The following is a 71,551-nucleotide window of genomic DNA, read 5'->3' on the forward strand; positions in this document are numbered from 1 at the left end:
CCACATCAGAGTCGACAGGCTCTTTAATGACTTCACCAGGCCACCTCCCAGGGCAGGTCAAGTTGGGTATCCTGGTGACATGGCAGTTGTAGCCTCGGAGAAAGAGGGGCCTGTGTGAGCTACTCCTGGTGCACCACTGGCCTCATTCCTCATCCCCAAATGCTGACAGAGCACCTTCCACGTGTCAGGCACTATGCTGGTAAGCTTTTTGACTATAATGAACAGAGACTCATTTTGCTCCCTTTAGTAATGCGCACAGTGGTGGTGAATGTAAAATATCTCATTAAAAAGAAAAAAAAGGTACACTCTTGGTCAGGTGACCATGCCTTATAAAAATTCAGGGAAACGGAACCCCTGGGCATGAATGCGGTTTTTAAATTGGAATATCATTCTCCACCTCTAAGAGTTTTAGAAACAGTTCTCTCACTTGCAACAGGAGCTCAATGTTCTGTAACAGGGCCCCCCCCGCCGCAACCAATCACTAAGCCTCTTGACATAGGCACATTTTTTGTCCTGGCACAGAACCAGGACAAAAAATGAGGGAACCCCTCACAAGATAAAGGAGAAGATAAATTGCGGGCTTGGTTATCACTACTATCCATTATCACTGCTACAGGTCCTGGACCAAGGTGCTGGGTTAGGCCCAGCAGCGGCTGCCCTCGGGTGACTGCACTTCCCTAGACCACTGAGCTGCGGTTTGGGGTCGGGCAGTGGGGAGCTGGTAGGTGCAGAGCCTGGCCTCCAGACATGCTCCGCCTGGTGCTCACCAGTTCATCCTGGCTTGACCCAGCTGTCCCCTCGCCACAACTCAGCAGACTTTCATGATCAGCAGCAGCACTGCAGTGGCCTCAGACAGCTGTCATCTCTCCAGTTCACTGGGCCTGGTATCTAGGAGGAAAGCTTCCTACCCTCCCTGGTCCTTGCTATGATAGTGGGTTGCACAGGCTGCGGTAAGCCCAGAGGTGAGATCTCCTCACTTCACTCAAGTCACACCTCCCAGGTGAGGCCTTTCTGTTTACTCAGTTTAAAATGCTACTGCCCCTGCTGTCACCCTGACATCCTATCTTGTTTCCCTGTTTTGTGATTTTTTCCTTAGCACTTCTCTAGTACAAAGTACAGATTTTAGTACTTTGTTTATGGTATGTCCTTGTCCTCTAAAATGTAAGTACTCAGCAGAGACTTGCTCTTTTGCCTGTTTTGTTTACCAGTTCCTAGAATTGTGCCTGCACATAACTGATGCTTGATATGAATGAAAGGAGGGGCGGTGAATCCAGTCTGGGTGGAGGTTTAGCCAACAAGGGCTTCCTGAAGGAAGTGACACAGCTGAGCCTGCTGAGTCTGAAGTGGAGGATGCATTCCAGGCACACGGGCCAGGAGAAGGAGAGCCTTAAGTGGTAGTGTGGCTGGGGCCCAGGGTGCTTGGGGGCGGTGAGGGTGGACAGGCAGGCCTGGGCAGTGAGCAGGGCCTGGCATGTCTCCTCCGGAGAACGGAAGTCCAGGCTGGAGGCTGAGGGTCGGGTGGGGTGAGGGTGGCCCAGAGCAGGGGAAGGAAGACCTAAGAAGCTGGGCCAGCGATAAGATTACTCACAATGTGAAAGTGACTAAGTTCAGACTGAGAAGAGCTACTCTTTACTGAGCACGTATCGTGTGCCAAGTGCTGTGCTAAGAGCTTCCAACACAATAGTTCACTGACCTTCATATCCAGCCACTACACCAGGAGGCACAGAACCAGGACAAAAAATGAGGGAACCCCTCACAACCCAACCAGTCTGGCTTATTAGGAAAGAAATTTTGGTGACCGTTGGGCTGAGCCACGGTAAGCAATCAATCCTACTTCTACAGCCCTGAGACTCCCGTCCCCCACTCCACAGCAACCTCACCTCTTCCCTTCTTTCTTAGTACTCCATTGCTGCCCCTCCTACAGGACACAGACTAAACAGGGCATCAGGGACACCGCCACCCCCGGCTGCAGGATTAATGTAATGTAGTAGGTCAAGAAGAATACGACACGAAAGAGAAAGGGAGAGGCAGGCAGACAGACCAACTGAATGGGAGTGGGGCATGGTGTAGATGCTGCTCCTAATAGCTGATGGGAAGCTGCCTAGCAATGAGAGGGGACAGTCAGTGTGTTAAGGAAAGAGAGGGCTACCAATGTCAAGGCACCAACCAACAGTAAAACTTCACTAAAAACAGTCAGTGAGCTCAGAAAAGAGGAAACTTTGGCCAAATTGGGGAAAATGTGTTCATTTCTATCTAAAGGACAAGGGCTGCAGTTGGATGAAACTGGCCAGGGAGAGTTGGGAAGGGTAGGGGATCTTCGAGAAAGTAAATGGGAGGTGTCAGATGGTCCGTGGGTAGGAATTAAGGAGACAGGGGCGGGGGGAAGGGGACAAGGCAGAAATAAGGACGTCTGCCAGAAATAGCTGGCAGAGTGGACCCTTCAGCCCCCAAGAACGTCTCCCACTGGCAGAGGCCATCAAGGTGCCTGACAGCCTGGTTTCCATCTCAGGCCCAGTCACAGTGGTATCAATTTCAACTGAAGGAATGGAACCAACTGACTCCCCCTTTTCTACCATGGCCTTTGGGAGAGTCCCTGTGTAACTGTACCTAAAAAATGAGGACAGAGACACATGTGCCCACAGGTGGTGATACAGGTGCACGCCCAGCACATCACTGCAAGAGTTGCTACTGAACATGATCCCCAAAGACCAAAGCTACCTCATGGTAACAGCAACCCCAATGGCTGGCATTTGGCTGCCACACCCCCAGAGCTCTCCAAGGGCAGCTATTCCTCATCCACCCCACTCTCACCTTTGCTCAAAACCTTCTCCTAAATTCACCTGGTGTCCTCTCACCACCTGCGCTCAGGGCACTCCTGCCATCCTAAAGGGCTTTAGCCCCTGCCTCCATCTCTAAGTCCACCCACCATCATCCCCCCTTCCAAAGCCCCGGCCCAAAGGCTCCCTAGCCAACTCAGTTCTAACAGTTCCTTTCTCTCCTAAACTTGGGCCCCCCCGACACTCTTAGAATTGTTAAACCCTAGTTGAAATCCTACATCCCATCTCATATTCCCTAGGTCAAACCTTAGAAGTGTGCCAAGTGGAAAGTCTCAATGAGTGAAAACCAGAAGACCTGCCCCTGTGACCCACTTTCTCTACATGCAGCCTTGATACTGATTAAAAAAACAACAGCAAAAACCAAAAACAAAAAAGCAGCAGCAGGGCATGTTTAAAGATTTATTGAGTTAGGTGAGAGGACAAAGGAACACAGGGCAGAAAACCTCAACAGGAACTCTTGGTCCTGAAAAGTCACACCAGGAGTAGGCAGGAGGACATACAGGCTGGCCGAGACAAAAGAAAACCAGTCTCCCCAGATCGTGGCGCTCTGTGGCATAACTGGGCAGGGCAGATCCAGCAGAAAGGTCTCCCACTCTGGACCTCAAGTCCCCAGGGTTGCAGGGCTTCCCCTCCGCAGAGCAAAAAGTCGATCCATGTGATGCTGAGGCAACAGGGGCAAGAAGATCTGGCGACAGATGCGTCACGTGGCAATATCACTCGTCACTCTGCTATGCCAGTGTCCATGATCAACTCCCAAATGATCTAAGGAAGAAGTCAAATGAGGCCAGCAGCCTGGAATTGCCATCTCAGAAACACAGGCTGACTTAGCCTCTGGGCATTAACTCACCATGAGGAGGCCCCTCCAGGGGAGCTGGGAGCCCCAGGTCATCATCCTGAGAGGGTCAGTGCCTCCATCCTCTGGGGCTTCCTTCACAACCTGCAGATCCAAGGCAGCAACCCTGGAGTGAAGAGAAGCCACACAGCAGGGGGTTACTAAAAATACTTGGTCTCAAATATTATGTCACCTTTCTTCAAGCTGATGTCAACGAGAATACCCCTGATTAGTCAGGTATGAGCTGTCAGGTTTTTTCACATCAAACTCATCTCAAAAAGGAATCTCAATGCTTCCAGAGAATAGTCAAAATAAAAACTGTCTTAAAAGTCTAAAACAAGCTGGGTGTGATGGCATGCACCTGTAATCCCAGCCACTCGGGAGGCCAAGGCGGGAGGATCACTTGAGCCTGAGTTGGAGACCAGCCTGGGCAATTCCATCTCAAAAAAAATGACCTAAAATAGCCCCTTGCAGGGCAACAGAGCAGATGTACAACTGGCAGAAAGACAGTGTGAGAGCTCGCTTTCAGGGCTCCTCGCACTGAAGTCCCACTGTGCCTTGTTGGAAGCACACGACACCCCAGCAGTCATCCCTCCATGCTGTCCATACCTGCCTGCACATCTGTCTCCCCAGCAGGACTGGGAGCTTTTGCTCACTTTAGTCTCAAAGGTCTCCTCACATTGCTACCTCTCCCTGGAATAGCTTCCTACTGCCCATCACATCCCATTCTTTTAAAGGCCTGCCCAGGCTCACCACCTCCAAAAGGCCGCTTCTCTTTGCAAATCTTATGGCAATGACTATATACCATCCAACATCACACTTATTTGTGAATAGTAATTCATCTTGGGCCAGGCACAGTGGCTCACACCTGTAATCCTAGCACTCTGGGAGGCCGAGGCAGGAGGATCGCGTGGAGGCCAGGAGTTCGAGACCAGCCCGAGCAAGAATGAGACCCTTTCTCTATAAAAAATAGAAAAATTAGCCAGGTGTAGTGGCATGCACCTGTAGTCCCAGCTACCTGGAAGGCTGAGGCAGGAGGATCGCTGAAGCCCAGGAGTCTGAGGCTACAGTGAGCTATGATAACACCATTGCACTCTAGCCTAGAAGACAGAGTGAGACCCTTTCTCTTAAAAAAAAAAAAAAAATTAATCTTGGCTCTTTCCACCATCTAAAGTGTACCTAAACCTTGACACTGACGTAGCCTGGAGAAAGGCCAGGCTAAAGCATCTCCCGCCACTGACTCTCACACATAGCCTGCCATGCCCATGAGATCAGACGGTGTTCACAGGAGGGAAGGAGTGTGTGAAAGCGCCAGCATTTGAAAGGGACAGGTGTGAACCCTCCAAACACGGGAAACGGCTTTCAGCAATTCCTCTCCCTGCATTATTGATGACCAGAGCACAGGCAGCCCGTGATCACTTTTGAATGCAGGTGCACACAAGGGCAGAGCGAGATCTAGGAAGAAAAGCAGATGCCAGCGACCAGTGGAATAGGTTGAGTCCAGGAAAACAACCCAGGCAAGTACAGGATCCCAATAGTGGCCCATGTTTCCTGAAAAAGCCCCATAAAACCTCCCTGCCACAAGGAATCAGAGAGAAGTCACATTGTGCAAGAACACTGGACAAATATTAGGTTTGGCAATGATAGGAATCACGTGGTCTAAAGTATCACAAAAGTCACCTCTATCATGACTTTCTTTTTCTTTTAAATCCACATTTACAAGTGAAGACAACTTTTTCTTTTTTTTTTTTTTTCTGAGACAGAGTCTCACTCTGTTGCCCTGAGTGCCGTGGTGTCAGCCTAGCTCACAGCAACCTCAGACTCCTGGGCTCAAGCGATGCTCCTGCCTCAGCCTCCCGAGTAGCTGGGACTACAGGCATGCACCACCACAGCTGGCCAATTTTTTCTATTTTTAGTCGCCTGGCTAATTTTTTTCTATTTTTAGTAGAGACTGGGTCTCACTCTTGCTCAGGCTGGTCTCAAACTCCTGAGCTCAAGTGATCCTTCCACCTCGGCCTCCCAGAGTGCTAGGATTACAGGCATGAACCACTGTGCCTGGCCCAACTTTATTTTTCAAATGAAGAAAGTTAAGTTCTGGATTGGTCACTGACTGAAAGTGTCAGAGAGGGATTCAAAGCCAGGGCCCAGAGTCTCTGTTGCCTAGATCTACCCATTTTCCATTATAACATGCTCCCGGCTAACATCCAGGGAGAGATGGCAGATACCCAGGTACCTCTCATTACCCAAGTGGGACTTGGGAGGTTTCTCCCCTACAGCAGCCACTGAAGGGATGAGAAGGGCCAGAGGTGATCTAGGTCGGCGGGGGTGGGCAGTGGATCTGGGGACCCATGGTACCACCTTCATCTCACCTCTCAGCTCCCCTATGTCATCACCCAAAGCCCCTGGGAACATGTACAGGGCTGTACTAGATGCAAGGAACCAACACTCCAGAAATGGACCAGAGATCTTACCTCAAGGACACTGAGGTCTAGAATGTTCCTAACATAACAACTCCCATGATGCCTCTGCACACAATGGACTCATCTGCAAGAGACAAGAAGCCATGAATGAGCAGCTGGCTTGTCCCTGCTCGCAGTGGGGCGTGGTAGTTACCAGACAGTAAGCATTCCACAAATGTTGGCTGTTACTATTTCTTGAGCAAACATATTACTTCCTCATGAAAAAGGAAGTAATTAACTCTAAAGAGTAGGCAGTGGACTGTCTATGGCAGGGTGGCCAACGTTTACCTAATCAACAACAGGCTGAAAAGGATGCCAAAGCCAAGTTTACAGGAGTGTGCCATGGCTGACTGGCAGCGACTCTGCTGGTCATCAGGGGGAACTTAAGCAATACACATAGCCTGGTCCCAACAGCAGGGAGCAGGAAGTAAAAGCCCCGGTGATAACAGCAACACACATGGCAGCCCCCTAAACCCTGGAGGCCCCGAGATGTGTGCAGAATTGAAAAGCAGGAGTGGGGGAAAGTCCTGGAACCGTAAGGTGAGGCTGTCGACCCTCCCAACACAGGGCAACCCTTCCCACATTTCTTCTGCCTGCACTACCAGTGACCAGGACATGGGCAGACCGTGATCACTTACGAATGCAGGTGCAAAAAAGGGCAGAAAGTGAGCCAGGAACAGAGGCCAAAATTAGCAGCCAACAGACTGTCCAAGCGCCAAGCCCCAAAGACCCTGAGAGCTGTCACCTTTTAATACAGCATAAAGATCCCATCTGCCCCCGTCAACAGAGTGCACAGCAAGACCAAATTCTGGTAAAAACGCCTAAACTGTTCATTCACCCCACAAATACTGAGTATCTACATGTAGCCAGGCAATGTGGGTTCAAAAACAAGAACAGTCAAGGTCTCTGCCCTCACAGACATTTTGCAGTTCCCCTACTTTACAGGAAGTCAAGCTCAGGAGAATGAAGTAACTTAGCCAGGATGTGACCCCCAAACCCAGCCCCGCATCTGCTACACCGGGCTTCCTCCTGCACCAGGGCCTTCCAGACAGGCCTCGGAAGCCGGCTGAGGGGCCGGCTGGAGGCAACCCGGAAGGCACCCCCCTTCCTTCAAGGTGCTCACGAGTAGCAGCACATACCCAGGGACATCCTCGCACGCAGGACAGCGGGCGCCCACCAGGGCGTGCAGATCAGGGTGCTGCCAGGAGATGAGGGGGCGCTGGCTGCAGCAAAGCCAGCAAAGCCGTCCGAGGGAAGAGTTTTCATCTGTCTCCAGGAGAGCCGCAGAGCCCAAAAGGCCTAGGCAGAGAAAAAGCACGGGGAAGGGGCTGCAGCACAAGGCCGGGGGTCAGGAGTCCAGACTCTGCCCTCTGGGGCCCTGGGAGCGTCCTCGATTCAAACCTCAGCCAAACGGTCCGTAAAACGGAGCTTTTAGCACTCCTAAACGTTATGGAGGATAAATGAGTTAACAATCATGAGGACTTGGCACAATGACTGACGCTTTGTAGGCAACCACTGACAGACAAGCGGTTTCGGGGGTTTCAGATGCCAGGAGTCGAGGTCAGGGATGGGGGCGTGAAAGTCATGGGGGCTCTGGCGCCCCTCAGCCCGCGTTCACGGCCCCGAGCACAGCGTCGCGGGGTCCGTTTCTCGTCATTGATGGGCACTAAGGCTTCCGCAAGGAGGCTGGGCGGAGAGGGGGTGGGCGGACAGGGGTCCTGGAACCCCAAGGGGCCGGCTCAGCCCGGCGGCGGCCAAGGGCGCAGCTCACCCGCCAGTCTCTTTCCCGAGGACACACGAATCCCGAGGGGCCCACCCTGGCGGACAGTACGGAGCACTGCACCAGGGGCCAGGCCTGCTCTCCTTGTTCCCCCTGCGGCCTCAGTTTCTCCTTTTCTAGGGGAATGGGGTACGCAAAACCAGCCTTGGGAAGCCGCCGGGGGTTCCCGGTCAGATCGTGCCTCGAGCGCGGCCCCTCAGTGACCCATCCGGGGCCGCGGGCTCGACGGCGGAGGGAACAGAGGGCTGTGCCGGGAAGCCGCAGGCCCCGGATAGCACCCTCAGGAAGATCTCTCCACGGATCCCAAGTCGGTGGAAACGTGCCAGGGCGCGGGCGGCAGCCTAGAGCGGCACCTGCTCCTGGCAGAACCCGCGCCCACGCTCCTGCATCGCCCCCTGGCGGAGCGGGGCAGAAATTCATCCAACCGAGCATCTCTTCATCAGCGGTTAGTCCCACCACCCGCACCTCCACTTACCCAGGACATACTTACGGAACATCAGCTTCCTCATGCCTCCAATTATTCACTCATCCTTCCATCGGTCCATTCAAATATTCATTCATCCATCCATCCATTCATCTCATAATCTATGCATCTAGACTCCCATCCATCCAGAAAATCTATCCAGTAACTATTTCCTAATAGGGACTGGACTAAGTATTGGAAATATAACAAAGAAGACAGACCTGATCACTGACTTTATGTTGGTTACATTCCAGTGGGAATAATAACCAGTGAGCCAGAAAATGCAATAATTAAAATTCATAGTAAGCGGTTCACCGCCTCTCCCACCGCCCAATGAGCTGCAGCGGCTTAGGCGGGCAGAACAGGGCCAGCTCTGCAGGGACGGCAGGGAGCCTGGGGCTGCAGCCAAGGGCCCCGGGGCAGGACCCCAGCGGGCAGGGGTCTGTCTAGCGAGATTTGCGTCCTGCCGAGCGCGTCAGCAGAGACGTGACGCCCTGGTGTCCACCACGCCCCTGGTGGGCTTCTCGATGCAGCTGGAGGTTGGCACACCTGCGATCCCAGATGCACGGACTGGTTACTACCTGAACCCTGCCGGTTTTGAGGCCTCAGACCCACGCATAATTTGGCTCATCTCCCCAGCTGCCCAGAAATTCAGCTCGGATATTGCCAACGGTGCCCTACAACCCTGCAAAATGAAGGGCAGAGGCGCCAGCAGCTCTGGGTGCGAGAGCAGGACCGCAGGACACTCTACGTACCGCTGCCCTCCGCGAGGATGGCATCTGCGTTACGAAGCCTCACTGCTTCACCTGAGCCACCCAGCCTGAATGTACTTGTCTCCCTCCATGTCCCCTCGCCAGCCTGTTTTCATAGTGCACTTTATTGTGACCAAAAAATAAAAATCGTAATAAGTGCTACAAAGGAAATGGTGGTGTGAGCACAGTAGCTGTGTGACCTAGTTAGCCAGGATGAGCTAAATAGAGCAAGGGCCACTCAGGGAAAAGTCATTTAACCTAAAACCTGATGGAGGAGAAGGAGCCAGTCATGCAAACATTAGCAGATTATATTCAGGAGTATATGTAAAAGGTAAAACAATGTGAACAATGTGAATAAAGTTCATAGAAGCAGGTTAACAATGTTTTTCATAACATGATGCCTGTGTCACTACAGTGCCTGCCAGCGATGCTGCAGGAGAGTACAATCATAATGTTAAATAATGACTAACATTTTGGGGCACACACAATATTTCAGACACTTTGATCTATTTAATCATCATATCAATTGTTATGGACTGAATGCCTGTGTCCCCCCCAAAATTCATATGTTTAAACCCTACCTCCTATTGAGATGGTATTGAGAGGTGTGGTCTTTGGGAAGTAATTAGGATTAGATGAGGTCATGAGGGTGAGGCCCTTGTGAATGAGATTAGTGTCCTTATAAGAGTCCCTAGAGAGCTCGCTTCCCCCTTCTGCCATTTGAGGACACAGTCAGAAGACAGCCATCAGTCTATAAGCCAGGAGGAAAGCTCTCGTCAGATATAAAATCTACTGGTGGCTTGATCTTGGACTCCCAGCCTCCAGAACTGGGATAAATAAATTTCTGTTGTTTATAAGCCATCCAGTTTATGGCACTTCATTACAGTGGCCCAAATGGACTAAGACACCAATCCTATAATGTAAACATTATTATTATCCCTTTTGTCAATGAGGAAATAAAAGTTCAGAAAGTTGAATTTAACTTGTCCAAGGTCACGCGGTCAATGTGTCAGGATCTGTGCATGGTCTGAGAGTTAACCTCACTTGGGAGCTGACAAGTTACCCTGTTCCTGTCTCATGGATGCTGGTGGAGGACATGAAATTCCTAAGTCAGAGTCTGGGGACTTTATTATTCACGGCAAAATCAGTAGAGAGAGCTTCATGTTCATATGGGTTCCCCATGCCTCACAAGTCCCATGGGAGTGGCATGGTGCCAATGATGAATGCCTACACACACAGTGTGCTACAGGAGAGGAACACTGAGTTTGGGGGAGTCCCCATTTTTACAGTGAACAGAGTAGCCTACTTTTAGCCTGGGAGAAGACTTCACCTCGTCTCACAAGGTTGCTCACTGCAAAACACAGCCCTTAGAAAATGCCCAGCTAGAGAGCAGTCAGAGCCTTGCTTTCTTGGCATGCCCGGCAAGAATGTGCATAGATGCTCAGGGCTAGTGGTAGATTGCCTCCACCAACAGTAGGCATCAGAGTCAAAATTCAAACCCAGAAAGCAGTCTAAGAGCACTTGAATAGATGCTTGAAAAGGTGTTTCATAATATTTAATTTCTATTACTGATCAGAAAAGTATATTTTAGAATACTTGAACTAAAAGGATATTTTCACCATACACAGCATACAGACCGTCGTCATCGACCAATAACATTATATTTAAAGGTGAGCTTTACGGCAACAGACTGTCTAATATTACACAAATATGAATATCAAATGGCAAAGATATCTGCTGTTTGGACATATCCACTTGTCTCCCAGACTAACACCCTGCTATAGACAATGTTCATGTCCCTCCCAAAATTCCTTGGTTGAAACCTAATCCCCAAGGAGATGGTATTAGGAGGTGATCAGGTCATGAAGATGGAGCCCTCATGAATGGGATTAGTGCCCTTATAAAAGAGGCCCTAGGAAACTCCCCTCTGCTACGTGAGGACACAGTGAGGAGATGGTCATCTACGAACCAGGAAGCGTGTCCTCACCAGACACTGAATCTGTTGGTGTCTTGATCTTGGACTTCCCAGCTTCCAGACTCTGAGAAGCAAATGTTTGTTGTTTAAGCCACCCAGTCTATGGTATTTTTGTTATGGCAGCCTGAACGGATTAAGACAGACCCTGATTTCCTTGTGGCATCCATTCTTCCCGTTGAATTCAATCTTGTCGAGAATGTCAACTATGGCGTCCTGCCCTTCCCTGACAGTGGGTGGGCATGGGATCCAAGCTGGGGAAATTGTACTTTCTTCCTTGTATTTGTATCTTGAGTGTGGGGAAGCCTGGATTCTAAAGAACCTAGCTGTGGGGGCATGAGTGGGGTCCACCCTCAGGCAAGACTTAACATCCAGAAGGCTTTCCTCCTGCTCCAGTCCCCTCTTCCTCTTCTTGGCCCATGAGATGTGAGACTTATCACATCTCATCATAATGATTGGTTTTCTGGCATCTGTCTTCCTCTCTGCCTGGGATCGTGAAGGCTGACAGTCTCGCTTCTTGGTATGCCAAGTGTTTGGTGTTTAGTAACTCTAGAACCAATGAGAGGAAAAGCCTAGAGAGCCATGCTGCCCGGGGGTGGGAAAGATTCCACTCTTTTTCCTCCTCTTGGAAACTTTCTTGCTCCAGTGACACAATTCATTAGAACCTGCCTTGAGTCCTGCCATGGGAAGCTACTTGGCATGGGATGGGCCCACCAGGGAAAGATTTTTTCCTGTGGCCTTTGATTGAGATGGCAGGGACCAGAGCAGCAAAGATGTAGGCAGAGCGGAATCTAATCAAGGCACCTATGAACACAGCCCTCACACAGCAGCTGCAGGCCTGAGGCCCTCCTACCTCCCAGCACCCTTCCTGGGTCCGTGCTACCCGCTGCCCATCAGCCATGGCACCCTCCCGTGAACCTGAGCTTTACTAACCATCGCTGAGCAACTACATATTGATCAGAGTTGGCCAGCCTGCTGCACACCAATCACTTGTCTCCTCTTTAGAGCTAACTACTTTCCTTTTTCATGAGAAAACTTGATGTCTGTTCAGGTAATAGTAAGAGTGAACATTTGTGGATTCCTTACTATCTGCAGATACAGTGCCAATTGCTTTCCTTCTGCCCACCAGGTCCTGCTGTGAGCTGGGATAGGTCAGCTGCTCAGTCACGGCTTCCATGTCTGTTGGTGAAGTGTCCTTGTGTGCAGAGACTCCATAGGAGTTGCCATGGTCATATCTGGAGGACGCTGGACCCCTGTTTCCCTAAATAAAAGCCACAGTCCATTCTCTAGACTGTTGAGTCAGTTCCTTGGTGTGGCCCACTGGTCTGGGTGGGTCAGCCAGTCCACAGGAAGGCAGGGCTTGGAAGGTATCTCAAAAACTAGTCTTAGATTTAGGGTGGTGTTATCTATGGGAGCAATGAAGAAAGCTAAGATCTTTATGACCATTAGCTAAATGACTCCTGAGTAGTAAGCAGGCATAGGAAAGAAAGCGAGGGAACAGTGGCTGGTTACACACACACACACACACACATGTGTTTCCACTACCACAGTTCCCACCTTGTGGCCCTTCATTAATTTTATAAAGGGTGATTTGAATAGTGCCCTTGAAGGGCAGGAATGATGTTCCTTCTGACCCCATCACAGGGAAGAGGTGGACATGAGAGGTGGACAGGTGGAAATTAGTTGCATCTTTATGAATGGTGATAGCTAGAAGGAGGAATCATCTCAGATGTGACCACCTGCAGCTCCCTGATACCCGCACCCCCTTCCTTTCATCACTGTTGTAGCCCCCCACAACACACACACACACACACACACACACACACACACACACACACCCACACACAGCCTTGCTGGACAGGGCTTGCCTGGTGAGCTCACCCAGGAAGGAGTGGGGACTCAGCCAAGCATCCCAAGCACCGAGACCCTGAAAGGTGACCTGCACATGCTCAATACCTCCCAATCCACCCTCAAGACAAGTTAGATGAGGGACCTTAGAGATGGGTGACTCCTCCCAGAGCTTTGAAAAGGGAGGAAGCCCATATCCTTTGGCCCAGAAACTAATTTTCAGGGTCAAAGTTTGTGTAGTTAAGGGCAGCATTTCTCAGAAAGCCTCCCTACTACTTGCAAACCTTTCTCTTTTTTTAATGCCCTGTACAAGTTTCAGTGTCGCAGGTTTAAAGTCTTTTGCTTCACCTCAAGTAGCTTGGGGGGATAAATTCCCCCAAAATGTTGCCCTTCACAGACATTCTCAAAGGTTTTTATTAGAAGTATCATCATTTAAGGGTTAGACGGTGCAACATAGGGTTGTTACCTTGCTGCGCCAGAGAAGAATGTGCTAGGAAAATATCTTCTTTCCTTTAAGTCAAGTGCTTTTTGTGCCATCAGCTCAGCCAAGCATCCTCAGCATCTCTGCTTCTCAACTGTAGACTATGATGTAAATGGTGCTCCCATGAGTTGTGCAGTACACAACCTGCGCAACCACATGTGGCAGTCCTGTCTACCCTCAGGGTAAACCTGGCACATGTCCCTCACCATAAGCAAGAATCCAGAGTGAGTGTGAAGGCAGAGGTCCGCACACAGAAGGAAGCAGAGATGCAGGACAGGGATGGTGTTCCAGTCCTGGTGTTTGTTGTCTTGGAGACTCAGCTTGACCTTTACCCTTCCCTTTGTTTGATTACATAAGTTTTCCAATAATGTATTTCCTTTTTAGTGTAAGTGAGGCTTCTGTCACCAACGCATCCTATCTGAGAGTTTTGCTGTTGCCTGAAGCACTGTGAGCATTTTGTTTATCCAGGTTGACTTTCCCATCTGTGACACTGGCCTACGTAACGAGGGAGTCCAGCAAACAAGGCAGCATGCTGAGCTCTTGAAATATATGTGTTGTGACAGGCTTTGCTCATGGCATTCAGACAACAGTCTGTTCGCAATGGCTGACCCTTTATTTGTCTGCTGACATAAAAACCAAAACTGCAGACACGCTCTCTGCAAGCTCTGGAAGGGATGCCTGTTTGAAGTGGATCTTTTTTGCCTGGAGAGGGGGTGTTGAGGGCCCATCCAGCCAGGGGTAGGCTGGCAACTATGTCTGCCTGGACTCCCTCAGGAGTGGGCATGGGGGGCTTGAGGAGTCTGTGCGGGTAGGAAGAGACCACCGGCCACTTGGAGCCGCTGGTCGTCAAGACAGACCAGTAGCAGCAAAAGGGGGTGAGCACACTGCTGAGTCAATGGGCCTTCTGTTCACTCATCCATCCACTCATTCAGTTCATGGTAACTGAGTGCCTCCATGCGATGCTGCGCTAGGGGCTCGGAAATAGAGGTGGGTGTGCACAACAGATGTGTAAACTAAATAAAATCTCGAGCCCCCCAGCTGACTGAATAGACCCCCTCTTGGCCAAGGGGACCCCAGAAATACCCTAAAGCTGAGTTGCCAGCCATGAGTAGGGAGGTCAGACACTTCTCATCGTGCCCCCTCCCCTCTTGGAGAGATCCTTTGTAACTCATTAGCAGGTCTAAGGCTACACGAGACAAAGCTTAAACCACATCTGCAGGTCATCAATTTGCTTAACGGATCACTTGCGTCTGGGTGTATGTCTGGTGGCTTGTCTCTGATTAACAGACTTCCTTGGTTGGTCCGAGTGCAGTGGGGTTTACAACTAATTGATAACAAGCAGTTACAGGTTCCCTTGTTCCTTCTCCACTCACACTGCTTCACTTGATCAGCCTTTAAATAAAAAAGAAAAAAATAGACTTCCTTATCTTAATTTAAAACATTATAATCCTTTAGACAAAGCTTCATTTCTTTAATCAATCACAAATCAAAGAATCTTTATTTATTTATTTTTTTAGACCCCCCCCCCCCCAAAGAATCTTTAAACCTACCTATAACCTGTAATACCGTGCTTCGGGATGTCTTGCCTTTTCAGGCCAAACCAAGGAACACCTTCCATGTATTGATTTATGACTTTATGTGTAATTCCTGTCTCCCTGAAATGTATAAAATCAGACTGTAACCCCCAACCACAGTGAGACCACTTGCTCAAGGCTTCTTGGGCATGGCTCTCTGGGCCACGGTCACACATACTCGGCTCAGAATAAACCTCTTTAAATTATTTTACAGAATTTGAGTTCTTCTGCACTGGCAGATGTCTATCCCAGCCAGATTCTGCATGAAGTTGAAAAAGGAATGAAAAAAACAACTATGCAAACAATTTTCAAAACAACTATTCAGTTAATGATTCTTCCCCATAAAGGTGCTTGAAAAGCTATACCACTTTTCCAAAAACTTTTTTTTTTTTTTGGTATAATGGCTGGGAGGTAAAGGGATGAATGAGAGAAATCCATGGCGTCTGTCTTCCTCTGAGCTTGTATTCTAATATAATAATCCACCAATATATCAAATAAGGTTGGTCGCATGAATGCAAGCGTGCTTTTATATTAGTAAGTCTAGAAGTATATCAGATAAGGAGGTCCAAATGTGGTAAATATCGTAGAATGTGGAGCAAGACAGATACTATGGGTTGAACTGTGGCCCCAACACCTAGTACCTGGAAATGTGACCTTATTCAGAACTATGGTCTTTGCAGACACAATTGAGATGTAAACTAAGATGAGGTCATACTGCAGTCGGGCAGGCCCTTACTCCAGTATGGCTGATGTCCTTGTGAGTGAGCAGAAGGCACATTCAGGGAGAATGCGACCTGACTACACAGGTAAGAGGATGGAGCGATGCAGCTGCAAGCCGAGGCATGCCAAGGGTTTGACGGGCACCACCAGACACTAGAAAGGGGCAAGGAAGGATTCTACCCAGAGTCTCAGAGGAACAATGACTCCACTGACACCTTGATTTTAGATTTCTAGCTTCCAGAACAGTAATAGGATAAACTTCTGTCATTTTAAGCCACCCAGTTTGTGGTATGTTGTTATGGCAGCCCTAGAAAACCAGTACAACAACGTCCTTAACATTTTTCTCTACCACACCTTACCTATATTAGTAAGTTATTTAATTTTTCTGAACTTCCGTTTTTCAACTTTAAAATAGATGAAATATTCAAAATGATGCAGCCAGTATGGAAAATAGTATGGTGGTTTGTCAAAAAATTATATAGAATTACCATATGATCCAGCAATTCCACTTCTGGGAATATACCCCCAAACAACTGAAAGTGGGATCTCAAAGAGATATTTGTGCACCCGTGTCCATAGCAACATTATTCACCACAGCCAAAAGGTGGAAGCAACTCCTGTCCATTGATAGATGAATGGATGAACAAAATATGGTATATACACACAATGGAATATTATTTAGCCTTAAAAAGGAAGGGAATTCTGACACATACTATAATATGGATGAACCTTGAGAAATTATGCTAAGTAAATGAGTCAGTCACAAAGAGACAAATACTGTATGATTTCACATATATGAGGTACCTAGAGTAGTCAAACTCATTATAATTTATTAAACTAGCTTACTATAAACCAACAACTATGCAGAGCACTTACGGTACTGTTTCAACTTATTATTTTACCTATTTTTTTTTTTTTTTTAGACAGAGTCTCACTTTGTTGCCCAGGCTAGAGTGCCGTGGCGTCAGCCTAGCTCACAGCAACCTCAAATTCCTGGGCTCAAGCGATCCTCCTGCCTCAGCCTCCCGAGTAGCTGGGACTACAGGCATGCACCACCATGCCCGGCTAATTTTTTCTATATATTTTTAGCTGTCCAATTAATTTCTTTCTATTTTTGGTAGAGACGGGGTCTCGCTCTTGCTCAGGCTGGTCTCGAACTCCTGAGCTCAAACAATCCGCCCACCTCGGCCTCCCAGAGTGCTAGGATTACAGGCGTGAGCCACCGCGCCTGGCCTATTTTACCTATTTTTTGAATTTTTCTTCTTTTTTCTTTTTTTCCCAGATTCCCACACTGCTTATGAATTTTTAATTGTGATAAAATACACACAACATAAAACTTACTATCTTAACCATTTTTAACTGTATAGTTCAGTAGTGTTAAGTACATTCACATTGTTGTGCAACCAATTTCCAGAACTCTTTCCATCTTGCAAAACTGAAACTCCGTATCCATTAAGCAACAACTCCCCATTTCTTCCTGCTCCCAGCCCTGGCAACCACCATTCTATTAATAGTTTATTTATATAGCTCATCATATCTCCAGTAAACATTTGATAGAATTTAATATCCATTCAAAATTTTTAAAAATTCTCGGAATAAAATACGTATCTTAAACCATCAGCCAATATCATGCATAATGGCGAAATCACAGAAATTTTCTTCTATTTTTATCCTGGAAGGCCCAGAAAATTAGTCAGGGATGTCTGATGCACTTGGCCAGGAAAACCCAAGGTCTTATGAGTGAAGACCTGATGTGGCCGTTAGAATGGTGAAAGACAATGAACCAAACTCGAATATCATTATCTTGAACGCCCAAGTTTTCAGGCAAAAAAGTTACAATTCTCAAGCCAGGGAGGTTAAAGTAATTAGCCAGAAACATCTGTTATTTAGCAAGGCAAGTCCAAAGTTGTCCAGGGAAACACTAACTGGCTAAGACCATCCTGATTCATGAGCTGAGAAGATCGTTTTCTCGGATCGTTCATCGCAGATAGAAGGAAAGTACAATGTTCCTGGCTGAAGTTATCGGTCTTTAGCCAGGACTCCCGCTCCCCAGGGCCCAGAAGACTAAGTCAATTACACCTTCACTGAGCCCCACACTGACCCCCTCTCCAGAGCCAGCAGCCTTCAGCCCAGGACGACAACGAACCAGAAGAAAAACCAGCGACAAGGAGGCTGTGGGGGTCGGAGGATCCAGCTAGGGGACCCAGGAGGAAGACGGTGCTGAGACCTAGGTGGTAGCTGATGGGAAGACCCCCATCTCATCTCAGTCTGCCGGAGCATCCAGTGAGGGCCAGAGGCCACCAAACAGGACAAGACCCAGCCCAGGGGCAGTTCGAGAAGAGCCCATCCTGTCTGAGAGGCCCAGAGGGCTGGACTGGCCGAGGTTTCCATTAAGCCTCAGTCCCAGCCTGCAGGAGCCCTGGGCCTATTGCTCCTGAAAGACGCAGTAACAGAGGATCAGTAAGAAGCAGAGGAGGATGGACAGACACAGCAAACTCTCCAGCATGGTGATCATCGTTGATGTGGGGACGGGGCCTGGAGTGTCTGCAGGTCTCGAGTGGTCAGTTGCTTATTCCCACCTAGACCCTGGGCACCATCTCCTTGGAACAATATGTCCAGCCAGCCATGATTCCATCCCTTCAAACAAAGGGGCTCCAGGCTATGGGGATCTCTCAGCCACTATGAGGTCACAAACTCCCAGATGGTGGAATTTTGTCCTCCCAGCTACAGCTCAATCCTTTATTAATGCAACCAGTATGTTGAAAGCAGGACTTCTGACATGTAATCATCAATTTTTTTTGCCCCCTGTGTGTTTAGACTTGCTAAGTGGATGTATCTTTTCCCTACCCCTAAAAAAATATCAGGCAGGCCTCCGAACTTTTCTGATCATTCTTAGGCATTAAAAAGTCTTGCAATCACTAAAAATGGAAAACACAGTTTTCATTACATAATTTTAAATTTCCAGTCTAATATATGAATTATGTCTTCAATGATCGTTCATAGTAAGACTTCTCCCCACCAGCTGGGGCCACGCACAGGGTGGGCTGCTGCCTGCTGGGGAGGGGATGTGGGCCTTCTCTCTTCACTTATGCAGATGTGTTTCTCTTCGCCAGGAGTTTTCTGTCCTCTCACCCACTGCCAGCACTTCCCGGATCAAAACAGAAGGGGTAAAAAGTGAGGAGGAGGGACACTGCTCTTCTGTCTGGTACTGTTCCAAGAAGCCCACGCCCCCTCCAGGGTATTTAATGCTGAGTATTCTCGCATGGCCTCTTTCATGGGTTCTTTGGAGACTCCCCTCCTGTCACCGTTTAGCTGTGCCCCACTGATGTGCACAGATCCTCTTCTTAGGATCCTCTCACCTTGGCAGGCTCCCTCTTGGGCAGGACCTTCTGGGTACCAGTCAAATATTAGAACCACAGATTCTACACCTGCAGAAAGAGACTATGAACTTTTGACTCCGGAGTGGGTCAGGCCCCGTCACCTGTGCTCTCAACTTCAGGTGACAAATATCAAGCTTCCTCATGACCTGCCGAAGCTCCTCTTGCTGAGTTGCAGTGATATGCCTGGGTTCTCTCCCTATCTCTTCCTCTTGGGGGCAGCGGGTGAGACTCATAGATCCCTTATTTTTCCTAAGAAATATAATTAATAATTCCCCCTCTCTTTAAATTCTAATTCTACACTGTTAATACCCTTCAATTGGAAGAGAGGATTCAAGAGTCACAGGCAACTATTTTTTGGTTATTTCCTTCCTTAATTCTACATCTGGTCTGATACCTTCTTTGGAAGGCAGCTGCCATTTTATCAGATGGAACCTTCAAAAATCACCAAGATTTAATCATTTTTTACCTACCACAACAGCAATTACATTTTATTTTGTTTTTATCGTTTGTTTCTTAAGATGTGATTTTATACGGTCCATCCCTCTGCCTTGGCACCTTGTTGGTGTGTTGGCTGCAACACCCATTGTAACATCCTGTTCCACTAACAGTCAACAAGCATCAGCCACCCTCCCAGGCGCCTGGCCTCCTGCAGGCCCTGGGAATGGAGGAATGAATCGGCCAAGGTTCCCTTGTTATAGGAACAAGGAGTGCAAAAGAAAATCTAGGTTTGACGGCTAGGCATGGTGGCTGATGCCTGTAATCCTAGCACTCTGGGAGGCCAAGGTGGAAGGATCACTTGAACTCAGGAGTTCAAGACCAGCCTGAGCAAAAGCGAAACCGTGTCTATACAAAAAATAGAAAAATTAGCCGGGTGTGGTGGCATGTGCCTGTAGACCCAGCTGCTCAGGAGGTTGAGGCAGGAGGATCATTTGAGCCCAAGAGTTTGAGGTTGCAGTGAGCTATAATGCCATGGCACTCTAGCTGGGGCGATAGAGCAAGACTCTGTCTCAAAAAAAAAAACAACAAAAAAAACCAACCAGAGAGTGGGCACAGCTAGTGGCAGGGCCACCTCAGGTCCAAGAGGCACACTGGCCCAGGATACAGGCAGTGGCAGTGCTTGTGAGGATTTGGGGTCATGCGCCCTCTCCCAAGCCTGTCAGGAACATGGAACATCTGTCTGCAGTCTCTGCCACTGAGCACATCTGATCAGGTTCCTCAGAGGCAAATCTAATCAGGTCTCTGCGAGTCAAGGACTCTTGCCACCCCCAATCCCGTGTACTTAGGGGACCAAGTTTAGGGAAGCATTTGTCTCCTGCGCACATCTGTGGGCTGGACTGCCTCACTCTCATATTCCAGTATGGGGCCATGTCTCAGAGATCTCAGTCTGACAATGTTCAGAAAAAAAAAATACAGGTAGAATGCATTCATTCATTCGTTCAACGTGGCCAGCCCCTGAACTATGAATTTAGTGGTGAATCAAATAGCCAGATCCCCACTGGACCTTTACACAAAGTCCAAACTAAGCACAATTCACCAGCTCATCCTAGAAACAGCTCCTATGGCGGAAGGTTGACAATTTCTGCAGATTAATATCAAATTAGTGACCAAGGAGCACCTTCAGAACAAACGGAAAAACAAAGCAAGTGAGGAAAAGTTTACTTTCAAAATTCTATTAATAGCATTTGGAAAGTATCCCAAGCCCTCCAGCGTCCGAAGTTGAGCTCCGCCCCGCCGGGGGGCGCTGCAGGGCCGCTGGCGCAGGTTCCGCCCGGCGAAGGCGCCGCTCTAGGCCGCAATCCGCAGCCTCAGCTGTATTTCCGCCCGCGCTGAATGAGTGGAGCTTCCTGGTGGTGTGGCCGTTGGGGTTGCAGTGCCTTGCCGTTCGGAGCCATCTCCCGGGATCTCCAGCCATCGCGCATTTTGCCGCTCTGTCTGCCCAGTCTCCGCCGCCGCTCGACGCCAGGGCGCCGGGGTGAGTCCACTGCGGGGCGCGTGGTCTGCGCTTCTTCCCGCATCAGGGAAAACTGAGGCCCCTTGGGGGGCCGGGAAAGCCGGCCGCAGGTCAGGCCCGGCCCCTGGTGCAGTGCCCGGTCCCCTCCACCGGGGTGGGCCTGTCGGGATTCGCGCGTCCTCGGGAAAGACACTGGCGGTGAGCTGCGCCCTCGGCCGCCGCGCGGCTTAGCCGGCCACGTGCTGGCGTCAGCGCACCTGTCCCCGCTGCGGGAAGGCTTAGTGCCCGTCAGTGACTACAAACTGGGGCCCGGCGACGCTGTGCCCGGGGCCGTGAACGCAGGCAGAGGGGCGCCAGAGCCCCCATGACTTTCACGCCCCCATCCCTGACCTCGACTCCTGGCATCTGAAACCCCCGAAACCGCTTGTCTGTCAGTGGTTGCCTACAAAGCGTCAATCATTGTGCCAAGTCCTCATGATTGTTAACTCATTTATCCTCCATAACGTTTAGGAGTGCTAAAAACTCCGTTTTACGGACCGTTTGGCTGAGGTTTGAATCGAGGACGCTCCCAGGGCCCCAGAGGGCAGAGTCTGGACTCCTGACCCCCGGCCTTGTGCTGCAGCCCCTTCCCCGTGCTTTTTCTCTGCCTAGGCCTTTTGGGCTCTGCGGCTCTCCTGGAGACAGATGAAAACTCTCCCTCGGACGGCTTTGCTGGCTCTGCAGCAGCCAGCGCCCCCTCATCTCCTGCAGCACCCTGATCTGCACGCCCTGGTGGGCGCCCGCTGTCCTGCGTGCGAGGATGTCCCTGGGTATGTGCTGCTGCTCGTGAGCACCTTGAAGGAAGGGGGGTGCCTTCCGGGTTGCCTCCAGCCAGCCCCTCAGCCGGCTTCCAAGGCCTGTCTAGAAGGCCCTGGTGCAGGAGGAAGCCCGGTGTAGCAGATGCGGGGCTGGGTTTTGGGGTCACATCCTGGCTAAGTTACTTCATTCTCCTGAGCTTGACTTCCTGTAAAGTAGAGTAACTGCAAAATGTCTGTGAGGGCAGAGACCTTGACTGTTCTTGTTTTCGAACCCACATTGCCTGGCTACATGTAGATACTCAGTATTTGTGGGGTGAATGAACAGTTTAGGCGTTTTTACCAGAATTTGGTCTTGCTGTGCACTCTGTTGACGGGGGCAGATGGGATCGTTATATTGTATTAAGCGGTGACAGCTCTCAGGGTCCTGGGCTTGGCTGGGCCCCTCTCCCCTTACTGGGTGGTTAGTGGGAACTAACGTGACAACTTGGGCTTCTCTTCATGGGCCACTTTCTGCCCTTTTTTGGCCCTGTATTCGAAAGTGATCATGGGCTGCCCGTGCCCTGGTCATTGATAGTGCAGGGAGAGGAATTGCTGAAAGCGTTTCCCCGTGTTTGGAGGGTCCACTCCTGTCCCTTTCAAACTCTGGAGCTTTCCCACACTCCTCCTTACCACCTTTTAACGCCTCCTGGCACCTGGTGTCTGGCTTGAGTGCTCCTTGTGCGAAGCTGCGTGTGCCTGTGAGGCTTTAACCGGGGTGCATCAGGGTGGGTTCCTGCATCAGGGAACCAGTGGGTTGGTGCTGGAACCTGGTGGGGGTTACCCTTTTATTCCCCGCCCCCTCTCGGTACTAGTCACATCCTGTGGCAGTTGGTTTGCTTGTCTCTTCGCCTTTCTTCTGGGACCTTGAGGGCAGTGTCTGAGTCTTGCCTCTTGGTTTACCCAGTGCCTGGCAGGTGGTCGATGTTCAGCAGTTACAGAACAAATGAAAAACAGGAGATGGGAAAAAACCGAGTCACTGTTGCAAGGGGATGGGGCTCAGCACATCGTGGCGTGTCAGGAAGAAGCTTTTGAGCAAGGGGGTGGTGAGAGCTATTTCCCACTGGCGCCGTAATTCATCCAGTGATACCCCCTTGACACGGGATTTGTCCTTGGTTCACTAGGATGAATTTCCCCATGGATTGTCGTCGTGTCAGGGACCAAAGCAGAGGTATAGCTAGGCATGGCTGATGTAATTGAGCATGCTATATGATTGGCCCTGGCCCCCAGATGACAGATGAGCCACTCCTACCCATAATGGTCCTTTGTGCCCATACCAGACTCTGCCACGCTGGTGTGGCCCACTCCCAAACCTGTCCCAGGTTCAGAGTCCCATTCAGTGTACTACTTCAGGACCAGTGCAAATTAATCAATGTATAAATAAGATGAAACTGAAGCCATCTGTGACGTAGACTACGCACAGCCCCTCTTTCGATGTGCTCTTCTTTTCCTGTTACTGAGACAATAGACTGATGTGAAGGTAATGACAGCCAACTTGTGTGAAGCATTTACTGCCTGGTAGCTTCTGTGCCAGGTACTCTTCATGTCCTTTCCAGGATGGGTTTGGTCAGGTGATGTCTAGATTGCTCATCTGGGGCTTCTTATTTTGCAGAGGAGGCATCTTGGTGCAGAGGGGCCCGTGAGAGGTGTCTCAATCCTGCCAGGAAGCAGCTGGACCATGGTGCTCCTGAGGTGAGTTCTGTCCTCTGGAGATCTGGGCTTTGTGTCCCACAAGGGCGCGTGCAGGTTCCCTGGGCATGATGTAGTCTGGGAAGTAGATAGAGGCGAAATGAGGCGGCTTCACCCTGGGCTCCAGTGTTACCCTCTTTGGGGTCATCAAGAATGCATTTGGTTCCTCTTTATGTATCTTCTGGAGTGTAGAGTCTTAGGGACCCTTTACATTGGTGTGTCAGCAGCAGAATGTCTGAATCGGAAGCAGGAAGGATTTTGGCATCAGATTCACCCGTACCCAGATCTCAATCACTTCACTGTTGCGTCCTAGCTTTGGGACCTTCTCTGATCCTCAGTTTCCTCATCTGAAAAAGAGAAATGCAGTGAGGTGAGCATTCTTAGCTCACACAATCCCTGTCTTCCACACCCTAAGAACTCTGCAGCTTTCTTACCTGGAGGGTCTTCTTGTCCTCTCCTAGCTGGGCAGGTTAAGTTCGTGCCGGACAAGGTGGCAGCTGCTGGGTCCTGTGCTTTGCTGTGCCACTGTCCCAGGTCAGGCCATTTTCCAGGCTTCTGACACTGGTCTGTGGTTCCAGCAAGCTCAGTGTCCTTTTCTACCCCTGTGCTCAAGGTGATTATAGACTGCTCGTGTCTTGGTTATTGGTGATATGGTTGCAAGGTTTTCCTCATGTGCAGAGGATCCATTCTCGTCCACTCCAGACGGGACAGCCTTAGGGGATGGTAGCAGTGACCCAGGATGGGCTAGAAAAACTGTCAGTGCATCCACCTCCCGAGACGCTGATTGCCCAGGTGTTTTCCTGTGGGTGAATGCAGGGTTCCCTGGACATGCCCTGAGCAGTCCAAGTGCGTTCATTACTTGCTGGCTTCTTGTCCCCTATAGGAGTGTCTCATCGTGCTGCTCCATGTACATCGTGAGAGGTGTCCTAGCGTGGATTGTGAGGTCCCAGGTAAGTGGTGTCCTGCCTGGTTCTCTAGAGCTCAAGTTCTCTGCAGGCTGCGGGGCCAGAGGTGTTTAGGCGCTGTGGAGTGGGGAGTGAGAACACAGGTGAAGGCTGCTTCCCTTTGCTCCCGGCTTTGTCCCCTTGGCTGTCAGGGACAGGACTGGGTCCTCTTCTGCCTTGGTGGGTTCGCTGCAGAGAAGGTGCTTCCAGAGCTTAGTTTGGGCTCTGAGAGAGGCCACTGTTGTATTGAGAGGAAATCAGCAGTGCGCTGGAAGGGGCAGAGGGCTGCGTTTTAGACTCAAACCTAGATCCGTATCCAGTGGCCAGCTGCGTGGTCTTTGAGACTCAGTGGAAATACTGTTGTCAGATAATCAACATTGTTACCACTGAAACCCAGTCTTTTAGAGCCCAAGGATTCCCAGTATTTTTGCCAATCTTTGTCTTCCCTTTAGCTCTTGGAGATGGGGGGTAAGTGATCTCTGAGAATCAGGCAGCACCCATAATCTTAGGCCGTAAGTCTGATCATTCCGCAGGGTGCAAGCACGGCCTCCTTCTCAGCCTATCCTCTCCCCTCTTCTGCCCCTGCATTCGAAAGTGATCGTGGGCTGCCCGTGCCCTGGTCATTGATAGTGCAGGGAGAGAAATTGCTGAAAGCGTTTCCCCGTGTTTGGAGGGTCCACTCCCATCCCTTCCAAACTCTGGAGCTTTCGTACACGTCTTCTTGGCAGCTTTGCCCCCTCCTGGCGCCTGGCACTGTAGCCTTGGGGCCCCACGGTCTAGCGCCCCGCTATGGGTCCCCTTCTGCCCAGCACAGTGTGGGCTACGAGGAGGCTTAAGGAAAGGGTAGTGAGGCAGGGCCCTGCCTCGGGGAGTTTGTGTTTATGGGCTAGTTTTGAAGCCACAATAGTGGTCACCCTCCTCCTAGGGCTCCCCCTGGAAGCTTTTTCTGCTTCCCCATTGCACCCCTGCCCACGTCCTCAGCCCTGCCTCAGCAGTGATTGCACCATCTGGGAGTTAGTTTGCTTATCATGCCCCCATGCCGTGAGCCTCTTGAGGGCAGTGCCCTGTCTTGGTTTCACGTTGTGCCTGGTGCCTGACATGTAGCACCTGGACAAAAAGAAGACGAGGAGGAAATGCATGGTTGTACAGTGACAGGGCTCGTCCCACTGAGCAGTGTCAGGGCGAAGAGTGCCCTTGAGCAAGCAGCTGTGATAGACACCTTCAGTCCTGGCCGGGGAGGGCCCGTGCGCCACCAGGGCAGGTTTTCCCTCTTGCCTTCGATTAAGGTGATCAGGTTAGAACACTGCTCAAAGTGGGCAAAGCACCATGTAGTCAGATACGTGAACGCAGCCCTTACACGCTGGATGGCAGGTGTGGGGCCCTCCCACCACGCGTTACCTGTCCCAGGTATGTGCTAGTTGCTGCCAGGCGTGGGCCACTCCCAAAAACTTCCTGGCCTTGGCTTCCTTTTTTTTAAAATAAATTTTAGCATCAATATTTGAGGTTTACAACATGATGTTATGGGACAATGGGTTACATATGTACAGTAAAATGGTTACTATAGTGAAACATTAACATATCTATCATCTCACAGTTACTTCTTTTAGTGCATGTGACAAGAGCAGCTCAAGTCTACTTAACAAAAATCCCTAATACAGTTTTATTAACTGTACATTAGATCTCCATTAGACTCGTTTATCCTGCATCTCTGCTACTTTGTATCCTTTGACCCCATCTCCCCATTTCCTCTCCTGCCGGGCTGGTAACCACTGTTTTTTATTTTCTAACATTCCACATAGTGTGAGTGAGATCACACAGTTATTTTGTCTTTCCGGGCCTGGCTCATTTCACTTAGCACGGTGCCCTCCAGGTCCAGCCATGTTGTGGCAAATGGCAGGATCTGCTTTCATTATTAATCTTTTCTACTGGATAAGTTTTTATCCCTCACTGCCCAGGGTCTCCTTTTCTAAGGCTGAGTGATACTCCATTGTACATACACACTGCATTTTCTTTATCGATTGTGTGTGGATGGACACTTAGGTTGTGTCCCTGTCTTGGCTGTTGTGAACAGTGCCGCAGTGGCTGGAAGTGCAGGTGTCTTTCCCAGGTGCTGATTTCGTCTCCTTTGGGTCCCTGTCCGGAAGAGGCATTGCTGGGTCTCAGCATCCCTTTAGCTTACACTGATACGTAACAAGCTGATCACACTTGACACATAGGATAACACGGATGTCATTCCTGCCAGAGATGGTCTGCAGCCCCCTGTAATCTGCCAGCCTCTGTGCCAGGTGCTCTCTGTGTGTCTGTTGCAGATGGGTGTGCTGTGTGCAGAGGCTCCGTGGGACATGTCGTTTTCATAGCGGGGCGCTAGACCGTGGGGTCCCAAGGTAAGATTTTTGGACAGTTCTCTGGAATCTTGTTTCTTTGCATCCTGTAAAGTGCTGTGCATATTTCCTGGGGCTTAGATGATGATGTGAGGGGAACTAAGGTGAAAGCAGCATCCTGTGATCCGCGTTGTGTCCTGCGGCGGGGCAGTCCCATACATGCCTTTAGTGGCTGCGGCAGAGGTGGGGCCTTCAGAAAATGTGGGTAACGAGAGCTCCTGGGGCATCTCCCTCCACCGAGTGCTGGATGTCAGCAGTGTGCCGTGATGGGACGTGTGTGGATTCAGGCACTGGGACTCTGATCCCACCTTTGAACCTGTCTAGCTCTGTCACCTGCTCTCAGCTTCCACGTCTTGATTCGATAAGCAAATCTGGATGAATAGTAGGTTTTTCTTTTGTTTTGACCACATGCTCCTGACCTTTTTCAACCCAAAAACATTTCCTTATTAACATTTTAAGGCTGGAAGAGTTTTTTGACTCCCTGTGGGGTCTTTGCAGGACACAGTGGCAGCTGCTGGAGCTCTGTGCTCAGTTGGGCTGCACCGCCTGACTCGAGCCATTCTCCGGGCTCCTGACACCGGCCTCCTGCCCTGCCTGGCTCTCCCTCTGTCCTTGTCTGCTCCTGCATCCCGAAAGTGATCACGGGCCACCCATGCCCTGGTCATTGATACCACAGGGAGAGGAACGCTGAAAGAAGTTTCCCCGTGTTTGAAGGGTCCAGATGTCCCTTCCAAACCCTGGAGCTTTCCCACACTCCAGCCTTTCTCCTGCCAGCCCTTCAGAGCGTGGGCCTGTGCAGGCCCCATGTGATATGGCGATTGGACCACATTTGGATCCCCTTGCCAAAGCCAGTCTGTGCATTTCTATGTGGACTGCACACTGGCACGAGTTCAGGTGGCACTGAGGGGCACATGTGAGAATCGTAAATCGTAGGTGCCGTTTTCCGAAATTGGAGATGTGTGTGCTTCTCCAGGAGCCATCAGTAATTTTGAATAAATGGAGAAAGAAGAATAAAGGCGGGGGCAGAGAAGCTGTGTTTCTGTGGGTGACCCTTTCTGGTCAGTTGCCCTGATTGTGAACTGCTTAAAAGAAAATCATTTCTTTTAAAAAATGAACTTTTAAGACAGTTTTCCTTTTGTACCAATTCCAATTTGGTGTGCATAAAGTAGGATCCCGGTCGGTTAGGACCCCCTCGGTGATGTCAGCTTGGGGAGGAGAAGGTGGTGCTGAAAACTAAATACCTGGATGCTTCCTCCCCCTTTTAGGTCTCAGCCTTAGATGCAGAGACCATGCAAAGAAGTCCCAAGGCCATGCAATCAGTGACCCCTGGGATGACCTAGGCCTCTGGGTTTGCCGATAATTTTCACCATGGTGAGTTAGCGCCAAGGGCTGGGAGCCTACAGCCAGAGGCTGAGCTGGTCTGTGCTTATGTGGATTCCTGAACCACTGACCTCACTCGTTCTTTCTTTTAGAATCTCTTCGTGGTGTCCGTGGACACCAAAGGGGCAGAGAATGGAGTGTGAGGTTGCCATGTGAAGCGTCACCAGAGCCGCTCCCTGCTGCCTGCTCAGAGCATCGTGGAACAACTGTTCACTCTGCACAAAAATTGGTGTCCAGACGTGGGAGACCTCACCTAGCTCTGAGTTTTGACAGCAGTGTCTCTCACAGGGCCGTGGACAGGGAAGGCCAGCCCCATGTCCCCTTGCCTGTGCCTACAATGACTTTTTAATAACCAAGACTTTTTGTTTTGAATTTGTAGCTGTTGTTAGCCATTTAATAAACCTTACAGACTTGCTTTGCCTGCTTTGTTTTTTTTTGGAGACAGTCTTGCTCTGTTGCCCAGGCATCAGCCTGGTGCCATGGCATCGGCCTAGCTCGTAGCAACCTCCAACTCCTGGGCTCAAGCGATCCTCCTGCCTCTGCCTCCTGAGTAGCTGGGACTACAGGCATGTGCCACCATGCCTGGCTAATTTTTCTATTTTTAGTAGAGATGACGGTCTTGCTCTTGCTCAGGCTGGTCTTGGACTCCTGACCTCAAGTGATCCTCCTGCCTTGGCCTTCCAGAGTGCTAGGATTACAGACCGTGAGCCACTGCGCCCGGCCCTGCCTGCTTTTTAAATCAGCGACAACCTATGAGCCTGCAAGGCTGGGAGTGGAGAAAGTAGGCCAGAGGCCCAGTCTTGTTTTCGCTCTTTGAGCCTTTCCTGTTTTTAACAAACGCTAGAGGCTTGGCACATAGGATAATGCTTGAGGTGTACACTTGGGATTAGGAGATGAACAAGTGCTGGGAGTTGGCTCACATTTAGGATCCATGAGAATATTAACATTGTAGAATAGAGTGGATTGTGGAGTGAGACAGATCTGGTGGCATTAAGGAAGGCTGGAGTGCCCTGTAGGTCTAGGACCCAGCTCACTAGTAAATATTCACTTGTGTGACCAACTGTCTCAGTTTGCCTGAGATTGAGGGGTTTCCTAGGAAGTGGGACTTTCATTGCTAAAATCAGGGAGATCCCAGGCAAACTGGGATGAGTTTGTCAGCCTATCTGGGATATAAAACGGATGGTGTCAACTTGATGGATTATTGAGTAAAGGTGGGAGTAGGGTGACCATGGAGCAGTTGCCATTGGTGAAACTGAGGGCTGTCCTCAGGGCCAGCCTTTTGGGGTACAGTCATTTGCAACAATGAGGTGATCTGCTAAGGATGTGCATGCACGAGCTCTTTCATCCTTTTATCCTCATTGTACAGAGGGAGAGGTCTACACATAGAGCAATAGTCCCCAACCTTTTTGGCACCAGGGTCCAGTTTCATGGAAGACAATTTTTCCACGGACCGGGGGTGGGGGGTGTTGCAGAGCTTAGGCAGTGATGCTGATGTGGGGCCATTTCCTAACAGACCAGGGACCAGTATGGGCTGCGGCCTGGGGGTTGGGGACCGCAGACAGGAAATGTGTCCCAAGGGCTGTGATGCAAGGGCAGAGTTCATTGCCCCATTTCTGCATTTGCAATTGAAACTGCCTTGGCTGGGGCTGGAGCAGAGTGGTTTGTGTTTTCCCCAGGCACGTCCTCAATTTTGGTTTTAATAAACCTCAATTAGTTGAGATGTGTGCCTCGGTCACTTACTTTGGGTTGTCGTCCCTAATCCCCACCGCCCCTGCCCCTATTTTGGGTTGTCGTCCCTAATCCCCACCGCCCCTGCCCCAGCCCCTGGTAACCATCGTTCTAGTCTCTGCTTCTATGAGTTTGACTTTTTTGGATTCCACATGTAAGTGAGATCATGTGGCATTTGTCTTTCCATAGGTTTTGTTTGTCATTTTGCTTTGCCTCTGGGAAGCACAGTGTCTACCCCTAGTAACCTCCTATATACTAGCTTTTCTTCCAACCTCACCTCACTTTTCTACGCTTATTTTCTATCAGCCTTGATTTCTTTATCTATTTTCAGCTTATTGTAGTTTAATTATTTCTGTAAGTTACTTTAAAGCTCAAGTAAATTGATTATAGATATAAACAAAACATCTTTAGCCTGGTGTGTGCTGTTGTCCAGAATCCATCTTGGAAACTTGGAGGAATCAGCCTGAATACTTCTGCCTCCAGTTGCAGTGTCTTTGGAAGCAGAATCCCCTCCCTAAGATTTTTGAGAATTCTTGATGGGTTTAGACTGTCACTTATTCAACCAACTTGAATTTTGGGACATCTATCATGGCTGCTTCTGTACCCAGTGGTGCCTCAATTCTAAACAAAAAATGCAGCTCCTTGGTTCCTCAAAATATTAAACATGGAATTACCATTTGGTCCAGCAATCCCACTTATGGATGTATATCCAAAAGAATTGAAAGTAAGGACTCAAACATATTTGTACACCAATGTTCATAGCAGCATTATTCAGTATAGCCAAAATGTAGAAACAACTCAAATATCTGTTGATGGATGAATGAATAAACAATGTGATATATCCCTGCAATGGAATATTATTCAGCCTTAAAAAGGAATGAAATTCTGATACATGCTATTACATGAATGCACTCTGAGGACATTATACTAAATGAAATACGCTAGACAGAAAAGGACAAATACTGGATGGTTCCACTTATATGAGGTACCGTAAGAGAAACATTTGCCGTATATGAAATGCCGATTTTCCTGAATCTCGCAAGAATAAAGCCATTTGTCTCACCACCCCAACCCTTCCTTTTTTTTTTCTTTCTGTGAGCCTTTAAATGCTGAAACTTCCAAATTCCCCTTTGGAAAAACAGCCATAGATTTGTCTGTGGTTTATGTTTTTCCTGGGTGCATCCTTGACTTTGGCTTACTAAACCTCGATTGATTGAGATTTTTGCCTCAGTTATTTATTTTGGGTCAACAGGTACCTAGAGTAGTTGAAATCCTAGAGACAGAAAGTCGAACAGTGGCTACTAGCAGGCTGAGAGGAGGGGAGTGGAGAATTGTAGAGTTTAATGGGTACAGAGTTTTAGTTCAGGATTAGGAGATGATGGTTCCACCCATGAATGATAGTGATTGTTATGGAACAATGAATGTATTCAATGCCATCGAACTGTACACTTAAAAATGGTTGAGGCCGGCGCGGTGGCTCACGCCTGTAATCCTAGCACTCTGGGAGGCCGAGGTGGGCGGATTGTTTGAGCTCAGGAGTTCGAAACCAGCCTGAGCAAGAGCGAGACCCCCGTCTCTACCAAAAATAGAAAGAAATTAATCGGACAACTAAAACTATATAGAAAAAACTAGCCGGGCGTGGTGGCGCATGCCTGTAGTCCCAGCTACTCGGGAGGCTGAGGCAGAAGGATCGCTTGAGCCCAGGAGTTTGAGGTTGCTGTGAGCTAGGCTGACGCCATGGCACTCACTCTAGCCCGGCAAAAGAGTGAGACTCTGTCTCAAAAAAAAAAAAAAAAAATGGTTGAAATGGTACATTTTATGTTATGTGTATCTTACCACTATGAAAAATTAAATTAAAAAAAACCCTCACAGCTCCTTCACCAATTTCCACCAAAGGAATCCACTAAAACAAAGATTCCTAAATACCCCAGAACTCATCGAAGAGTTAAAGGCTATCAAGAGGCAATTGTGGAGCTGGGAACAGTGGTGCAAGCCTGTAATCCCAGCTACTTGGGAGGCTGAGGCGGGAGGATCACTTGGGGCCAGGAGTTGGAGACCAGCCTGGGCAATATTGCGAGACCCTGTCTCTACAAAAAATAATAATAATAAAGAGACATTCATATCTCAATTGTAAGTGTAATCTAAAAAAAAATCGAACTCAGAAGCAGAGAGTAGAATGGTGGTTGCCAGCGGCTTGTGGGGAGAGTGAGGGGATATGAAAAATACGAAAAGCAATCTCCAGTGATTTCCCAGTTACAGGCCAGAGTGAGGTTTTAAGTTTTGATAGATATAGCACTATTTTAATATGTTTTAGGAAAAAAATAAGCAGTTGGTCTTTCTACTCTCGGAAACCCATTTATTCCATTTTGGTGATATGGAGGACAAGAGAGGGTACCTGTCCCACCTTGTGCAAAGGCCTGGGACACGATGGCCGCTGCTCCCCTTCACCTATCCCGTCAGCATTTAGGGTAAGACCTGCATAGTCTTACCCTGGAACCGAGCATGCTAAGTGGGAGTGGGGGCAGGGTAGGGGGCAATGACAAAATGCATCCAGGGCCTGCTTCAAAGCTAAGCCTGTGGTATGGCTTCAAACTGGGTGCATAGTGAGGGCTCAAGAAATGTCAGCCACAATTATTATGGGTATGATTAAGAAAAGAGTGTCGCAATCACAGCCTGCGACAGAACTCTCTTTCATGATACAATGCACAACCTCCTTCTGGGAGCACATTAGCATTCCTGATAAATGCTTAAGCAATTTTCTGATAAACTTTAACAAGATTAAAACCTCTTCGGGGAAATCACTACCCAAACACTTGGTCGATTATCAGACATTCTTTGTCTCGTATTCAGTTTCATAATGATTATCCAACCATTCCCTTTTCCTGTGAAATGTCCTTAACAAAAGGGAATTGTTGACTTGGCTTTGTGGCAAGCTTGGAATAAAACTTTGACACATGCTTATAACTAACTTATGTGAAAAAAAATTTAAAACAGTCATTATGGAGAAAGGACATAAGAATAGTAGTAACACTTACTAAGTACTTGCTGCTTGCCAGACGTCATGTTAAATGCTGACCAACTCTTTATAATACGGGGTTATAACAGCTCTGTTTTACTTATAATTTGCTCGGAGAAGTGAAGAGACTTGTCCAAGATCACACGGCCAGTAAATGGCAGAGCCAGGTTTTGAATCCAGGCCTGCCTGAGTCCTGAGCTGGAGCCAGCCACAGCTACGCTCTTCTGTCTTTGCCGAAGGAACCGTAGTCAGAGCTGGAGAGTGCGACAGTCCCTGGGAGAGGGACAGGTGCAGGACCGCGACACTGCAGAGGAGGAGAGGGTCCTCCAGGTAGAGGGCTTGGGAAGGGGCCATGGGGGAACAGATGGCCTTTCGCAGAAGAGAGGGAGGGGAGGGACAGGTGGAGACAGTGAGCAGGGCAGGCCAGGAGGAGCAACGGTGTGGGCAGAGGCAGAACCAAGACCTGTGTGGAGGAGATTGTGGAGTTTCATCTGCAGCCGACGGAGTGTCCCTACTCCTTTCAACAGAGAGAATCCTGTCACCTGGTGGTGTGGCCCCTACGTGCTGCTAGTTAGATCTTTTATTACTCTGGATTCAGAGCGCCCACCCCAGTTCCATCACACACTAGCTGTGTGACCTTGGGCAAGTCACTTCACCTCTCTGAAGTGAAGATTTGCTCATCTGGGGTAATAAGAGCATCTTTCTCACACGATTGTTGTGAGGATTCAATGAGATAAACCTTGAAAAGTAATTAGCACGTGCCTGGCACCTACCAAAGTCTCCATCGAAAGATGAGGTATTACTGTTTTAAAACACTGTTCTAAATTCAGTGTAATAACATTCTATTTTTCTGGAGGATTATGAATAAGAATTAACTTTTCTTTTTTGCATAAATTCAGACTTTAGAAAAGTTTCAAAAATAGTATAAAGAATTCCTGAATACACTTCACCAAGATTACAAATACATACATACATATATGGAGATATATATATATATATATATATATACACTTGTATTTTCCCCTGAGATGTTTGTGAGTCAAATACAAACCTGTTGGCCCTTTGCCCCTAAATACTGCCTTGCTTTCCCTAAAAGCAGGGACATTCTCCTATAGAGTCACAAAATCATGAAATTAACACTGATACAATACTATTATCTAATCAGCAGAGCAAATTCAGATTTTGTCAATTGTCCCACAACGTCCTATTATATAACAAAAGAAAATCTCTGGTTACCTATTGCATTCATATGTCCTGTTTCTTAAGTCTCCTTGAGTCTGTGACAGTTCCCCAGTCTTTCTTTGTATCTCACCATCTTGACATTTTTGCAGAGTACAGGCTGGTCCCGTTGTAGAATATCCCTCTCTTTGGGTTTGACTGGTATTTCCTCAGGACTAGATTCGTGTTTGGTGTCTGAGCAGGAGCGCCACAGAGACCTATTCAGTGCATCATATTCTTGTGAACATTTTTGTTGACAACCTTAAACTAGGGTCCCCCGGGGGGAGGTAGGGAATCACTGGACCACTTGTGCGAGAATAGTCTGAGGGCCCCTCTGAGCTGGTACCTCTGAGAGTGGGCCTAGGAACCTGCAGGGTTAACAGGCATCCTGGGTGACCCAGTTGTCTGCAAACATTCAAGACAGACTCCAAGATGCGGCCAGAAGATGGCGCTGCAGCCTGTTCTTTCAACGCAGCTCCCCTTCCGGAGACTTTGGCAGCTGGGCTGCAGGTGGAGCTGCTTGGGCTGCCTGCCTTCTCCTCTCCGCTCCCTGGAATGGGGCTTCTCACCACCGCCACCCCCCGTCCCTTCAGAGTGACTTCTCTGGCTGCCCCAAGACCTCCCAGGGGTTAGAACTCACTTTGGGGTTCCTAAGTCAGAGATGATCCACCCTCAAGGTGAGAGACCTCTCCCCAGTTTTCTGAAAAGCAAAGCAAGAACTGTAAACATAATAATGGCAATAAGACCCCCAGCTAGCATTTCTCATTTAACACAGCAACTCCTGGGAAGAGGATTGTTCTAGAGGACATAACCTTCCCAAGGTCACACACAAAGTCACCGTCACCACCTCCTGTTTCCATCTTGGCTGGAACTCGCTTGACTTAGAGGAAGGCGTGGGGAGCAACCATGTCTGCCCTGCAGGCCTGTGCTCCGAGCCCTCTGGGGCATCCAGAGAAAGGAGGGGACCTTCTTCCCTGCTGGTGGGGGCCAGGGTGGCTGGATAGGGAGCTGCAAGGCACAGACACTGGGCCAGTCCCCCCGTAAAGGGCAGGCTTACATGGTCAGGGAGGCAGAGACGACATGGTCACAGCACATGGAGGGCAGATTCTAAGAGGCCAGAGGGCCTGCAGGGCTTTGAAAGACTGGGGACAGGGGGACACTGTGGGACAGTCAGTCTTTGTAATGTCCACTGTAGAGCAAATCATACTTGTTGAATTTGTTTCCACTTATTTAATCCTTTTCTAGTAGACCGCATTGAGGGGGTTTCCAAGGGAAAGGATTCGGAGTGTCTGGGAGGGTGGTGTGAGAAGTGGGCAGGTGGGCGTTTTCACCGATGGGCATGGCCAAGAAAAGTGTCCTGGAACACAGGGAAGCTTGCCTGGAGCTCTGGAAGGCATCCTAACCCCTGTGTATTGCTGTGGTGACAGACGCTGCCAGTCGCTTATGCATGACCTTGTCTGCCCTTCTTCCTATCAACAGAACCCTGGATTCGTTGAAGTGGCCACATGCCCAGCTAAAGAGCTTCGTTTCCCTGCATTTGCAGCTAGTCCTGGCCCATAAGGTGTGAGCCAATAATGCTGGGCGGGTGTGTTAGTTTGGGTCCCATCAGAAAAGAGAAACCACATGGTAATTTGAATAGGGAGAGTTTAACATAAAGGATTACTAACTATAACGGGGTGGGGGTAAGGAGGGATTGGTTAGTAAGAAGTAAAGAGAACCGTGCAGAATACAGGAGTAACAGAGATAGGGAGCTTAGTTAACTCATACTCGTAGGGTTAACATAGAGGCCCGCCCACCCTGCCCCCTGCCACCAGTTCTCTTAGGGCTGAGATCCAGACTCTGTTGTAGAGGGCACAGCTGTGGTTCACTGGATGGCAGGGAAGTCACTGCGGTCTGTGCTGGTAGAACCTGCTAGAAATCTGTCCTCTGGAACTTGCCAGAAAACTGCCCTTCAAGGTGTCAAGGAAAGCTATTCACAGGGAGGTGTCTCCCTAGAGGTACTCTGCTACAAAATCGCCAAAGGTGGGATACCAGGGGAAGCTGCTGGCCTCTTGGTGCTACTGGCTGCTGTGTGCTGCAGGAACTGGGTCCTGGAGTAGCTGCCTGTGCTGTAGGAGGCTGCTGGGTGACTACACCTCAACCAGGAAGGAAAAACCCTTTAAAAGTGATTAGATTTGTCTAACTTGTCCCTTTTGCTCCTTGATCTTCCCTTTCTTTCCACCTGGAACATAGTCATGATGGCTAGACCACAGCATCCCTCTAGTGAACATGAGGAAGAAGGCCACATTCTCGGGATGGTGGAGAGAAAAGCTAGAAGAAGACTGGATACCTGGTGTCCTTGCCTTTCTTCAGACTCTTCATCTTGAGAGGGAAAAACAAATCCTTATCTTGACTGAGACATTTTTATTTGCGTTTTTTGATTCTCCTCAATTGAATTTTATTCCTAACTGCATTAATTATGTTTAATGCAAGGGCTCAACTGAGTATGATTGTCATGAAATCACTTCAGCCAATGAACAGAAATCATGAGAAATCACTTTTGTAATTTATACACACTAACTTTCTTTTTTTTTTTTTTTTTGAGACAGAGTCTCACTCTCTTGCCCAGGTTAGAGTGCTGTGGCGTCAGCCTAGCTCACAGCAACCTGAATCTCCTGGGCTCAAGAGATCCTCCTGCCTCAGCCTCCCAGGTAGCTGGGACTACAGACACGCGCCACCATGCCTGGCTAATTTTTTTCTATTTTTAGTTGTTTGGCCAATTTCTTTCTATTTTTAGTAGAGATGGGGTCTTGCTCTTGCTCAGGCTGGTCTCGAAGTCCTGAGCTCAAACGATCCGCTAGGATTACAGGTGTGAGCCACCGTGCCCGGCCCACATTGACTTTCTAAGATGACAGGTAAGTAGTGATTATAAGAACAGTAAGTAGTTCTGAGCATTTATTTGCCCAATATTTAAAAAAAACTTTTAATTGAAGTCTAACACACATACAAAAATGCACAAATCATATGTTGTACAGCTCAACAATTTTTCACAAGGTGGACACAAACATGTAACCACTGAGATTGAGAGAAAACATCACTTGCACCCTGGAAGACCCCCTCATTCAGTGACCACTCCCAAAAAGGAAACCACTATCCTGATTTTTAATGACAGATTCGCTTGGCCTGTTTTTAAACACAGCACAAATGGCACTATATAGCACGTGGTCTTTTGTGTCTGGCTTCTTTCTCTTAACATTATGTTTGTGAATTCATCCGTGTTATTGCCCTGGGAAGACATAGGCCAAGCTCAGATCCTGAGGAGCAGCTGAAGGGCAGTGGCATCTGTGAGATGAACAGGGATTGCTTGTCACTAGTGCGTGCTGGGAGGAGACTAGCTGGAAGATGCTCTGGGCGCAGGAGTCCATGACCAGGTTGGGTAGCTGCTAGCCTATCCCATTCATCAGGAAGCCCGGCTGCAACTCCAATACACAAAGCCAAGGTCCTGGAGGCCAGGACAGCTTGGATTGTTTAGACAATAGCTATCATTTGGACTCACACATCTCTTGAATCATTGTAACAATCCTACCCACCTCCAATGCTTGTCCATCCCCCACATGTAAGCCTTTAAATTATAATAGGTAGGCATCTTCTGTTTTCAAAGGTCTCCATGAATCAATAGTCTACAACTTATACAGCTGAGAAAGCTTATTTATAGAGAAGGGGGTTTCACTATGTTGCCCAGACTGGTCTCGAACTCCTGGCCTCAAGCTATCCTCCTGCTTTGGCCTCCCAAAGTGCTGGAATTAGAGGTGTGAGCCACCACACCAGGCCTGAGAATGTTTAAAAGAAGGCTTTCCTAAACCCATCTCGCTGTGATAGATTTATTTTGCAATTTTCTCATCCAAACACAGCATCGAGCCCTCCAGAGTCTACCTCCTAAATGAAGGAATGTGAGGCTGGACCTGCTGCCACCATCTGGGCACTGCAATGCAAGAGCCTGTCTGAGATTGAAGCCTTCCCAGGTGAAACAGAAACAAAGAAAAAAAGGAAACTGAGCCCTGAAGACTTCATCTGAGCCCTTGAATCCAAATCGAGCCTGAAGTTTCAGCTACTCTTGGACTTTTCAGTTACATGAGCTGCAAATTCTCTCTCTTTTTTTTTTTTTTTGCTGTGGCTAATTTAGCTGGGTTTCTGTGACTTGCACTTCGGGAGCTAGTCTTGTCTGGTATGTGGGGTGAAGAGACCAAGAGAGCAGTAGAAATAGCAAAGACCTAGATTTCAAGGAACCCTAGATCTGGCCCTGGCTATCTGACTGGCCTTTTTGCAGTTCATCACTGCTAGGTCTCATTTGCAAAATGGAGAGGTCACCCAGCACACCTATTCCATGGCTAAAATTCTATGAATTTTGTCATAATGTCTGATGTTTTATAGGTGTTTCCTTCATCAGAAGCATCTAGAAGGAGGGGCCTGTAAATGTCTTTGGGTATGATAATATCTGTGCCTGCCCACCATCCTTTCCTGGGAATGGCAACTCATTTTTATTTTGGGACCTGCTCTTCCTCTATCCCACGTGCTCCCAGTGGGACTGCCAGTCAAAATCCTCCTTCCTGGGCCTTATGCCGAAGGGCATGATCACGTGACATAAGCAAGGCCAATCAGGCTGTCTACCCCAGTGAACTGGAGTCTTGACTGAAGACTTCAGAAGATAGAAAATGGGCCCAGCGTGGTGGCTCCGCCTGTAATCCCAGCACTTTGGGAGGCCGAGGTGGGACGATCGCTTGAGGTGAGGAGTTTGAGACCAGCCTGGGCAACATAAGCAAGACCCCGTCTCTACAAAAAATAAAAATAGCAGCCGGGTGTGGCCCACCTGTAGTCCCAGGTACTTGGGAGGCTGCCGTGGGAGGATCGCTTGAGCCCAGGAGTTTGAGGTTGCAGTGAACTGTGGTGACACCACTGCACTCCAGCCTGGGTCACAGAGTGAGACCTTGTCTCAAAAAAAAAAAATGAAAAAAAAAAAGAGGAAGATAGAAAATGCAGCTGAGATGTGCCCTGCTCTCAAGGTCCTTGGGCCACTGTGGCCTTTATTTTCCCCAAGCTTGGTTGTACACCTCTTCCTTTTACAGACTCCCTGTTTTGGCTGATTTCCCTGTTTTTGTGGTTTATACGCATCAAACTCTATAAATGCCTTCTGAAGTGCCTAGAATGGGCACTCTCACTTTACATGAGTGCTATGTCTCACAAAAGTAAAAACTTGAGTAATTTTAGGCTAATCCTGACAAAGGATGGTCAGAATTTCTATTTACCAGCTGAAATGGCACCACTATGTAGTAACTGCACAAACACGATTCATCACTACTCACCAGCTTTAGCAACCTGTGATTCTTGATGAACTTTTGATTTGAGGGAATTTGCATTATTTCATATTTTTTGTGTATAATTTGATGCAATTGTTTTATATAATAATATTTCAAATGTGCACAATTTATTGTGCATCACATAAAACGCACTATATTGTATAAGGCATGTAGTAAATGCTCAACAAATGCTGCTGAATGAAACAACAAAATCAATGAATCAGGGCAGGGGCAGCAAGCTACAGCCCTCAGGCCAAATCTGACCAGCTACCTGCTTTTGCAAATAAAGTTTTATTGGAACACAGCCAGGCCCATCTGTCTACATATTGTCTATGCCCACTTTTGCACTACAACAGCAGAGTTCGGTAGGTGTGACAGAGACCATATGGCCAGCAAAGTCTAAAATATTTACTCTCTGGCCCTTTGCAGAAAATATTTGCTAACCCCTGATCTAAGGGACTGAGCCAGCTTGGCAAATCGATGTTCTTTTCCAGGTAGATAAGACATACTAAGTTACTTCGTACATAAAAAGTTATGTCCAACTCAATATGGACCAGCCCTTTGAGTCATAGCACTATAGTATATAGTGATTTTTTGTGCATTTTTCTGTACGTCTGTACTATTTCATGATAAAAAACACATGCAAGAGACATCTATGATACTAAATGACATAAGAGCAAGGCTAATGCAGAGATGTCTTGTGAGAGATTGCATTATTTGTTCAAAACACTTACAGCCACTCCATCCCAGGCCTTCTTATCGCACCTTCCCTACAAGCCATCCTTGTGGGAGGATTCTATGTCCCATGAAGGTGACATGAGATGTGGGTGAGAAGTGGGCCATCGTGGTGGTAAGCCACGAAGAGCTTGGGGTTGTTTGTTCTGCAGCATAACCTGGTGAAACTTGACTAATACATTAAAACATCTGGAACATTTTTGCATAATAAATACCAGTTAAAGGAAACAGAAGACTCCTCTGGGCCAATATCAACTTCCATAGATAAGGAAGAGAAGACAAATAACAAACACCCAGACTCTAGTTTCTCCTTTGTACAATAAGTGAACTTTGAAATCAGCTAGAAAAATTGAGGAAGGGTGTGCTCCGACCAGTACCTGTTTCAAAAGTAGACTTTCTGAATGGTCAAGTATGAGATCAATTTAGGCTCTCCAGCCTTTTTTCTGAGAACAAATAATTTTTAAAAATAGATGTTTTATAAAAGACAGACTATGAGGAAAAAGTAAGAATTACAAAGCAAGAGCTAACAAGGTCTTATTCAAAGAAAAAGGGAGGCATAAAAGTACCTCCCGGACACTGGAAATGCTGGTTCCTACAGATGTGTTACAGGATCAGGAGAAGGAATGAGAAGAACGAAACGGACAGGAGAAAGAGAAAGGTAAAACATCAAAGGAAAAGCAAAGAAAATTTGAGAATACTGCGTTTATGTACAACTCAACAGACTCCCTGACATTGCTCAGAAAAAGAAAAATAACATTGTTAAACCAATAAAGCCTCCTGGTTGCTGCTCACCTGGCAGCCACGTGGAGCTGCCAGTGTGAGACACAGTCGGGAGCATCTCTCTGCCCTCGGGAGTTACGAACTGAAGCCACTGTGCTCTCTCCCAACCATGTCTTAACGCACACGCCTCGTCTGGCCTGCTCACCAGGCACATGGGTCTCCTGCAGAAATCCAGTTTCAGAACAACCTTCGAGGTGCCCCAGCTATCCACAAAGTTAATGGCTTTTATTTTGAGCCAGACAATTCAACACATGGTCTCCCAGTTTGCTGAGGGTGCAGCATCAGCTTTCGTAGGATGTGGCAACAGACAGAAGCCATTGGCGTAGATGGGTCTCAGGAGGAAAAGATGGCAGAGTGAGAGCCCCCCGTGGTCCTTCCAACACTTCCCAGGTGAACAACAGCAGCAGCAGCAGCAGCAGCAACAAAATGACAGAGCAAACTGCAGAAGAGCATGCCATCTATAATGAACTTGGCACGTTTGAGCAAATTGGCAAGTGTATCTTTCCAGACACACAGAGATATTTGCAAAAAATTTAAGGAAGAATCTCAACAACCCCTACTTATCCCCCAGATCTCAAGTGGACACAGGTTCCTTCAGAGTTAAGTGACAGGGTCCAGAAGGGGCTGGCCAACATCCTTAGTTGGCAACAGGAGGAATCAGATCGGGGCAGAGGTGGACTCAGGAGAATTAGGGAAGGTCACTCCCTGGGCCTGTCTTAAGCCCCAGGATGGTGGGAACCTGGTCTGTCAGGAGGACCCAGTGACCTTGCCACTTTCTTTCCTCTGAGCTTGGCTGCTAACCCAAACCAACACCGAGGGCAAGGTGGGGAGAGAAAAGGTGGGAATGCGGGAACACTCCAACACTCCAACATCACCTCTGCACAAGGCCGGTTGAGAAGAGATACGTAAACCGAACCACACTCTATAAAGGGTGGCCCAAGGTTTAGCATGAGTCATAGGTCACAAAGGGTCACAGAGGATCTGAATGAAATAACTAATCAGGTTGATGTAAGAAATAATACTGCCTTGTGTGTCCTGCAAAAAGAAAACACACCTTCTATTGAGACACACATGAGAGCATTTATAAAAATTGACCATGGCCATAAATAAAATATCAGTAGCCTTCCCCATAATAGAAATAGCAGAGACCTCTTTGACCACCAAGCAACGAAACCAGAAATTAAAACAAAAGTAGAAATGAGGCAAAAACCCGACCACATGAAAAATTTAAAACCCCTTCTTCGACTTCATTTAAAAAGGGGAAGTCAACATTGCAAGTTCAAACCAGATTGAGAAAAAGAAATGCAAACAGTATGTGTCGAAAGTGATGAGATACAGCTAAAATCGTATTGAAAGGAAAATTTAGGCTTAAACACTTATATTTCTCTTTTCCTCTAAAATTAAATATTTTATTAACATAGTAGTTGTCTTTGTAACATTAGCACACACACTGGCACACTCAGAATGATCTGCCTGGGGAAAAAATACTAAATATGACTAAGGGGAAAATGAAAAAATTAATTCCTGAAGGTTTTCATGATTGTAGGCAATTATGTCCACATCAAAGCTATTGCCCAGTCTCTCCAAGGAAGCAGAGTTTGAAAGGGGAGAAAAATCTCGGGAAAAATTCAACAGTTAAACACTTAGATTTCAGAAAAGAAAAAGATAAATGCATCAAACATTCAAGTGAAGATATAAAGTGAGCAATGAAATAAATCTAAGAAAAGAACAGAATGAAGACATGCAGAAATTAATGAATCAGAAAACAAAACTAAAGTAGAATTGATAAATTGAAGAGCTGATTCACTGTGGAAAAAAACACACAGAGTGGAATAGATTAGACCACAGACTAGCCTGATTAAGGGGGAAAAACACAGGCAGAGAAGGCACAATTAGGAATGAGAACAGAAAAATAAGCATGATAAGAGGACATTTTAATATGTATTTCTTAATTACATAAATAATGCATGAATACATTAGAAACAAAAGTCAAATAAGAAGAAAAAGCCGAGCAAAAAGTAAAAGTCCTCTGTATCAGTTTGTTAGGATCACCCTAGCAAAATGCCATGGGCTGGGCAGCTTCAGCAAGCGAAAGTTATTTTCTCCCAGTTCTGGAGACTGGAAGTCTGTGATGAAGGTTTTGGCAGGTTGGATTTCTTCGAGGCCTCTCTCCTTGGCTTGCAGATGTCTGTGGTCTTGTTGCCTCTTCACGAGGGTGCACGGGCATGTCCTTGTCTTTCTGGGTGTCCAAACTTCCTCTTCTTATACAGACATCAGTCAGATTGGATTAGGACCTGCTCCAATGGCCTCAGTTTAACCTAATCAGGTCTTTAAAGGCGCTATTTCCAAATACGGTCATGTTCTGAGGCACTGGGATTTAGGGCTTTGACGTATGAATTTGGGGGGACATGATTCCACCTATAACACCCTTTTCCACCTGTTTCTCCTCAAGACCCAACCTCTCCCCAGATGTAACATGATTAACCAGGCCTGTCCGTGACATTGACGGGAACCAGGACAAGAATAGAACTGAGGCCGTATAGGTTTAACACAATTTCTACATATGTCTACCTATTTTTGGTAAACCCAGCTAACGAACAGTTGAATAAAAATGTTCTGTCCTCCTATCTGGACAAACAAACCTTCATAATGACCTGGAAAACCAGATTTGGATTTAGAATTCCTGGACTCTCTGGAGCTCCTTGCCAGAATGTGACGGTGAGGCTTCCCTCCACTTCCCACACCTGGCTCCATCTACACCAGGAGAGCCTCATGCGCACGTGTGTGGAGCCTCCAACCTGCACGTCCAAGTTCCTCGACGCCCTCCTCAAACAGCCGCCCTTCGGTTGCTGGCTGCGCCAGCAGTGGTCATGACCGTGGTATCCTCCATCCTCCAGGGGACATAGCCGGAGTGAGGCCCTCACATGCCTTGGAAGGAATTGCAGGGTCCCAGGCACGTGAAGCGTGGTCTGGAAGGAGGGCTCAGGCTCTAGACGGGCATGTCCCTCTGGCACATCCCCTGGAGGGTGTGGTGCATCTGGAGGGGGGTGGAGCAGGTCCCGCCAAAGGGCAAAGCCCAAGGCAGGGATCCTTCGGGCTCAGGGCTGACGATGATGTAGCTGTCAACTAGTTATTCATGGGTATCTTTCCAGACTCCTTTACATCCATGTCATGTATCAAAATGAGATTCTAATCTCAAAATAAGATTTTATTGAAAAAATAGACTCTCTATTTTTCTGAAGCTTGCTTTTTTCATTATGTCTTACAGACCTTTCCGTGGCAGCATATATAGATGTACTTTATTCTCTTTAACGGTTCTGTGATAGTATACAGTTAAAGGTAAAGAGCAGCAAAAGAATTGTAAAAACATATTTAACAGAATTCAATGTTAATCCCCTTGAAAAGTAAGCTGATCTAAAACCAAAATAAGCTCAAAAAACACAAATTGCCAAAACCGATTGAAGAATAAATAGAAAACCTAAACAGACTAATAACTATGGAATTAGCTGAGGAAGTTATCCAAGAGGACTTCATAGTTTCTTTCAGCTCTGTAAGGAATTCCAAAGCTCATCAAACTCTTCTCGAGCATAAAGAAATAAGAAAAACTACCTCATTATTTTTAGGAAGGCACTAATATCCAAACCTGTCAAAGCAGCAAAAAGAAATTCACAGGCTAATTTCATCCATGAATATTGAAGCAAAACTTTTCTATAAAAATCAATAAATGGAATCTTGTAATATAGTCAATGAATAGCAAATTATAGTCAAATGGTGGGAGATCAATACACAAAAATCAGTTGTATTTCTATAAACTCGTGATGAACAACTGGAAACTAAAATTAACAGCACAATACCATTTATAATAGCTCCAAAAAATGTAATACTGAGGTATAAATCTAACAAAACATGTATAGCATCTATGTGCTACCAAGTATGAAGTGCTGAGAGATCAAAGACCTAAGAAGATTGAGATAGACCATGTTCACAGATTAGATGATTCAACATAGCAAAGATGACAGTTGTCCCCAAATTTAGTTACAGGTTTAACATAATTCCTATCAAAGTTCCTGTAGGATTTGTTGCAAATATAGACAAGTTGACTCCAAAATATATATATAAAGGCAGAGGAGCTAGAATAAACAATTTTGAAAATGAAAAATAAATTTGGAGAAATCACACTATTTGATTTTAAGACTTATTGTATGATAGCTACAATAATCAAGACAGTTGTATCAGTGTAGTGATAGACATATAAATCTGATTCTTGACAAATGTATAAAAACACTCCAATGGAAAAAAAAACACCCCAATGAAGGAAGGATGGTCTTTTCAACAAATAATGTTGGTGCAATTGAACATACATAGGCCAAAAAATGAACCTCAACCCAAACTCCACACTGTATGCAAAAATAAACTCAAAACTAATGATAGATCTAAATATAAAATGCAAAAGTAGAAAATTCTTAGAAGAAAATCTAGGAGAAAATCTTCATGAGCTAGGGCATGGTGAAAATTTATTTGCTAGCTATTACACCAAAAGTACAAGCCATCAGAGAAAAATAATAAATTGGGCTTCATCGATCAGAAATATCAGCATGAACCCATCGTTTTTATTACATGTACAGACGGATTTAGAGATAAATATGGCTGTGTGTGTGTGTCTGTGTGTCTGTGTGTGTGTGTGTGTGTGTGTGTGTGTGTGTGTGTGTGTAAGTATTCCCACGTGAATTTCCTAGTTCCGTCCTCTCTGAAGGCCTAGAGGCAAAGATGCCCCAGTAGCAATGAGCGTATCTAGACATCTAGTGCCCAGATCCTGGTTCCTAAATACCATTTTCCCATAAAATTTTCTTCCTTGGAGAAATGGCAGATTCCAAGGCTTAGGCAGGGAAAACAAAAGATGAACCAGGTATGTATCGTGCTAGAGAGCAAGGACGTGCTCTGAGAGCGATGGGGCCACCGCCAAGGACACAGGAGCCATTCCGAAGTCATTCTTCATGGCGAAAGCTGGCCCTATTTGAGCAACAAGACTGGATTATAACTCTGTTCTATTTTATCCCATAACCATTACCATCTCTTCACCTGTTATCTAATTAACTTATGTTTTTGTTTGTTGCCTCTCTCTCCCCCAATATCCCAAGTGCCATAACAGCACCTGACATATAGTGCAGTCTCAATAAATGTTCGCGGAATGAGTGGATTTTCTCTCCTTTCCCCTCCCCCATCGCACACAGATTAGGGAAATTGAATGTTGATTCTGTTGATGGAAACAGAGAGGATCTACCCAGACCGTTGGACACCACACATCAGCGGCCACTACCATCTGACTCTGCCTCAGCACATCTGAGACTCACACAGGTAGACGGGGATAGTCCTGAGGGAGCTGAGCAGTCTGGAACATTCCCCCAAGAAAAGCGCATGGCAACCTGGGAGCCCATGTCCCAGGGAACACGTCTAAAGGTTTTCCTTTCAAAATGATACTTGGCACAGCCGCAGTTACTTTGGAAACTTAGCGAGAAGCTGACTTTTGTGCGGCTAACTTAAAACCCACTGGCATCTTTATCTCAGCGGAAACCCTCCCACTCTTGCGAGGTTGACATTAGGTGCCCATTTATGGGTAAGGAAAAGGAAGGGTGAGAAAGGTAAGTGGATTAGTGTTCTAGCGCTGCTGTGAAAGAGTACCACAAACTGGGTTATGAAAGCAGTAGAAATGTATTGTCTCACAGTTCTGGAAGCTGTAAGTCGGAAATCAAGGTGTCCACAGGTCACCCTCCCTCTGCGCCTCCCTCTGGGCCTCTGGGGAGGATCCTTGCTTGCCTCTCCCAGGCCCCTGCTAGCCTCCAGCAGGCCTCGGCTTGCAGCTGCCTTGGTCCAGTCTCTGCCTCCGTCCTCACGTGACTCTTCACATCTTCTCTCCTCTGTGTGTATCTGCGTCTGTGTCCAGATTTCCCCTTTTTATAAAGACGCCAGTCATTTGGGATTAGGATCCACCCTAATGACTTCATTACCTCTGTCAAGACCCTATTTCCAAATCAGGTCACATTCTGAGGTCCTGGGCGTTAGGACTACAGCATGTCTTTTTCGGGGGGCACACCATTGAATCCGTAATAATAAGTAACTATGAAAACCATAGAATGTTACACTAAAAGGGACTTTTTCAGTTGAAACCACCCCACTCTCTACTCACTCTCTGCCTGACCTCAGCCTTGCCCAGGCTCTCCTGAAATGGGACGTTGCCAAGGAAGGTCACCAAAATACTAACTATGGTAAAGGTCACTGGGTCACCTCAACCTGCCACGCCTCCCTTCTCTGTGGCCCTTGGTCACCCTCCAAAAGGTAGGCCCTGCAGGTCCTCTCTTGTTTCCTGCTGTCCCTGGGTTTCCCCCTCTTGACTTAACATTTCAAGGCTCGTCTGCCTCCCAAGTACTTTCTGAAGCCCCAGTAGACAGCATGGAACGATCAGAAAGAGAACAGGGGAGAAATCCTTCGCGGGGCGGGGGCTCTGTGATCTGAACAGGAGAGAGATGCAGGTGAGATGCAGGGGCCGCTGAGCACGTGCACCGCAAGCAGAGGCAAAGATGTGGAGCTAATTATCAGCTGGCTATAAACTGGAGGGGCCACGTGATAAGGGTCCGGGGCAGCCCATAAGTGGGGAAAAGATCGGAGCATTAGGTTAAGTGACAAGAGACTCCAAATCAAATCACCCAGATACATATTAAGTGCCGGACTCAGCACTGCAATGAGCCGTGGGTGATACAAAGACACGTAATATCTGTTTCTTGCCCTCAGGGCAATTCGAATCTACTTAAGGAGGTAAGCTGTAAAACTCAGGAGAAGTTAGGTAAGAAAATATTTAAATAGCAATTCACAATACTGCACGATCAGTTGCCAAATGAGTTGCAGAGCTAATCACAAGCTTAGTGGAATTCTGAACAAGGAGACATCATGTGATTGTGTACGATGTAGACTGGTGCATATTTTCTTGCGGAGGGAAAGGAAGAGTTAACTGAACAGGGCACACTAGCAGGGGCCTGGGAGGGGAGGCGGGGGAGAAGCTGATGTTCAAAGACTGTGTTAGGAATAATAATAGCTTCCATTTATTGAACATTTACTGCAGACTCAGCAATTTACATAGCTTAATATACTTACATATAGTTTAAGTCTTTCAACAGTCCCATGGGTTGGTATACCCATGAGTAGTGTTAAAACCAACACTAGCTCCTGTAATAGCTAAATCTCCAAATCTCAGTGGCTGTGACAGATGTTTATTTCTGCTCTTGTAAAGTCCAAATGGCCACTGGGGGTGGGAGGAGCTCTGCTCCACACAATCATTCAGGGACCCAGGCTGCTGCTTGAGGCTCTGCCATCTTCAGCACATTTATCCTAGGCCACTATGGGTGTCAACATCCAGCTGGCAGAGAGAGAGGGAGAATATCATACCAGGGATGTTTACAGGCCACACCTGGAAGTGGCACAATCACTTCCACTCACGGTCTGCTTGAACTCAGTCATCTGGCCACACCTAACTGCAAGGGAGGCTGGGAAATGTAGTTCAGCTGTATGCCCAGGAGGAAAGAGAAATGGTTTGGGGGACAGCTGGCTAGTGAGACTTTTGTGCGTGAGCCTCTGTTTCAGACAGGGAAACTTGGGCTCAGAGAGATCCACCACGGTCACACAGTGAGTAAAGGGAAGTCGCATACGTATAGTTGATGGGACAAAAAACCAAGTGTGTAAATACATTATCTAAAATGGTAAACATACCAATAGAGAAACGAAAATTATGTTACATAAGTCTTTTGAGAGAGGGAAGGTAAGTGAGGCAATAAGCTAAATCCTCATGAAGTCAGCAAATTTTCAAAAGATTGGTAAAAAAAAAAAAAAACCCAAAAAACAATGTAGGAACATTATTGGAGATTTTGAGCTATCTGTCCAAAGAACTAAAACCACAAACATTTAAGGAATTAAAAGTGGTTCCCCCTGAGACTATTGCTTCTTATTATAAGCCCTTTCATACATTTGATTTTTTAAAGCATGTGCCTAAATTACTTTGATATACATCTATGGCAGGTTGAGTAATGACCTTACCAAAGATACCCATGTTCTAATGCCTGAAACTGATGAATATGTTACCGTACATGGCAAAGAGACTTTGAAGATGTAATTAAGTTAAAGCTTATAAAATAAAAAAATTATCTTGGATGATAATTACACTGGTGGGCCCAGTGTAATCACAAGGGTCCTTATGAGCGAAAAGCAGGAGGATCAGAGTCAAAGACGTCAGGCCAGAAGCGGAGGTCAGAGAGCAGAGAGGATGCTATGTTGCTGGCTTTGAAGTTGGGGAAAGTGGCCACCAGCCAAGAAATGGAAATCAGCCTCTAGAAGCTGCAAAAGCAAGGGAACAGATTCTCCCCCAGAGCTTCCAGAAGGAATACAGCCCTCTTGACCTCCATAATGACAAGATAATATGTTCATTTTTTTTTAAGTTACTAAGTTTGTGGTTATTTGTGACAGCAACAATAGGAAACTAATACATCTTAAACATTTCTTTTTTTTTTTTTTTTTTTTTGAGACAGAGTCTCACTCTTTTCCCCAGGCTACAGTGAGTGCCGTGGCGTCACCCTAGCTCACAGCAACTTCAAACTCCTGGGCTCAAGCGATCCTTCTGCCTCAGCCTCCCAAGTAGCTGGGATTTCAGGCATGTGCCACCATGCTTGGCTAATTTTTTTTCTATATATTTTTAGTTGTCTGATTAATTTCTTTCTATCTTTAGTAGAGATGGGATCTCGCTCCTGCTCAGGCTGGTTTCGAACTCCTGAGCTCAAACGATCCTCCCGCCTCTGCCTCCCAGAGTGCTAGGATTACAGACGTGAGCCACCGCGCCCGGCCTTTAAACATTTCTTTTTTAAAAGTAGTATCCTCTTGTGTAAAAAATATCCAAATAGTACACAATGGTACAAGAAGGAAAATAAAAATTTCCTAACTTTACCAACTCTTCATTTCTATTCTCTAGAGGTAACCTTTTTTTAGTATTTTAGGTAACCTAGAAATTTCCTATACACATATGAGCACACATGTATGTGTCTATATCCTTTTAAATAAAAGGAGATTATACCGTACCTGCTGTTCTGCTAATGCTATACCTACTGTAACTACTATTTCCACCTAATAATACCTCGACGTTCTTCTATGTCTACACACATGGATGGGCCTCATTTTTTTTTAATGGCCATGTGGTATGCCTTTTCGTGGCTGTACCACCATTTATCTACCAGTACCCTATCAAGGGCCACACAGGTTGTTTCAGTTTTTATTTTATTGTGTTCTCTTATTATTTTGCTATCACAAGCAATGCCATGTTAGGCAGCCTATACAAGGTGTATATCTTAATATATTTGGACAAATAAATCTGAAAAATGGAGCTTCATTTATTGTGAGCCTAAGTAATCAAAGGCGCTGTATGGCGTCTCATAAATACAGATACACTCTTCTGATACTTTTTTTTTTAAGTATAACATGTATACAGAAAAGTATGCAGAGAGATGTTCCCAAAGTGAGTTCACCCGTGTAACCAGCACGTGGATCAGGAAGCAGAATGTTATCAAAACCTGAGGAGCCCCCTCGTGTCCTTTCCTAGTTACTATCCCCCTGCTCGAAGCCCCACCACTCTCCTGACTTTTTGCCTCCATGAATCAGCTTTGCCTGTGTTTGAATTTTGCATCAGTGGAATCATGCCGGCCTCCTTTCATTGAGCGTTCTGTTTCTGGGATTCATCCCTGTTGTTGTGTGGTGTTGTGGTTCGCTTATGCTTGTTGCTGTTTAATATTCCGTTGTGTCAACATTCCACAATTTGTCCATCTACTGTTGATGGGTGTTTGGGTTATTTCCAGTTCAGGGCTACTATGAACTGTGCTTTATGAACATACTGGTATGTATCTTTTGTTGAAGATATGTAGACGCTTCAGTTGAGGATATACTAAGGAGTGGAATTTCTAGGTCATGGGGCTTATGCATGTTCAACTTTAGCAGATACTGCCAAGCAGTCTTCCAATGGTTGTACCAGTTTGCACGCTACCATGGACTGAATGTTTATGTTCCCCCAAAATTCATATGAGGAAACCCTAACCCCCAATGTGATGGTATTTGGAGATGGGGCCTTTGGGAAGTGATTAGGGTGGAGCCCTCATATGGTGTTAAGTGCCCAAGCGATCCTCCCGCCTCCTTGTCCCAGAGCTCTAGGAGTACAGGAGCCACTGCACTAACTCTTACCATGATTCTGTGCAGGGGTAGTTCTTAGAGAACTACTTTTATTTATTTATTTATTTTGAGACAGAGTCTTGCTCTGTTGCCCTAGCTAGAGTGCAGTGGCACCATCGTAGCTCACAGTAACCTAAAACTCCCAGGCTCAATTGATCCTCTTGTCTCAGCCTCCCGAGTAGGTGGGACTACAGGCATGTGCCACCACGCCCGGCTAATTTTTCTATTTTCAGTAGAGATGGGGTCTTGCTCTTGCTCAGGCTGGTCTTGAATTCCTGAGCTCAAGCAATTCTCCCACCTCCGCCTCCCAGAGCACTAGGATTACAGGAGCAAGCCACCGCACTTGGCCCAGAGAACTACTCTTGATTGATCTGCAGGTCTTAGAAATCTAGCTGGGGAGTGGAAGAGTGGGACTGAAAGAAAGCTGTGCTTAATTGGGTCTGGAGGATATAAATGACAGCTCTGGAAATACCCCCCCCCCCCCACCTCAAGGTGAGATGGCTGTAGGTGAGAACATCCTTTTAAAAACAGCCCACCTGGCCCTGGGATTTCTGCTGCTCTGTCTACATTAATGGCCCCACAAGATCACTCAAGATGGGAGAAAAGCCTCCCTAAGGGAAAGCAGAGAATCGAGCCCTGGATTCTTTAGTGGCCCCAGGTGGGAAATTGTTTTCTTCCAGCCCATAAAGCAGCGTCTGTTCCGCTGTGTTTACTATCCACCTTTCTCTGCAGACCGGGAGAAGCAGGCCTAGGTGGATGAGCTGTGAGGGGAATTTATGCACCAGACTCCAGGAGAATTCCTTAGGACGCCTTTACCTTTCCTCTGGCACACCAGCGGGGTGCAGCCCCCCAAATCCACTTAGCCCGAGGGGAACATCCAGGCTGCAGTTAGGGGACAGGCCAACATCTCAGAAGAGAAAAGGCTGGACTGAAAACATATTGCAACCAGGGATAGTCTGCAGAGTGTTGGAGGCTGACATCCCCTAGGAAGAGTGCTCAGGCTTGAGCCTAAGAAACCATCAGAGAGCCCTATGTCCAGGAGCAGAGAGAAGTCCGGAAGAAGCCAGGAAGCAGTTGCTGGGAGCAGTTGGAGGAGTCTGGGGGGCAGCCCTGCTGTTATTTTTATTGTGTGAGGAGTCTGTTGGGGATGTATTTCCCTGACGGGGAATTTTAATTCTCCAAGCACAGCATTTTGCTGCTTCTCATTAACTGCAGAAGAGTACCAGCCACCTGCTAACATGTCAGGCAGGCGAAGAGGACTTCATTCCTACGGAAGAGACACTACAGTGGAACACCTGAACCCTCTTCCTGCATCTGTGATACAAGATTGGTTTTGAATGGTCTTTGAAATCCTACTATGTGGATTCTATTGGATCCCAAGTTCAAAGTAGCCCCAGCTAATCAACTGCTGTCGCCACCTGTTGGTGGGGGACTGAGCTGATGCCATTTCTCTGCCACGATTTCCTCAGTCAATCAGTGACTTCTGAGCCCACACATTCTGCTGCTTGGTGAAAACATTTTTCCCAGTTTTTTTTTTTTAATTTAAATAAACTTTTTATTTTTAAATGGTTTTCCATTTACAAAAATTTAATAGTTTTAGATTTAAGAAACTAAAAAATAATTTTAGATTTCTTTACAAATAATTTTAGATTTGTAAAGATTGTAAATAGATTTCTCATGTATTTTGTCCCCATTTTCCCTGTTGTTAGCATCTAATATTAATATTACATTTATTACCACTAATGAATCAACACCGATATACTCTCATTAACTAAACTCCACACTTTATTCAGGTTTTAACTTTTCTCCCTAATGTCTTTTTTATTTTCCAGGGTCCCATACAGGATGCCAAAGTAAATTTAGTCCTCATGTCTCCTTAGGCCACCCTGGGTTATGCCAGTTTCTCAGACTGTCCTTGTTTTGTTTTTTGTTTTTTGTTTGTTTTGTTTTTGACAGGGTCTTGCTCTGTTGTCCGGGCAGGAGTGCAGTGGTGTGATCACAGCTCACTGCAACCTCAAACTCCTGTGCTCAAGCCATACTCCTGCTTCAGCCTCCTGAGTGGCTGGGACTACAGGTGTGCACCACCACACCTGGCTAATCTTTCTATTTTTTGTAGAGATGGGGTCTTGCTATGTTGCTCAGGCTGGTTTCAAACTCTTGGCTTCAAGCAATCCTCCTGCCTTGGCCTCCCAAAGTGCTGGGATTATAGGTGTGAGCCACCACGACCAGCCTGTTAAATTAATGTTGTATGCCTTTTTCTTTTATTAATCTGTTTATTGTCATTTTAAGCGAACCTTCAGAGAGTAAAGGGGAAGCTTTCCCTTGGCCCCTACCGCCCACTCTGCCCAGAGTAGAAGAGCCAGAGAACTAATGACCGCTAGGAGCTCCCCTCAACCAAGGACTGATGGGAGATGGTGTATAAATATCTCAGCTCCCTTGGGCCTTGGGTGGGACACTCTGAGGTGTGTTCTGCATTGACTTAGAGTTTCCCCGGTAGGATCAAGCTCCAGTCACCTGTGGTAGTGACCGGTGTGATCACGCACCGTTTACAGGCCACCTTCCCTTCACCATTGCATTTTCCATGCCCCTGTTGGTACTTCCCCAGATCTTCTTCAAAGTAAACTACTTGTTCTCACCTCCTTATTTCAGGGTCTGCTTCTGAGAGGGCCCAAAGTTAAACAGATGATGATCGTATCAGCCATTTATGTACCAGGACCTGACTATGCCCCAGGCACCCATGTCACCCTGCCAGGAGCTACTCCCAGCCTCACTGGACAGGTGAGAACACTGAGGCTCAGAGAGGCCTTGCGCAGGGGCCCAAAGCAGGCAGGTTGGATTGGAGACTGGCTCTTCTCACCATACCTGAGGCAAGACTCTTAAAAGCAGGATCTAGAACTAAGCCTGTGCTGCCTCTATTTCTCCCCAGGCTGGGGGCCCAGGGCCTGGCAAGCAGGAGGCACTCTGTACGCACACCCAGCCCATAAATAGTGAGCCCCACGGTGATGGCTAAATAGATCCTTCTATATGTATCACCTACTAGAGCCATTATAATAGCCCTAGAAATTGACTACTACTGTCATCTTCATTATTTTGTAGGAGAGGACCCCAAGGGGGAAAGTGGCCCGCCCAAGACCACATGGCCAGTGCTGGATGAAGCCCAAGCCCTTCACCAGTCTACCACAGGGATGGAGGGTGGTAGTGAACAAGTGAAGAAAAGCAGAGAGGAGGGAGGAGGTGAAGCCGTGGCTTACCCTGCCACCAGCTGGGTGACAACCCATCGCCCCATCTTGGATCACATCTCAATCACACACAGGGTAAATGGGTCTATTCCCTGTGAATTATCTGCTAGCTAGCAGCTCCATCCATCTGCTCATTAACACAATAAAAAAAATATCAAACGAACCTTCCGACTCCCATCCCCGGGAGCCCAGCTACATAACTTGGAAATGACTCTTTATTAAGTCTGATCAAAGGCTCATTGTTCAGTAATTAGAAATCATGGCCTCTCCCTCCAGGCGGGGGGCTCATAAACAACAGTTGGATGAAGTTTTTATTTGGGTTGGACCAAAAGCGTAGACGGATCCACTTGTTCCTAATTTGCAGCTGCTTCAGTGGGGAAAAAGCAGCAAGAGGCTGAGTTTTTGCTCGGGGAGACTCATTGGCTCCCCCGTCTGCAGCAGCAGCGAAGTTGAAGTGGGCCTCTGCCTGAGACAGGGCAAGGGCCTTAGGCACAAGCGCCAGCGCCAAGTCCAGGGCCGAGCACGCGTCTGGTCTCTCACTGAGGCTCCCAGAGCAGAAGGTGGCATGTGGCCAAGGTCTAGCCTTGGAGATCACAGATCACTGACCATCCAAAGACCCCTCTGGCCAGAAGAGGGTAGGCAGTGAGGAGGTTCAGCCAAAACACCAGGCAATTCCTTCATTGCATCATTCAATAAATATTTATTGAGGACCTACTATGTGCCAGCACTCTGCTAGGCACGAGGATCAGATGACAAATAAAAACTACAATGCCTGCTCTTAAAGATACCCCAGGCCAGTGGGGGAGGGAGGTCCTTCCTGAAGGAGAAAGTAAAGTGCAGAGTCAGAGAGGGCATGGGTGCTCCTGTGAAGAGGAAGATGGGGGCAGACCTCGCCTCCAGAGCTGAGAACAGAAACGTCTGCGTCCTCCGAGAGGATCTCTGCAAATACACCGCAAATCTGGAAACGCCACGTGCAGATCCAGCTGTGGCCTCCAAGCCCCATCTTTCTTCTCGTCCTCAAGCTCTCACGTACTGGACATTGGCGCCCAAGAACAGGAAGTTCTAGGAGAAACAGGATGGGACAACATGATAAAGAGTATCTTCTATTTCAGAGAGATCCATCTGCGATTGAAAGGGAGCCCACGTCTTGGGAAACACAAGCTCTGTGAGATACCCAGGTCAGTGCATAAATCACAAGTGTGACTCGGTCCCCAAGGTCTCCATAAAGCACAGCTTTTGCCAGCTGTCTTCTCCAAGGTAGCGATTTATCTGTCATTTCCAAAGCTGCTGCTTCCCGGCAGGCCTCTAAATGTCCTTTGTATCACCTAAATTTTCACTCCTTAGCGAATAACACAAAATCGTGAGCTGCTGGGATTTACTCTCCTGCTCTTCTTATGTCTCCAGCACCCAGAGGGGCAGGAAATCTGCACTCAAGGCCAAGTCCAATTCTTTCCCACAGTGATCAATCCCCTGCCTTTGGTGGTCAGAGAAATGGACAGAGTCGATCTCAAAATTCTAATGAATGTGATAATGTATAATAAATTTTCTAATCACTTTCCATGTGCAAACATCAAGCTACACGCTATCCTACTTGGCCTCTAATCTTCACAAAAGCCCAGTAAGGTTTGGGATCCACCCCATTTTACAGAGGGGAAAACTGAGGCCAGTGGTGTGAATTGTCACTCAGTCTTTGCTTTGAACAACAGTCTGTCTGGCTCCACTTGTAAACACTCAACAGTAGTTACGTGTTGTGTATCTTGGGGCCCAAAAGGGCTTTGGACCTCTGTTTCTTAAATATGACAGTTGATCAGTGTTTTAACGTTCCTATCCACCTCTGCCCTTCATTCCCTTTAATAGCTATTATTTTCAGGATGTTGATGATGTCCCAGGCACAACGCAGCATCTCCTAATGCTCATGAGTCTGCCAACCCAGGCATCTCACCTTGAAAGATGACCAGCAACTTGGGGGTACAAATGGACCACAAAATGCTTGGTCAGAACAGTAGTTAGAATAGTGAAAAAATCAGACATATTTCTTGGTATTAAGCAGTTAATTAAATTATGGCCCATCTGCTGGATGAAACCAAACACAGCTATTTAATGTTGGGAGGAGGAAACTAGGCTGCAACAAGGGGACAAGACTAAGTGGTGATGCTGAGTGTAACAAAAAAAAAAAAAAAAAAAGGAAAGAAAGAAAAAGCGAGTGTGAGCACTAGCAATGCAACTGTCCAAAACACACATAGAAACAAACAACAAAAAAATGTGTTTAAAGCTTCAAAAAAAAATGCACTGGAAGGAAGTGCGCTAAAATTCAAATGGTGGCTGCGGTGGAGCAAAGGGTTTAAGAATAATTTTTAAAAATGTAAATATAGGGGCTGGGCGCGGTGGTTCACACCTGTAATCCTAGCACTCTGGGAGGCTGAGGCGGGTGGATCGTTTGAGCTCAGGAGTTTGAGACCAGTCTGAGCAAGAGCGAGACCCTGTCTCTACTAAAAAAATAGAAAGAAAGTAGCTGGACAACTAAAAATATATATACATAAAAAAAAAAATTAGCCGAGCATGGTGGTGCATGACTGTAGTCCCAGCTACTCGGGAGGCTGAGACAGGAGGATCGCTTGAGGCTAGGAGTTGGAGGTTGCTGTGAGCGAGGCTGACGCCATGGCACTCTAGCCCGGGCAACAGAGTGAGACTGTCTCAAAAAAAAAAAAAAAAGAAAAAGAAATGTAAATATGGTTATAGTACTTATGGAAAATGGGAGGGCACACCAAGTTTAGAAGAAATTTAGAGCATTTTAGAACTTACAAATGGCTTTCAGAACCTGACTTGTTGGGCTTGCAGTATTTTCAAAATGAGCTCACCTTGAGGTTCCCTGAGGTCCCCTCTGGGGGTGGAAGGCAGTGGTGGCACAGGGCCGTGTCAAATGCCTCCTGCCCCAACAGAGGTGCTGCTTCTAAAGGACACGCAGGTGGCTTCATGGCATATAGCGATGCCCAGAAGCATCCTGCCCCCAGAAGGCCCCCAGCTACAGGGCTGGGCTGGCTACCACCCATCAGTTTGGCCTCTAAAGCTGGCAAGCTACTAACCAACACCCAGTCCCCAAATCCTCAGAGGCCCCCCTGAACTCACTGACCTTATGGATCTGGACAACAAGGTCGTAGAGCTGAACACGCTTTAGCAGAGGGAGAGGCAAGCCTACGGACAATTGATCTGGATGTTGAAGCACAATATTGAGAGGGATTTATTAATAAACAACAATCATAGACACATTTTTACCAAAGAATTTTGCTCTCTGTAAATTCTACACACAGTATATTCCCATTTAATGATCACCAAAGACTATGAGGTAGGTATAATTATTATGCCCATTTCACAGATAAGGAAACCGACGCACAGAGTAGCCAAGTGACTTGTCTTAGGTCATGCAGCCAGGTAGTGGCAGACGTGGGATTTGAACCCAGGGAATTAGAGCCCTGGAGGGAGATGAGGCAACCTTGAGGATTCCATCTCACAGACAGGCTCTGATAGAAGTGACTTGCTTACAGTCACACAAGCTCCAGGAGAGCCCTGATTCCCAACTCCAAGTCCAACCCTTTTCCCCAAAATGAGCAGTGTCCAGTCTTGACTTGGAAAAATCCATGGCAATTCTTACCGTTGATCTCGGAGTAGAGGACGTTGAGAAGGTAGTCGTTGATGAATGCTTCCAAGAGCTCCATCTGGTGGGGAACAGGAGAGGCTCACTGTGACCACCTGGGCCATCTTGCCCACCTAAACAGCCACACAGCCACCCTGGGGGTGGGGTGGTTCTGTATGTGTCGACACACATGTGTTGAAACACAACTTTTAACTCCCACTATATGGCAGGCAGAGGGCTCAGGATTTGAATCTAAATTTATATGAGTCGATAGTTCTTGCTTTTTACATTTCATGTTCCAAAAACCTGATGGGATAAATTTTTGTGAAACTTTACATTTGAGCATTTGACTTTATAATATTTTTTACCTGCGTGAGCAGATATGATATGAGTGTGTCATTATTCACTTCCCCCTTTATTCTCTGGAAGGAGTCATCCTTGAGGTCCCTGTGGCAGGGTCTCTGCCCATGGTTTATGTGCTTGTTTCCGCTTCCTAAGCACTTAGCAAGAGTCTGGGAAGCAAGGCAGGGGTGAAGGTGGGCAGGGGAGGCCAGTCGTGGGATGGTAAAAGGGGACAACTCCTGCCAATTAAAGATGCTCCATCTCCTTCCCTCCTTCCAGAAAGCTCTTCTTCATCACTTTAGCCCACACTCATCTTCCCCTTCTCTGTCCTCCTTTTGTATGAAGCCATTTACTTTACTTTTTTCCTCCTCGTTGCAGCCACCTCTTGGTTTTGTCTGCCCAGCATTCGATTTCTCTTGTTTTAATAACAGAGTTCTTATTTTTGGGTGTAGCTGACTGCAGATCCTGGCTCCAGGAGTGCAGATGAGATCCATGCTTGGCGATTGGTCCTGTCCACCTTCTGCCCACAGTGATTGGCTTCAGAACTGGGCACGTGACTAAGATGAGTCCAGTGAGAGCTAGCACAGGGTTTTGTTTTTTTTTTATTTTGCAGATTTTTTTTTTTAATAAGACTACAGGAAGCTCTGGAGTTTGCCACCCATCAGAAGAGCCTGCCTGAGAATGAAACCAACACATATGAAAGTAGAAGAGAGAGATGGAAATTCTTGGTGCACTAATTTAAGCACCTGGATCCAGCTCTGTCTGAAACCTCCAGTCTTAGTTTTCTGGTTGCTTTTTGTTTTTTAGTTACATAATCCTATACATTCCTCCTTTTTGTGTAAGACAGTTCGAGTTGGCTTTCTGTTCCTTGCAGTTAAAAGAATTCTGTCCAATGGATGATTTAATTATATATCGTCTTATATTAGGCTATAACTGCTCCTTGGCCCTATGTCTTGTGCTCTTGAGAGCCTCTGCACCTTCCTAGGGCAGAGATCAGCTCTTCTCCTTTTATATTTCCTATTATAGGTGCCATAGCAATTGCTTAGGGAACACCTTACGTTAATTAATATTCTAATCGCGTCATAAATGAAAACGATAACTTACATTGAATTGTCCAACTTTGGATTCTTTCAGTTCCACTTGTACCCTATAATGAATCAGAGAAGACTCAGAGATGTGGGCATTGGGCCCATGGGAAGCTTAAACGGTGCAGGGCTCCCCAGAAAGGAGGAGGCACTGGCTTTAGAAGGCACGGGGCCAAGGGTGGGGTGGGGGTGGGAGTGAAAAAGATGACCGAGTAACTAAAAGCGATGATACGACAGCACTGGGAAGACCGTTGGAGGGCAGGTGAGGTGGTGTAGAAGATCTCAGCCTTTGTCATTTCAGTAAGTTAAAATAGCTATGTCTATAATTCATAGATTAAGGAAGAGCAGTATTAGTAAATTCTTGAGAAATCTGAATTCTGGGGGGGCAGGACAAGTGGGGAAAAAGAATTGGCCCAATTGGGGTGAAATTTAAGTGTCTGTCCCAAATGGTGGGGCCCCCACATTGACAGGAAGATCTCGTCACACCCTTACCCCCGGCTACAGAGAAGCGGCTACAGTGTGCAGACGAAGCCCAGCTGAGTGCGCCCATGTGGGCAGGAGGTCAACTTACTTTTCAGGTTTCATGTACCCACTGATCTTGGTGGCGTTGAAGGTCGACGTGATGGACACATTAGTGGCCTGGAAATGCCCGTAGAAGGAAACAGGTCTAAATGACGGAAGTTGTCACATGCAGGAAGGCTGGTGACAAGGACCAGCTGTCTCCTCCCAACAAACAGCTCAACGAGTTAGAGCAGGAAATTTGCCCACTAGGCTGCAGACTCCCAGAAGGCTCATTGTAAGTGCTCAATAAATGTTTGAACTTGGACTTGAACGCGTTTACTTGAAATTGTTGACTACAACAGCAGTTAAACTTTGAACAGATTACCAAGAGAAGGTGTAGAGCACCTGTCCCTGGAGAACTCTAAAAAGGATAATTTCTAGCTATATCAGGGACAAGATTCAGCCCCAGAAATAATAATAATAATATTTTAATTTAAAAATATATTACTAATAATACCAACAACAATTTTGATAACAGTAACAACATCAAATTACAGATATGGCATCTAGGAGGGATTATCCTTTTAGAGATCTGACTTGTTGAGTTTGAAAAGTCAAGAAACAAGAAAGCAAAGTTCTCCATCCAGTGAGAAGGGCCCCCAGAGCACTCAGCCTGTTCCCTATTAGACAGGCTCTGTCAAGAAAGAAAAACCCTCTCTTAATATTTAACGCAGAGGGGATTTCATACAGGGAATCCTACAAGTGATGAAACTGCTGCGAAGCAGGAGGCTGCTTCCACCCCAGGACTAGAGGAACAGAGTGGAGTTGGGGTTACAGGAGCCACCATGGAGGAGAGACACAGTCATTGCAAGAGCCTCTGCCCATGGCAAAGAGAGAAGTAAAGATTCTCCGGCTTCATCCTTCCTCCCGCCTTCCGTTCTCCTGACAGTGCCTCCCATTGGCTGTCCAAGGTGGAAATCAGAGTGCAAAGAAGCCTGGGAAATGTAGTCTTCAGGGGATCTAGAGCAGAGTAGAGCAAGCAGGACAAAGACCTCCATACCTCCCTCCCCACCGACAACAGCCCAGACTCATATAGTGGGAGATGCACACAGTAAACATAAATCTGCAAGCTGCAACCTAAGTGCCTTTGCAGTAAACGCTGTGAAGAAAGATAATGGGGCGCTTCAAGAAAAAAATGGCAAGAGGCATGAGGTAGATCAGTCAGGTGGTGAGTGGGGAGAAAAGCGTGCAGGAAAAGGGAACAGCATTTGCAAAAGCTCTGAACCTTACCACACTGAGCCGGAAAACAGGCACCCTGACGGAGCTGGGCGGGAGCAAGAAGCCCTCAATCTCCATAACGGGGGCCAAGGACAGATTCCCGGAGCCGAAGTTCAGGAGTGGGGCAGAGGCCACTGCTCCCTGGAGCTCCAAGTTCATGTTGGGGTACAGTCTAGCTAACTGGGAGCAGAATGAGGAGATTATATCAAGAGAAGAAAATATGCAGGTCTCTAGCAACCCTTTTGCCCCAGATAAAGCTGAGAAGGCTTTTGGTTGATTTTATTTCTCACAAAATGCTCTACGCCTTTTTCTTTTAATAGCATAACTGGACATCTTTCCATGCCAGACATACAGAGTCCGCACCGGCTGTTTCCTCGCCGGACTGCATTCTGCTGTGCGCTGTGCGTGGGTGTTGCCATTGACCCAACCCTGCTGGGCATTAAGTTGTCTCCAAGGTTTCGCCATCACAGTGACCACCTCCCTGAGTACCTTTGGCTGTTATTTTCAGGAAAACATTTCTAGAGGTGGAGCTACTGAGTCAAAGGGCAGAGATGTTTTTAAAGCTTTTGGAAGGTATTGCCAAATTGTCCTCCAGAAAGGTCAGGCCAATTTTCTCACTCCCCACCCCTCCCTAGGCAAGGGTCCTGCCTTCATCACGCTCTGGTAACCTGTGCATGCTGAGATAGGACACCAGTGTTTTTGAAATATGATACAACTAGATTCCGCCATTTCAAAAGCGCTCGAAATTTTCTGTTTCACTAGAGGTAGGTACAGAATTTAATTTGAAGCAAGACTATTCTTTTTGTAGGGGAAGTTGGTGGAAGAAGAACACTCCCTTTTGGTTATTTAAATATAAAATCTGCATCCTATTCTAGAAGGAAGAAGTTTGGAAGGTTGAGGAGGAAAACTGTTTTACTAAGAAGCTGGACAGAGTTGCTTTTCTGCCAGGTTGATTATGATGCAGGCCGGAAGGGGGAGGAGGAGTTTCCTTCTCTTTCTGGGGCAAAAGGGTTGCTGGAGACAGGATGTCGCCAAGGGCGTGCCAAGGCTGACTGGGACAACATGGCGGCAGGGCGGGCTGTGAGTGGGGCTCTAGGGAGAGAAAGGGCCTGTAGGGGGCGCCTCATGGAAGGACATGACCCAGGCACTGCAGGACTTGTAGTTTAATTTTTTCCCCCCCGCCATTACGGTCCCCCTCAGCAATCACCAAGCCTTCTGCAAGGCACGTTAAACGCTACTGCCTTTCTGGGCTGCATCCTGGGGGACATGGAGGGTTGGGAGAGGACTGGTGGATTTCTGTGGGACACATGAGAAGATGCACGTGAAGAGTTTAGCCCAGCAATGATGGAGCTACCAGGTTACTCTCTGCAACAATGATGTGGCAAAAGATCGGGAACAACCTACACGTCCTTCCACTGGGAACCAGTGAAACAAGCCATGGTAAATCCATGCAACAGCAGGTTGGATACCCAAGAAAACAGAAGAGTGAGGGCGCTCTTTGTCTATCCATATGAATGGTCTCTTAGATACAGTAAGGGGAAAAAAAGGTACAAAATGGCGTACAATATGCCTCCATTTTGTGTAAAAATACATGACACTTTGGGAGGCTGAGGTGGGAAGATTACTTGAGGCCAGGAGTTCAAGGCCAGCCTGGACAATATAATCTCTACCAAAAAAATTTAAAAATTAACTGCGTGTGGTGGTGCATACCTGTAGTCCCAGCTACTCAGAAGGCTGAGGCGGGAGGATTGCTTGAGCCCGGGAGTTTGAGGTTGCAGTGAGCTATGAGGGTGCCACTGCACTCCAGCCTGGGTGACAGGGTGAGACCCTGTCTCTTAAAAAGAAAAAAAAAAGGGAGAAAGATGCACAACACAACATTTGCTATAGAAGTTGAACATCCCCAATACAAATATCTGAAATCTGAAAAAAATTTGAAATCCAAAACACTTCTGGTCCCAAGCATTTTGGATAAGAAATACACAACCTGTATATACATGGAATGTTACCAGAAGGAAACACACAATCTGATAATATTAGACTGAAGATGGGGACTGGGGTCAGGAATGGATGGGGGACTTTCTATCCTATAACCTCTTATGTCTTTTGAATGTTGAACCATGAGAATTTATTATCCCTCAAACAAATAATTTTTTAAAGCACCAAGAACATGCCTGGCTCCTAGTAAGCCCTCTGTAATTGTTAGATGTTATGAATTAGGGTATGTTTTATGCAATATGCCAGCATTCCTTGGGATTCTTTATTTAAAATTTTATTATTATTATTGTTTTTTGGGGGCGGTCAGAGTCTTGTCTGTTGCCCAGGCTAGAGTGCCGTGGCATCAGCCTAGCTCACAGCAACCTCAAACTCCTGGGCTCAAGCGATCCTCCTGCCTCAGCCTCCTGAGTAGCTGGGACTATAGGCATGCACCACCACACCCTACTAATTTTTTTCTATTTTTTTAGTAGAGACAGAGTCTGGCTCTTGCTGGGACTGGTCTCAAACTCCTGACCTCAAGTGATCTTCCCACCTCAGCCTCCCAGAGTGCCAGGATTACAGGCGTGAGCCACTGCACCTGGCCTCCTTGTGATTCTTAGATAGCACCGATAAAAGACTGCACGAGCTGTGGTCCCAGGAGACATGCGTTCAGGCTTTTGTTATTTGGCCTTTGGGGGGAGCCTCGAAGCCTGCAGCACCTTCCCCTTCACTGAGGGTCTCACTCCTGGCGTTCAGACTCTGAGAGGAATGAGGAAGTTTTACAGAAAAACCTCTGAAGTCTAGTGGACTTAGTCTGCACCCATGGAGGGCTGAGAGACTCCTTACCCGGGGGGCGAAGGCTCGGAAGGACTTGGTGGTCAGTTTGAAGATAGAGTCAGGTGGAATCTGCGGGAAAGAGACAAAGTGGTTTTAGGGTGCTCCCCCCAGAGCTGAAGGTCTAAAGAGAATTAAGGAGGTGGGGAACGCTCAAGACTGCAGCTTCTCAACTGCCTGGGTTACCTTGGCAGTGATGAGACGACTGTCCTGCGTTCACCCTGAGCAGAGTATGTGAGTCCCAGCGACCCTGGCTGCTCTCCCTGGTCATAGGTGATGTATAGACCCCATACAGAGGGTCTGTAAGGGTGAGGTTCTCAGTCACACAAACCTAGGTTTCGGTCGTGGATTTGTCACTGTGTGATCTCAGGCCAGTCCTTTTACCCCCCTGAGCCTCAACTTCCTCATCTATAAAATGGGTATAATAATAGTCTCCACCTTCAGGCCATTGTGAGGGCTAAATGAGCATCTAGCACAGGCCTGGCACATAATGAGTGCTCTAAAAAACATAGCTATTATCATGCCAGCCACTAAAAGGGAGGCCTGTGCTGCAGGTGGGATGGGTAAATCCAATATGATAATGGAAGTAAAGGCCTGTGCAGGTGTGGGAAGCCTTCCAAGGACAAAATAGCACTCCCTCCATCTACCAGATGGTTCCCGATTTATACTAGAGTAGGTCAGACAATCCAAGTTGGACCACACTGTGTTTCTCCCACCATCCTGACATTGTTCATGAGACCTCAACTTTTACAAAATGCTACAAGAAACAACCTTTTGAGACCCAGAAATATTAAAGAAACTGGAAAAATATTAAAGATGCAATCCACTATAAAATTCAGTCTCCCTTACACAAAATTCCATTTGAGACAGTTGTTTGAGAGATAAGTGTTAGGAAGACTTTGTCCCTCCTTTTACCATGAATAACTTAATCATGTACCCTTTTCACTCTGGCTACAAGGAAACTCCCAGATAGTTTTATGAAATTAAAAAATTGATTTATGGGACCCGTGTCTTCATAATTGTGACTTTTCACTTAGTATTTATTTCTTTTTCTATGTACCTTTATGGATTTATCAGTGTATCCATTATCCTGCCTCATTCACTAAAATATTTTTAAATAAACCTCCATAAACCATCAGAGTGAGAGAAAATTGAATTAGAATAATAGGTCTAGACTAGGAGAAAAGCAGAACACAGACAAGCAAGCCGCAGAGTCTTCCACAGTTGTTATAAGGGAGAAAGAACTTTAGCTTGGAGCTTCCTGGCAGCCAAAGTAAAAAGGGAGATTGTATTAACATATTTTTCCTGGTCTTGATTTTTTTCTTATTTATAACTTACTATTTTAGAGGTATAAATGGGAGTGGAAAGGAAAGAGGAAGGATAGATTATGCTGTCATTTGAGAGCACTGTTCGCCACCATCCTCACCATGTCATTTGTGATGGAGAAGCTCAGGTACCCTGCCTCGTGATAAACCAGGCTGGCTGTGTTGAAGACATAATCCGAGATGGCAAAGTAGACCATGTGGTCGTGTTCCCCCGGCAGATGCATGACTGGAGCAAGGAGGGCAACTGAGGAGTGGTGATTAGGTTGAAAAATTTCACCCTGGAGAGAGAAATAGGGTCCAGTTGGACTTTTCAGTGTATCCCAGGGCTGGACTTCCGAGCTAGGCAGTCGCCTACACAGCCTGGTGACAGGCACGGGCTGGAGACGCTGCCTGAAACTCCACCATTAAAGACATTTTCCTTTGGATCAAAGTGCTGTGTCTCTCAATGAAAAGGTCCCCAGAAGCTTTGGAATATCAGCCATGGGATGTACTGGCCGGCCCCTCTACACCTCGGGCCAGCTCTGGTTGACCTCGCCTGCATAATGGGCAAGGCGGAGGAGGGGGCAGAGGGAGGAGGGGGGAGGGGGAGAAGGGGACGTTTTAAGACCTAAGGGTTGTAAGACACCTGTGGGAGAACCCCAGCTCTGGGAACACTCCCCACCACTCCATATTGCCCTGCCCTCAACACAGCAGGAACCACTGGGAAGAGGAGGACAGATCTGAAGTTAGGTGGACAGGTGGCCCCGGGAATGAGCTGACCCTGAGGGAATGCCTCGCTGGGTCTGGACCCACCCGGGCCCCTGCTCCAGGACACTTACCTTAAACATCACATCCAGCGTCTGGGCTGCGGCCCGAGGAGGCTCCACTAAACTGTAATCAATGCTGATGAAACCGTCAATGTCTGCTGTGACTGCGAACGGAGAGACAGGGGCAGAATTAGGAGCAGGATGCGGCCTTTGGCTGAAGGACAAGGGGTGAGGGCTCCGGCTGACTCACACTTGCTGTGACTGCTCCAGAGGCCCCTGCCCCTCTGCCTAAAGACCCTCCACCCAGCCCAGCCCCGGGGCAGAGAACTAATTCTTCAAGAAAGAGACTACGTGGGTTCCCTTGTAGGAACCCGGTGGGTTAACAGTGGTGGGGGTGTTATGCTCAGCCTAGGGCCTAAACACACACACACACACACACACACACACACACACACACACACACACACCCTCGAGGAGGAGCTCAGGTCTGGCAGCCCTGGGGCTTTACATCTCTAGTCACACCTAGAGCTCTATGCAGAAATAACAGGAAGATCCAGGGTGAACAAATGTTCTATGTCCCCTGCATTGGGTCGGCCGTGCCAGCCTGGACCTCAGGTGATGGGGTACCAACAGTACCCACGTGGGGCTTGGGGGCCAAGGCATCAGAGAACATCTCAGACAATTCGTCAGGGACTGTCCCTCCAAACTTAACATGTGTACCCTGGATCCAGGGACTCCGGTCGCAGAGGGCTCCCTGCAGCCCCGTTGACAACAGCAAAGGATGGCAAAACACCTAGATGTCCACCAGCAGGGGACTTACTAAATAAATGAAGACACACCACATGATAGGCTACTACACAGCTCTTAAAACAATGAGGTCTGCGGTAATGCCAACCTACACGCACCACGTGAGCCTACAATTTCACTCCCAGGTATGCACCCACAGACATGCCGCCATATGTACTAGAACATTCATAGCAGCACTGCTGCTGATGGCTTGAAACTGCAACTACGCAAATGGCCTTCAACAGTAGAACGGACAAGTAAACGGAGGGACGGCTACATGCTGGAGTGCCAGGCAGCAAGACGCCATCGACTACAGTACAGGCATATGCAGCAATGCGGATCAGCCTCATAACTTAGAGGTGAACAAAGAAAGACTTTTGGCTTTGAAAAAAAAAGACTCAAAATATGATTCCTTTCATGTACAAAGTGCAAAACTAGTCTTTGCTGGTAGAAGCCACTGCCCTGGAGGGCTGAGCACTGACTGGAGGGGACCCAGGGGCTCTGGAAGGCCAGTCGTGTTCTGCCTCTTGGTTGGGGTTATATGTGTGCTCAGTGTGAGACACTTCTTTAAGCTGTACACCTAGGATCTGAGCGCTTTTCTCTATGAATACACTTCGATAAAAAGTTTTAAAAAATGAGGTCAATTTATATGTTCCCATATAGAAGAATTTCTGAGATATACAAGTTAAAAAAGAAGCAAGGTACAGAATAGTGTTCATACTATGTCTACTAATATATATATATATTTATAATTAAGCATATATGCATATATTCATGAACAAAAAGAATACATATATGAATGTATATTCATATGCTTATACATATTTATAGTTGTACATGCAAAGAAAACATCTGAAAACATACACCCAAAATAGGGGTTACCTCTTGGAAGAAAAGTTGGGGAGAAAAAGGGACTTTTACTTTTTCTGTACTTATGTCCAATTTAATATTTTATAAGATACATATACGCTTTTACAAAAATAACATAAATAAGTTGTTCCAGGGGTGGGCAGGACATGCTACCTGGCAGAGTTTGGAGATAAGGCTGTAGGTCAGAGGTTACTGATTTCTGGATCATTTCGCAAATCTGAAAAAAAATGGGAAGAGAAAACCTGAGAGAGCCCCCCAGCTTTGGTCTGGCACCATGCTAGTCCCCTTAGTTACATTGTTTCACGTTTGCTCGGGGTCATTGATTCTACAAATGTTTATAAGTGGTTATCATATGCCAGGCACCAAGGAAATAGAAATGATCAAAAAATACAGGCCCCCAAGTCTGGACCCCAAGACTTTTCAAAGTCTCTCCCAAGGCAGGACATCTGAGCTAGGTACTCACCGACAGGCCGGAGACATTACCTGAAACTCCACCATTAAAGACATTTTCCTTTAGAATTTAGAGTTTAATACTAGAACTAGACAGGAACTAGTCAAACTAAGAGACTGTTTTCAAAGAATAGTTCTGGGCCTTACATCAGAACAAGAAAAATGAATGTGCATTTGTTGTATCTTAAAACATTTGGGTTCATACGTAAATATTTTCTTTGCTTATGTGTGTATGAGAGAGTCCTATATACACGATGAAGGAGAGAGACATGGGGAGGTGCAGGCCTAGTGTAGGGGTCGCAGATGTCTTCCCTGAAGAGGTGACATTGTAAGGGCAGGTAAAGGTTGAGCAGGCATGAATCAGGCAGGGGGTTTTATCTTAACCTCCCCTTCCAGCTGCCCCACTTTCTGGGCGAGGAGTTTAGCAGCAAGGAACCGTCAGGAAGCAAAGCGTGGTGAGGAACATGCGTGGTTGATCGCAAGGGAACCAGGAAACTCTGCCAGCCTCACCTAAGACTGTTCCCTCCTGACCTTGCCTCCAGACAACAGCCCATCCAGCCCTCCCCGAAGCCCCAAGCCCAGAGGCCCGCTCCTTCAGGGACCTGAAGGGCTGGGGAGGGGAGGCGTGGGCTGCCTCAGTCCCAGACACACAGTAGGTTCTGCCGGGAAGGTGGTTAAGGGTGTAGCAGGCGAGTGGAACGAGCTTAGGTTTGAGTCCTGCTCGGTCCCCACTGGCTGTGTGACCTTTGCAGACTCTCCCTCTGCTTTTTGGTTCTCACCCACAGGACACAATGACAAGGCCAAGAGCTTCCCAGGGATTTTGGGGGAGTGGAGGAATGAGACGGTGAGTACACATCACCCAGACAGCAAGCACTCAGTGAGTGCTTAGTATTCTTCGTGGCCCTGCTGGTTCAGACGCCACACCCCACCGCGAGCGGGGAATTAGAAAAGCCCTGCACTAGGCTCTGAGTTTTCCTGGGAGAGGGAGATTTCTGAGAATCCGTAGGGATCAGGGGTCAGGCGAGATCTCCATCTCTCCCGAAACACCCACCACCCCTGCAAGGCTTTTGGCATACACGGCTGCACATCCCAGGAAGCTCCAATCCCAACCCAGCCCCTCACCAGCAGGTGACACGGGGCAAGTCACTCCACCTCTCAGAGCTTCCTCTGTCAGTGTGGAAAGTGGCACCTCCCCCGCAAGGTTAAGGCTCAGATCCAATGGGACCGTGTGCAGAAAGGGCTTAGCTCATTATTCCTGGCCAAGACACAGGCTCCAGAAATAGCAGCCGTTATTGTAATAAATAAGAATAATTATACAGTAATATATTCTGCATAGCATTAATTATATTAATTTATCAAAACAATAATTATCATAGTACATAATAATTATAATTAACTGTAATGTATTACTATTGTTATGCAGTATTATTACTAGTATTATATAATATTATCATTCTCATTACCATCATTAACAGAGGAATATACATTAGCACATGGCAAGAGGGTGCCTGAGTAAGCTGGCATATTTCTCAGGTTCTTAGATCCCAGGGCCCCAGAACCAGAAAAGAAACAGAGAGCACAGCTGGCCACACTGGATGCGGGGGTCTGTCTGCCGTTCCTGCTTCAACCACTAGGGGACACTCAAAGCCAAACCAGTGGTTGCTCCTAGAGAAGATGTGTGTGTGTGTGTGTGTGTGTGTGTGTGTGTGTGTGTGTGTGCGTGTGTGTGTGTGTGTGTGTCGTGTGTTTTCCCCTCTCCTTCATCACTTTCTCCCTTCCCACACAAGATCATTGCTACAGACAGCTCCAGCTAGGCGTACGAAACCTCGGAAATGGGATTTTGGGATGAAATGAGTGGAGGAACTGAAAGTTATCATAAAACCTCTTTGTTTTAGCCAAAGATTACAAAATCTGGGCCTGTAATCCTAGCACTTTGGGAGGCGGAGGCCAGAGAATTGCTTGAGGCCAGGAGTTCGAGATCAGCCTGAGCAAAAGTGAGATCCCCGTCTCTACAAAAAAATGGAAAAATTAGCCAGGTGTGGTGCACTCCTGTAGTCCCAGCTACCCAGGAGGCTGAGGCAGGAGGATCACTTGAGCCCAGGAGTTTGAGGTTGCAGTGAGCTATGATGGTGCCACCACATTGCAGCCTGGGCGACAGAGTCAGACTCTGTCTCAAAAAAAAAAAGAAAAGAAAAGAAAAGAAAAGAAAAGCTTACAAAATCTGGAGATTTCACATTTTTTTAAAAAAACAGAAAAATCTGACACAGTGTGGCTGCCTCCCCGTCCAGGGCAGGTGCTTACGAGCTTGCCCGGCTCCCATGGGGCCCACGCACTCTCTGAAGTTACCTGCCTGGTCTCTGGCAGGCACCTGTGTCATGATTTCCTTTTTGGCCTTTGTGCAGTGCAGAGCAGTGTGTGACAGAGAGCAGGGCAGGGGTGAGCAGCAGGAGGGGCTGGAGTCTCTGTTTGGCTTCTGCTGTTTGACCCTTGGCCAAGCACCTGACCATTTCTATTCAACTAGTTGGACTTGGAGTCCAGAGAACTGAGTTTTGCCCCCAGCTTTGTCCCATACAAGCTCCATGGCCTGGGCAAATGATTTGTCTTCTCTGGGCCTTGGGCACACGTATGTCCAAACCAGCCTCCGTGGCCCCATCCAGGGCCAGAGGTCAGTGAGGATCTCCATCCAGCCCTTGCCTGGCTCAGCAGGCGCCCAGCAGCTCGGACCTTTTTACCTTGCTCTCCAACACTCTCCGGAACCTGGACTCGATCTGCTCATGGAAGACATTCAGCAGCCACCTGGGGAGAGGAGCACAGTGGAGAGTCGCCTGTCTGCCACCGAACTTGGGGACAGTGGGGTGGCAGGGAAAGCCAGGCCCTGGCCCCTGGCCAGGCCAGTCACCAAAGAGAGCCCTCCCCACCCCATCCTGCTGCACTGCTGCACCCCAGAACCCTGGGGAGGAGGAGGAGGAGGCAGAGTCTCTGCACACCCGTCCTGATTTGGTGCACCTGGCTTCTCAGCCACCTGCTGCACCCCAATCACTGCTAGGACATTTGGGGAGGGGCTTGAGAATCCACATTTTTCTAATCAAGGAAACTGAGACTCAAAGAGATGAAATGACTTGCCCAAGACTTGTATATTTTTCACAGTTTCCT

At 47.4% G+C, this 71,551-nt stretch overlaps 1 protein-coding gene and 1 long non-coding RNA gene across 2 annotated transcripts in view; one reads left to right on the forward strand and one right to left on the reverse strand.

Annotated features, from left to right (window-relative positions):
• Positions 1-21,798: 21,798 nt before the first annotated feature.
• Positions 21,799-28,269, forward strand: LOC105825118. The gene is made up of 5 exons (XR_001138243.1): positions 21,799-21,858; positions 23,495-23,574; positions 24,455-24,521; positions 26,825-26,899; positions 28,162-28,269. It is a non-coding gene; the product is annotated as an uncharacterized LOC105825118 (long non-coding RNA).
• A 26,990-nt stretch (positions 28,270-55,259) lies between these two features.
• Positions 55,260-71,551, reverse strand: part of LBP (lipopolysaccharide binding protein) — a 25,999-nt gene continuing 9,707 nt past the window's right edge. The window contains exons 5-15 of the mRNA XM_012662816.1: positions 71,131-71,194; positions 68,102-68,165; positions 66,365-66,456; positions 65,648-65,824; positions 64,234-64,293; positions 61,426-61,593; positions 60,206-60,273; positions 59,654-59,696; positions 58,226-58,289; positions 57,707-57,783; positions 55,260-55,638 (exon numbers count right to left, since the gene is read on the reverse strand). Coding sequence (XP_012518270.1) covers positions 55,594-55,638; positions 57,707-57,783; positions 58,226-58,289; positions 59,654-59,696; positions 60,206-60,273; positions 61,426-61,593; positions 64,234-64,293; positions 65,648-65,824; positions 66,365-66,456; positions 68,102-68,165; positions 71,131-71,194 — 922 coding nt within the window. The 3' untranslated portion in view covers positions 55,260-55,593. The remainder of the gene's footprint in view (positions 55,639-57,706; positions 57,784-58,225; positions 58,290-59,653; positions 59,697-60,205; positions 60,274-61,425; positions 61,594-64,233; positions 64,294-65,647; positions 65,825-66,364; positions 66,457-68,101; positions 68,166-71,130; positions 71,195-71,551) is intronic.

Source organism: Propithecus coquereli, unplaced genomic scaffold (assembly GCF_000956105.1).
Source record: "Propithecus coquereli isolate 6110/MARCELLA unplaced genomic scaffold, Pcoq_1.0 Scaffold780, whole genome shotgun sequence".
NCBI classification, from domain to species: Eukaryota; Metazoa; Chordata; class Mammalia; order Primates; family Indriidae; genus Propithecus; species Propithecus coquereli.